Here is a 57,647-nt window from a genome sequence, read left to right as displayed (position 1 = left end):
GAAAACTACTGGCCACCTTTTGTTTCTGACCCAAATCATTTCAGAATTTTCATGAATTTTCTGAATCTGCAGCAAACTCTCAGGTTTGTGAGCGGCCGGCTGTTCCCTTTTGTGCTCCTGAGGCTGCAGGCACACTGGAATAAACAATTATCTGCTTCCCTAGTTGCATGAGCTCCTGTAAATATGGAACTGTGTCTGGCTTTGTCTCTCCATGGCTGACATTCACCTGAGATGGTGTTAAACACCTCGTAGACAGCAGTTCAGTGTGGATCACCTTTGTTCCAGAACCACAGCAGGCTGCACGTAGCTGTTCTGCAGCTGGCCGAAACAAGAAAGAGACCCAGTTTCCTCATTTTTGCTGTTTTAGCAGGTGTTTCCCAGATCTTCACCATTTCATCTAGTAAAATTAATTAAAATTGATCGAGTCTGATCGTCATTCACTGCATTCAAACCGATGTTCTCTTTTTTCCGAGAACTGAGAGAAATCAATAATTAAATTATTAAAATGTGCCCGTTGCAGCTTTAGCGCCACTTCTCAGTCTGTGGTATCATTCCGTTCATTGCTTTTTTTTTTTTCTTTTTAAAATTGCAGGGTGTCATAATGACACCATCGTGGGCGTTTTAATTTGCGGAGGGCTTGGCTAACGGCGTGCTGCCTCAGCCTACTCTTTGTTAGCAGCTGGTACAGACGCGTTGCTTCCACCCAGCTTAGTTTACATCAGTCTTCTGCTGGCACGTTGAAAAGCGGCGGAGGCGTCATGACGGCTATCGAAATACATCCCTTATATGCACGGAGGGATATTTCCATCTAAATTATAGCACAAACACGTCCACTCAGGAACAATGGGCATCTTATTTCCTGAGTTGGCAAACTGAGGGTAACTGCGAAATATTCCGCTGATGAGGCAGCGCGGGTTGCTAGAAGGATCAACGTCAGAGATTATAGAGGGCCGACCTCAGATGTCACTGTGCTGGAAGCAGCTTGTTCTCAGGCGCTGCGTCCTGACAGCAACAGCATTGTCACCTTTAGTCTTTAACCCTGAAGATGAGATTGTCAGGAGGCTCCTGTCTGAGGAGCGAACCGGGTCACCAGGATCTCAAACGCAACAACGCTCTGGGGTCAGGTCCTTCAAAGATTAGCACATATCGAGAAGACTAGAAAAGAAAAAAGATCGCCAAAGCAAGGGGGAGGTGCTGTTTTTCAGCTCGCCTTGGAACCGAACGCGTCAGAGCGGTTCTAAAGGTCTGAACATGACGCATTCACATGAGCGCAAGTCGGCAGGAATCCTTTTCTATACATCTCAATGGAATGAATGAAGATGAACCACAAGAGCGCAACACTCATCAGAAACGTTACAGATGGGAAAACACCTCATCTGCGCATGTTCTGTCAGCTTGTTGCTCTGATGGCAGCATGCAAAAACAGGAAATATGATGACCTGGACCTGACTGACGGAAAAAAGAAAGCAACGCCGCGTGAATACAGACCACTACCCCAGTAAGGTATCGAGGAACATCTCAAACAGTCTAGCGAACGTCTCTGCATGAAGGAGTCTGACTTCATGTAAGACAGAGAGCACGTTTTATGGGGGGGACAGGATGACTTGCAGGCTGTTGCCGAGGCTCCGTCTCTGTGTACGGTGACCCCGGGGAGCGCGACCCTCTTGTCAATTCATTACTTTTGACTGACTAATTAATCAATTTGCTCAGCGTCGCCTGTTTGTGTTGACAGCCACGCTCCCCACGGTGCAGCCTTCACCAAACGCTCCATTTACGTTTGCAACATGTCTGGACCCAAAGGAAAAATAAGAATGGGAATCTGCGAATATAATAATGTCTCTTCCTGTGTCACCTGACAGGGAATCCTGCAGAGCAGAGATCTTTATTGATCCAGGGTGATGCAGCGTGCTAGGCTAACTGTCTGCACCGTCTCACCTTTAAGGACCTCCTGTTATTCTTTTCTCGGTCCTCATGGACGTTCGCAGAGGGCCGTACCGTGGCCGCAAAAGTGAACTCAGATGCTTGCCGCCTGTCTGCGGAGGACTGTTACCAAGGTGCAGACGCTACGCTGAAAGGAAGCGCGCTCAGTGCTCAGCTGAGTGGGTTTCCAAGAAGTACGTCTGCGAGTTTTTCAATTATGGATGAGGAGAGAAAGAACAGGATCCAAACTATGAGGAAGCCATTGTTGTTTTATGACTGAATGTCATGGCACGGCATTGTAGTCCAATTGAAACGTTGCTTTTGATGTATAGATCCCAGCAGAGCGGCACTCCTTTAAAATATTCACACAGCTGTCATATAATCACATCTTTGAACTGACAAGAAAACATTAAATTCAAGTCTGAGCTGTGCGGTGGGAAGTGAGAAGCCTGTCAACACTTTGTGGCACCATCAGCCTCCGTTGTCAGAGGCGAGGCTCTGATGTCTACTGAGGGAGAATCAGCAGTAATGTTGCTAACTTAGCTTTTAGATAGATGAGAGAAACATTTACTCTGAGGGTCGATCGTTCCTGCACAGGTTAAGACTTTAGGCTGTGGTTTTGAACATGGCCGATATTTTTTTACTGCTGCAGTTTAGTTTCAGCTGTGTATGAATGTAAGTTCTGATTGCACGAGAGAAGAGAAGGCTGAGGGAAACACCATTCAACTTTTGGCACAGCACATACGGCAGCTGGCGCAGCTGCCGTATTTTAGACACAATTGCAGAATTTCTCTTATTCTGCAATATTTGCCCATTTGAAATGACCTCAGCCACTCCTGTTGTCCATTTTCTGTGTTGATTAACCATATTTGTTTGCATCACTTGATAGAAAAGAAACCAGTTTGCCTTGTTTCCTTTCCATTTTGCCAAATTGGACAGACTTTGGTTACAAGAAATATCATAAATGTGTGTTTTCCTAGCTACACAGGGCTCTTTAGGCACCTGGTTTAGGAGGTTTTTAACTAAAAGTGTCATGTTACATTTCATAATTTCTCATATTTGCCATTTTGTGTTTGTTTTTTTAAATAAGTGTACATTGTGAATATGGTTTTGATTAGACCATCCAGTCTGCACGCTGTATAAAGTATTCAAATCAATTCAGATAATTTCATTGGATCCAACTAATGAACTATTCTGCAGATGCAACAGAATATTTGATGTGGGAAAGTTCATTCTCACGACCTCATCGTTACTGCTGAGTTATTTTCTTAATTGATTATTGCTTTACACTGCACCGACTGTAACGGGAGTAAATAAAGCAGCCTTGTGGTTTCTCGGATCCTTGATTTTAGGACATTCCCTCCCTTTTACACATTATTTAGATTTATTAGAAAGTTATAGTTTAAAAGCTAACTTTTGCTGCCGGGATCAATCTGAAGGCTCAGTCAACCTGTTCCTCCCACAAAATCCATACCCGTCAGGTTGGAGATAACGCTGACGTGGCGAGGACGACGCCAGCAACAACACTGGACACCATCCTCAAGTAAGATCTGAGTTAGTCTTCTCTTTAAACACCAATGCCTTTTGGATCCAAGCACTGCAGTCACGACCAGAATAGGTTTGTACTTCCTCTGGATCCCATTGGCTCCCGGGAGTGCTTGATTCCGTGCCAGCATCATTTTGACAACAAAGCTCATTTAGGTCGTAACCGGCATGTCGATGGCAAGTCTTCACTGCAAATACAACAGTTTGGCGTAGTTAAGTAGATCATCCAGGTCCGTGTTGATGTTTCCATGTCGACAGACCCCGGAAAACCCAAGCACACCCGTCTTCTACTTAGGTCACGGTACCTCTGCTTGTACCACCATGAGTGTGTTGTTGTCTGCATCTGCGAGCTGGAAACACACTTACCAGTGTGTGTCCAGATACAGGAGTACTGGAGCTTATCAAGAACACACTCCACTGCTGCTGGAGACAGAGCCACATGCGTAATGCCCCAATCAGGCTTGTCCGTGCCAGCGGCACACAGTCACACTCGTACGGCTGCGCTAATCTCCACTGGGGTGATTTCTGGCTGCACCAGCAGGTGGGTCGGAGTCGCCTTCGCCACGTTCTTTCAGCACTGCAGCGCCTCCCGCAGCCTTCAAAATCCTCCCCGGCGGAGATCCACGAGCCCGATGCGGCGGAGATTTCAGGTTTGCCTCCAATTTCGGCAGCCGCCGCCGGACTTTGCCGGGCTGTCGCTGTTGCTAGACTCACCTCAGCCAGTCTGTCACGCTCACTCGGCGGTGCTCCGCGGCCTGAGCAGCTGGTGCTGCGTGCTGCATGAGGCCGGGGCTGGACTCCCACTCGCCAGAGGCACCGTTCACAGCTGCCATCCTTCACACTAAGTGGGATCTTACCGGCCACACAAGAAGGCCCTCCAAACGTTTACCCCAGAGACTCACAGCGGTGCCCGCAGCTGATCACAGCCACCCCCCCACACCCCCACACCCCCTATCCCCTCCTGAAGAAACACTGATTCTTATCTACCAATGGAAGGGAGGTGAGGTACAGTGGTAAAGGTCCTGGGGAAGCTATCAATTAATTTATTTATGTTGCCTTATCAAATATAAATATGTCTCCTGGAAATGGGAATGAAAATGGATCTGAAATCTGTGAAATCCGCAACAGCAGCGCCAGGCCTTTTTTTTTTGATGCACAGTAGTTGCTCAGCCCGATAAGATCAAAATATTTCTTGCAAGACTAATGTATTTCAGAGACAGACACCATCAGCAATATCCTTCTGAGCCGTACAAGGAAGTGGCCTTGCCTGCAGCTACACATCACGCCTACATATCTGACTGGTGACCATGGGTCTAGATATAATCTGCCTGTTTAAAATGCAGTCAGACAACGGCATTGGTTCAATATAAGAGCATTTATAATAATATGTATGGTACTGAATCGAGTGTCTGCCGGATTATGCTGAGCCTCTGCATTTCAGCACGTTGAATTTTATACAAAGTTTAAAATAGATTGCATATTTATGCAAATGCGTGTGAAATCTCCATGGGTAATAGCTCTAATGCATCAGGGTAATGTTTGGATTCCAATCTTTTTTCCATTTCTGTTTTCGGATTCTCGCAAAACTGCTAAACATTTAAGGTGACAAATGTTTGCATAAATTCAAATAAAGGTTTTTGGGGTTTTTTTTGTAGGATTGGCAACAGCTCAGAGAAACTGGGCCCCATTCATCACAACATAATTGCTAATGTTGCTTTATTTTCTCCTTGAAGTCTTCTCGAAACGTCCTTAAGAGCTAGAGTATGGACGCGGTGCTATTTCTAGCTAAGTGTCAAAAACAAGCCTCAAGGTGACAGCAGCACAGATGTGTGATTTATGGTTTAAATTGATCGGCGGGGGCCGCTCTATTGCATTGCTGAACTCAACTGCTCTTTGTATGGCTATTACCTGAGAGAGAAACCTTGCATTCCAATACACGGAGGCTGCATGGCTGTCTTTCACATTATTAATGGCTCAGCTCCAATCCCAGCCGTGGCTTGATCAATAGCTTCTGATCCCGGCAGAAGCCTTCTCATTGTGTAAATGAGCGAGAGTATCTATGTGTTTCGCCTGTTTAGACTGCCCATCACCTCTTAATCACATGTTTGTGTTTGACTCTAGCTGTAGTTCAAGATCTAATAATTGCATACAAATCAGTGCTTGGTTGATCAGGGAGTGCTTTCCCTTGTTGGTTTCCTCTTCTGCATTAGAGCTCCTTCTCAGCAGCCATTTCCCCCACAAATAAACACTCAAAGACATCGATTTCCAAACTCAGATTTGGTCCCCTCCAGGTAGAATGAATATAAACCACTCCTGTTGTTGAACTTAAGGAGAGGCCAACTGCAGTCCAATTATCTTGTCAGAAGAGTTTTCACCTCTCATCTGAAAGGCTTCTCTTTTGTGCGTGTTCCTGTTGCAAACTAGCCATGAGTCAGAAGACTGTTGGACGTGCTTGGATCAGCTTCCTGCTTCACAAAAGTGTGCTTCAATTGGATGCCCAACTCTAAAACCCAGAAACACATCATGTATCACTCAGCTCCATATTTAACCTTAATCATCCCAGTTAATGGCAACCCTAACCCTGACCTAAAACCCAAATCTAACCTCAACCTTAAAACCATGTCATTTAAAAATTGCCAGGACCAGGAAAAATGTCCTCACTTTGCTAGTTGAATGGTGTGCTTTGGTACTTAAAATATAATAGGAACACACACACACTCACAAACACACATATAAGTGGCCTAGTAGAAGGAAAGGGATTACACAGTAGGTAGCTCACTCCCAAAGATGCACATTTTATTCATTATCTATTCATCACTTTAAAATAAATACCCAGACTATGCAGTGGATCACTTCAAATGCCTGCGAAGATCATGAGCTAATGAGAGTGTAAATGAGGCCCAGGCTAGTGGGGGAAAAGACCATATTGATTTAAATGACTACTATGTGTATATTTCTAAGTCTTGTGAATTTTAGAAGCAGTTTTATCCAGAAATATTGGACAAGGCTGCAGCTCTCGTTTCTGGAAACACAGAATTTATTCTGCTTCTTCTTCACTCACTTCCATCGACACAGGGATCAGAAGTTAACTTTTATTTTGGGTTGAACTATTCCTTAAAGTCAGCTTTGTTGCTGATAGTGTTGGCACTATGCACATTTGATGAGATGGTGAGCAGCATTAACAGAATTAAGGTCACTTTGGATGATGACTAATGAAGAGCACTGAGTATTGTAGCAAGCAGAAGTTCATTGAGGGGGAGTTTACAGTCATCAAGTGAACAACAGTGGGGTTGTTGTTTCTATAGTGTTTTAAGTACTGTACAAATATTCTGCGCGGCCTGAAACTGCATTAAAGCTGCTTCCAATAAGGCCGTGGCGAGGATGCAGGTGATAGAACTCTGAGGCGTTGAGCGTGAAGAACCGACAAAATGTCAACTTAATGAAGAGAATTTAGGAAATGTTAGCAGGTCATCAAAGTCAAATTAAGACCCATCAGATCGAAGATGTTCTCCTGGATAAATGCAGACCTTTTGCTGCTCGCAGATAAGACAGTCAAGCATGTCAGCACATTTCTTTGGCAATAAGGCAAATAGCAGACGAGAGCTAAGTGGTCAGTACTCTCCGACGGACATTAATACCCATCTATCACACTCAGGTAAAAGTGATGTATGAGTGTGGACACTGAACCAAGGTCTGGGGAACACCTGACATGTTCTATCTTTACTACGGCCGTGATGGCAGGTGATATGTGGAGCATCTGATTGATGGCAGGGACCCTGATGTCCCATCAGAGGATGAGAATCAGCCCATTTCTTGTTCTCCGCACTGGCGAAGCCACTCAGAAGACGAGACAAAGCCGGAGAGATGTGCCCTTGTCTGGGCTCATCTTGTTATTTATCTTCCCCTCAATATCAGGCCTGTTAATGGACCTGTTGCAATGAAGTGTCAATGTTGTTTTCATTTTTCACATTCTCTACATGTCCAGAACGCTATTAAGCAGCAGCAGTCTGCAACAGTTAAATTATACACTGTGGGCACGAGACAGTTCTGGTCTAATGACCTTCCAGACCAAGCAGGATGTTCCTGCCATTCTGGTCTACAGCAATTAGGATAAACTCCTGATGTATATAACAGAATATGGAACTACCCATTAAACTAATGGTTGGCTGGTCTAAAATGCTGATTTCAAACATGAACTGAGGGTTGATTTCACTGCAAATGTTGGCAGCATGATGGGTTCATTACGATTCGCTGTAATGGGCAGATGTTTCATGAGACGCCTGAGAAGGAAAAATGGACATGAACGTAATTATAATATATCAAGTCCTGTCTGGATGCTAATGTTCCATCCGGAGACAAACCTGATGGAGCAGCGATTCAGCATCGCATCGCACATCTTGGAATTGTTGACGTGCGATGAAATTGTGTGTTTGACATATTCTGAGGGGGTACCTGGAGTCCTGCATGGGACCCATTGTTCTCTCTCATTAGCTAAGACATTCCACTCGGTAGCTCTCCGTGTTTGTCTTTTCCACAGAAAGTGGTATCTCTGCTGGAACCGTGTCTTTCTACAGTATGTCACACTCATTTATATTCCCAAAGACACCTCACAGCAGTGGGCTATACTGTTCTGACCCATTATATAATCCCCTGTGCACTACAGAGCTGTGTCAACGTCCCTGTGAACTGATTGGCTATCCAGATGTATCCATGCAGACAACTAAGAAGAGGTGTGAAGGGGACTGAAGAAGCACCATATATGAAGAGATTACTCATTTAAAGATGGGCTCCAATCATGACATGCAAAATTCACATAGGTGGGAAGGTGGGGATGGAGCCGTTTCTCTGCAGACGTTATCAAAATAACAAAACTGGCCCAATTCCTGAAGACTTATGGACCTCCCAAGAGCTGATCTGCCAGCTGTGGAGATGTCAGCATCAAAAACTTACTGCTTTTCTAGATTACATACAACGCAGCTAGCCAAATGAATCCATGCAGGAAGGTTCCAGGCTTTTCTGCACCATGTTTTTATACTGATATCCTGCCGACATCTAAGCTGAGCCTGGAGGATGCAGCTCTAGCATAAAGGTGATGGGTTAGCTGTGCTTGATCCTCACGTTCTGGCCCCTGCTTAAGTTTCAGCCATACAGCAAATGCTCCACTTGACTTCTGTGTTTCTGCAGAATGCAGAACGCATAATTTGATAGAAACATAATAAGTCTTTATCATTTCACATGCATCTTAATCCCCCTTCAGCTCATTGTAACACAGTTTGGTGGCTTTGTCTGCTTAAGCCTTTCGCAAATGTTCTGTTTGACATCGAATTTCACAGCCTTAGATTTCATTTGCACTGAGGATGCGTAGAGAAACGTCAGCAGGCAGGATGTTCCATTTTATTGCCGCCGTCACCGTCATCATCTTAGATTTATGGGTTATTGCTGGTTTAAGTCAATTCAAAGGGAGGTCCATATTTTCATTTTTAAACTGAATCATCTGAATCATGATGGACTGACAGGCGAAATGCTGCCTAATGTGATTCTCCGAGGCCACTAAAAGCAAGGCGGAACCTCCCGCTCCAGCTGAATGTTGCTTTTCTTTCAGTGCAGGTTGGCTGCAGACCTCTGCTGCTTTTATCTGCTTCTGTTTTGTTTGTTTTTTGTTTGTGTTCTTTTCCGCGATGATGCTGCAGCAGCCCTGAAAACGAAGCAAAACACCCGTTCCAGATTTCCCTACAATCACTCCATGGGTTCATTATGTTCTCGACGGCGGCCGAACTCTTTTCACGGACTCCGCTTGGTGTTTTAGTGGTTTCCTTTACTGCTCAGCAGAAGTCGGACTGTAGAAGAAGGTTGAGTTCTGCACTGCGCAGAGAAACTGACCTGAGGTAAAACACGAGCACAGGTGGTGAGTGCTACAAAGAGTATTGCTCCTCCCCAGGAATGCTTGATAAACTCTGACAGATTCCACCTACAAGGCAGACACCCTGTCCCTCGCCCTAACAGCTGCCTTCCTGTTTTCTTTTGTTTTTTTAATTCCTTTCTTTCATTTTAGTTCTTGTGCCACGTCTGTGTATCTGCAGGAGTTTGCTCTCTCTGATTGTAACGGTCACACTAATTGGGAGGAATATTCTATCCCGCTAATCTCTTCATCCCAGCAGGGAAATGGATGTTACTGTCTGACTGTCGCCTTTGCAATGGTAATGAATGCTGCACTGTTCAATTCAACTTTATTTATACCGTGTCTGTTACAACCAAAATTGTATCTTGGCTCTCTCCGTAAACCTGGAGCCTAACCCCTCAACAAGCAACAGAGGCAGGCTGTGGCAGGCCGAAATGGGAGGGGCCCCCTGCTGGGTAAAGAGGGAGGAGGAGGGGGGGTGAAAATCGATGCAAATCCATCCAACAGTTTCACAAACCTTCAAAAACAAAACAAAACAGAAACAGACAAGGCTTCATTCTTTGTAGTGCATGGCTAATTGTTCACATGGTCCTATTGTCTAAAGCACATGTAATGTGCCCCCCCCCCCAACACACACACAAACATTGATCTACCCCCCACCCCAGTGTTCAGGGTTGCTGTGACAACACCATCGAGGCTTCATCATACCAAAGGCTTGTTAATTCCACATTGTGTAATTTGCAGATTTGATAAATGGAAATCCAATATTGCAGACTCGGCAGAAACATTCAGCCACACAAACATGGCGACCGACGTGAGCGTTACAGATCTGACCCCTTAGCCGCTTTACAGGTGAGAAGCCCCGATCGCTGCTAGTAATACTGACGGGTGGCTGCGTGTGGGCACGCACGGCACTGGAGGACGCGACAAACAATCCAGACCTTCAGACACAGAAAAGAGGAAGCAGGTTGTCACGGATAACAGTTTTTACATCGGGTCGTGTCAGCAGCAAGCGGGGGGGGGGGGGGGGGGGGGGGTGTCGGTGGATTCAAACATTTCTGTATCTCCGGGTACGTACAAGAATGTGCACTTCGCTGCTGTTTCAATGGCTGCCTGTTCTTCTGAGTTCCTGAAAGCCTTGCCTTGTCCACTATCACGTCCGCTTCACGTGTGCTGCTTTCTCCCCAGAGAGGTCTTCAGCTCGCAGGTTGTGCCCCCTCCCCCCTCAGAAAATAGTTTGCAGCTCAGCTGATGTTTAAGTTTTACTTTCACTGGTCTCCTTTTGCGGGTCATTATAGTCACTCTAAATTCATGCATGAAGCATGAAGTCCTCATCTTTTTCCGTAAAAATACCCCCCCCCCCCCTTTTAATTAATTCTATGCAAATACAAGATGTCACACTTCTCTCCACCTCTGAAGATGCACCGTCCAAAGGGAGCAGGCCCCTTCAGTAGATCTTGGCAAGTGAAAACCATTATTATTTTCAGTGCGGCCAAGTTTGGCGATAATGGAAACATCCATCAAGACTCCCGACCTTGGATTCAAAGGAGAGTGAACATATTTAACTTGGTCTAAACTGGGTTTTAGTTTGACAGTTGGGCCTTTTTAGTTTTATAGTTGCTTTCAACACCTCTGAGTAGTTACTTACGCTCACATTCAGTAATACAAACATTGGCAAAGCACAATGTGCAAATGCCAGTGGAAATCTGTGTGTGTCTGTGTGTGTCTGTGTGTGTGCGTGAGTGTGTGTGGGTGTGCTTTGACACAGTGGGTCCCAGTGGAAATACTGCTGTCTGCCAGTTTAATACATTGATCAATTAGTGATCATCAGCTCTAATGACCATATTAAGGCCCTCAGCCCCAAAACAAAAGCTGTCATCAGTCATTGGAGCCTCCTGTGCTCTGGGTTCCATGTTTCACCTGCTCAGTTCCTGGACTATTTATGTTAGCTTTCTGTGCTAACGTAATGAAGATCGATCCTCACTTGATATCAGATAGATTCTTTTTTTTTTTGCAAATGTTTACGGGGATAACTGGCTGCCAAATCGACCCTATAAACAACAGTTTTGCACATTTGCATTCACTTACACTGACAGAGTAGTGAACGTTCAGCGCACGACCATCAAATGTGACAGGTTTGGGGCTATTTTGAGCTCAACGAAACAGAGATTAGATGGTTACCGAGCTGTGTCCTATATTCAACAATTACTGAAGTCTGTGGGGTTTATTGACGAACCATGTCCACAGAGTTGGGATAGAAGTGCCAAAATGATTTTTGGAATGAAATATCACATTTGATAGCCTTTAATTAATGAATGACATTCAAACAGTTAAAAGGAATGAAAACTGACTTCTCACAGCTCGCCCACTTCTGCTGACCTTCCCTATAAAAAGCTGTGGACATTTTTTCTCTCCATGTTTATTTTTCACAGCAAAATTGCAGGTAAATGCTGGGGCGGGGGGGCTACGAGATGGAGGGTGCTTTTAGTGGCACCTCGGGCAAGCTATTTTTAATTTGCCAACAAAGGCGCCGATGCCTTTTTGCCGCTGCCTTCATACTGTTTCAAGCACAATCCGAGCCGCGGGGAACGCTGAGCCGCTCATTTGCATGACAGGTATTGGTAAATCGGATGTGGGGCCCCAGACGAGGGTGGGCCAGCAGCCAGGCTTTCAGAGCTTTATTCACATAGGAAGCGTTTGTTGTTCAACTCCGTCTGGTCACGGTTCTGCACCACGTTTCGTCGCAGCACGGACTGGGAACGTTTGTTTAAATATTGATAATCCATTCTTTGCTTTTTTTTGTGTGTGCGCATTTGTGCACAAATTTATTCGGCACCTCTTTAATGAGATCGTTCCTTTGGTGACTGCCAGTTATGGGCGAGCCTTGAGGACTAGAGCAATCAATGGTTTTTGAAAAGGTTTGTTTCATTCAGCACGTGTATATCCTCAAAGATGGCACAGATCTAACGGTGGTCTGTTTGCAGCGGGGACGAGGTAACATCGGGATAAATGCGCCGGGACATCAGCACTGCAATTCCAGACAGCGAGGAGAGGATCGATCCGATTTCAGTGGTTGTCCTGGCCTTTTTATGGGGGCATAACATGTTTTATGGATGAGGCTCCTGAATTATTTTCAACCTTAAGTTAATATGCAGAGCATCTACTGGGGAAGGTCGGCAGAAATAAGGAGCTGCCCGCGGTTTTGTCAGCGTTCGTCGAGCTACACGAGGCTGGTTTAATTTGACACAGTCTGAGAGCTCCTGCTGCCCTTGAGCTTAACATTTGATAAAAAGGAGCATTTTGGTGGGGGAGGGGGGTGGTGTTTCGACTCATCTGTTTTAATTGGCTGCGTTTCCTGTGAGTCAGGTTTAGATGAGTGTGTTCAAAATGACCCAAATGTTAGATTAGTTTGAGCTTGTTGATATTTGGACTTTCTGTCACTGGTCGTGTTACTGCGTAGAGTCCGGTCCTATAATGAAATTAGGGCAGTATAGAAAATTAATTATGGGAGCTTAATTAATGACAGCGGGACATCGTTTTATTAATTACACGTAATGCCTGCTGTGTACAGTGAGTGTGCCGTGACGACTCCCCCGCAGCGGCATTGGTTAACATTGTTTTCTAGAGGAAACGTGTCTTCTGTAAACCCGACGTTTCGTGAGCATTTATCTGACCAGAAACGTACCGTTTTACTGTTTAGTGCAGAGGTTTTAACGAGAGCCCGCAACAGGTAAAGTCCACATCTCTTATGGCTGATTTCGATTTCAGGAGCAGAAGGGGTTCTTGGTTCTTGATAGCATCAATTAACAGCATCAACAGCATCGTCGGCAGCAACTTTCATGCTGCATTTGTGCTAAAATCAATACAAAAGTTTGTGCCTAGAAGTGGTTTCATCTCCTGTAGAATAGCACTCTGTGTTTGTGTTGGATTTGTAAATGCAAGCCCCAACACACACACACATATACAGAGCACATACCTCTTTTCTATATGTGCTCTCCTCTCTGTATTGTGGTAATGTAAAGGGAACCGAAGTGTCATCAAAGCACAATGGCAGCTTTTTCAGCTCATCCCAGCTGTGCTTCGGCTCCAGCATTTCTCATCTTCATCACTTCATCACTTCATCACTGCTTTAAACCGGATCCAGCAGCACAAGGGGTCACTGAATTGATTTTTATAATGGCCAGCCTGCAGCCACATTCAGTAATTACAAATAATAATTTTTAGCAGAGATCATTGTGCCCTGCTGAGTGTTGTGTTTAGGGGGGGGGGGGGCAACTATAGCTCACATTTGTGTGTGGAAAAGCTGCGATCCAGTCCGAATATCTCGGTTATATTTTCTGATATATTGTGCAAAATTAGAAGCGAATCCAGGTGAATCTTGAAGGATAGAGACAGCTAATGGAACGTGATACTAAGTAGATCTGATATCGTGCCTAATTTGATGCTCATTATCCAACCGTTGCCATGTAAACCGAGTATGTTATGGATCAGCAGGCAGAGACGTGCAGGAGAAGGTTTCCTCCAGACAGGTGCAGCAGACAGCGTGCTGGTGAATATCATTACCTACACTAATTACTGCCTCTCCTGCTCACTGCTGAGCGGGAGGGGAGACAAACAGCTGGGTGTGAACACGTAACATGACTCCGCTCAAGGTGAAAAGTTTTGAAGGTTTATATGGGCTCAGTAACACTGAAACAGGAAAAAACTCTGGAAAGAATAGATTGAACATATGTTTGATATCATGAACTATCACTATTAGGGCTGCGTTGGAACAAAGAAATAAAACTTGAACCTGTTTCTTCTCTCTGCCCGTTTTATGAAACAAATTACTCAATCCAATATTGTTTTTATTCCCTGTCTCTTGTAAAATTCCAAAACACTTTTTGATTGATGTGAAACCATTAAAAGCCTTGCACCATGTTGTTGCTCGACATGCTGTTAGCTATAAAATGTCTGTGCTATGAATTCAAGAGCAAACAGACTCATTAATCACTCAAGAGCAAGAGAATAAATCACAAATGGATTCACTGAGGCCTGAATAAAACAGCCTTTGTCAATAACTTGAGGCCTGTTTAATTAAACTGAGCAGAGTCATGTTATTTATTTTAATGATATATTTTTCTTATTTATTTATATTCTCAAGTCATTGTCTCATTTCCCTCAAATTTCTCAGGAGTCTTCAGGTCCAGCTGACATGGCTGATACACACTGGAAGCGCAGATCACTGGATTTGGCTTTGCTGACCTTCCTCCTGCTCCTCATCCTCCTCCCTGAAGCCAGGTACAGTGCAGACTGGATGTTATTTACCTCCCCCTCACCTTTTCCTTTTCTTTCTTCACACTGCTGCTTTGATCCTGGTGATTTGTTATAAGAAATTCTTTTATCAATCAGATTCACCAGACAACACCATCACAGACTGATATCAGATTACTCTAATCAGATTAAATGTCATATTATAAACATGAAATATCCAAAATTCTATCATCTGGGTTTGGTCCTTCCAATCAGCCTCCAACAGTCAAGCCAAACATTAGCCGTGGGGGAAGGGGGGGTGCAGTGTAAATCACATTAAAGACTTTGCACATCGGGAAAAGCTCACCCAACCTGGGAGAAAGCCGACTGAGGAAGGAAATCAGACCAGTGTGACAGGGATTAGCCCAGTTCACTTCCTCTTTGTGCCACTTGGCTCTGCCTGGTTGTTCCGAGCACACAGAGGTTGTAATTGCGTTTATTAAATTAAACAATGTGGCCAGAGTGATGGTCGAGCCTGGCAAGATCTCAGAAAAGGAGCCAGCTTCGGCTGTAATTCAAGGACCTAAATGTATTGTATGCAAATCACCGCCAACCACTCAGGGCAAAGCTTGCTGTTGGCATCCTCGTACCGTAATCGAATCATCGTGTGCGCTGGTCTGAGATTGTTTGTGCTCATGGGGAAATGTAATGTTGGCACAAAATGAGCCCTTATTACGTTCTAAGTCAAAGCTGTGGATAGATTCGGCTGTATGTCCTCAGGGGATGCAAGAACATGTCGATAGTTTTAAATTTTCTCCAGCATAAAAAGGATTCCTGGCAATTTGTCACTGACAAAACTCAGAGAGCTATAAAATCAAAGATTTTCTTTCCCAGCAGTCTTCGCAGTATTGTGGTCAATCAGCAAGCGTCCTTTAGAAACCATTTGATTAAGATTGATGACACAGTTCTATTCTCACTGGTCAGAAACAAACAGGGATATGAGTGCTGCCAGTTTGTGCGTGCGACGGCGTTTGGAGTCAGTAGTGACCATGATGTGGAGGTGTGGGGGCGAAATTCCATCCGCCAGGAGCAGCCGTTTGTCCCGAACTTTGACTCCATTTTCTTCCCAATTAAACCAAAAGCTTGTTAAGGTGATCCTGTAGCATCTCTCTCTACATGAGACCAGGAAAAACATCAGCTAGTATCAATATTTTTAAGCATTTGAATATAAAACCACTCTGCACCAGTGTTGAATCCTCAGTCAGATGTCTTCTTTGGAAAATAAATAACTGGCACCATCAGTTTGTTAAATCTGACTAAAAATTATTGACAGAATCAAATGTCTCTGTAACAATGTCGATAATCCCACTTTGAGCGCTAATTGGCCAGTAAAGTTCAAGTTGCAGAAGTTTAGAAATAATCTTCAAAACAGGAATACGTTGCAGAAGGTGTCGTATCAGCACTGCGCTCCTGCCTGTGAGATCCGCCACCTCCCTGAAGCCTGCCGATGCTATCAGCACCTCCCAAATCGGCTTTGCCATAGCTGAGGCTGTGGGAGAGTTTCCTAACGGATTAAGGTGTGACAGACAAATCCTCTGTATAAGGGTCTGTCATTCCGCACCTCACCAAATTTCCTCTTTTTCTCCCCACTGAAAACGCAGCTGATTATGTTATTATTCCCTAGAATCCATGTATTACATCCAAACAAGTGTGTTTTCACACTGGTGACGAAATCCATCCGCTCGCCTTCACCTCCAAACTTCCACCATCCTTGTCCTCAGCCAACATCTAATAAGGGAGGGCACTTAGACGCTCTTGATGTCTGCTTTGTGTATCATCTATTACCAACCTGCTAGCTAACATGGCACATAATCAATAGCGTTAAGAATGAGAGTTCCAGCCATACACTTTGGCTCCAGATTGGGTCTGAATTTGACTGGCCTCGACCCCCTTTTCCTTAATCGCAAACGCCCATAAATTATTCATTCTGCGTGGGATCGCTTTGAGATGCGACCTGGTCAACAGACACCATTGCATTTTGGTGGTGTTGTCAAGGTTACTGTGTCACAGGTCCAGACAAGGGCAATGCATTCACAGCCGAGCCACTTTACTGATTGAATGACCGCACAAAACAACTCATACAACAAGCCCGAGGTGAGTTTGGGGTGAGTTTCCCAGGATCAGAAATGATCAATAATTATGATGTGTAATGATTGAGTTTACCAGCTACAAATATAATACTACACTGCCATTTTCTCACTGAATGTAAGATAGGCACTGCTATTTTTAGAAGTAGCAATGGAGCCGTTTTTATAGTGAAGGTCAGTCAGAACTCAAGTCGTCTTTGTGGGTGTAAAGCAGCGGGTCAGGCCAACTTCCTGTCATATCAATCTCAGCCCTGCAGAATTGCATGTACGCACAATTAGTTTAAGTACAAAAAGGTCGAAGTGGTACCAGAGAGCGCTGCCGTTGCTCCTAAGATTAAATGCTCAGTTTGGCTGACTCGGTCTTTATTTTACAGATAGGTTTAGAAAAGGCCTACAGCTGTTGAAAATTGCATGGTTGTATAGTGTTTATAGCATCAGTGTATCAATCAGCCCTGAAGATCACGCTGCTTCCTGTACATTACAGATCAACAGCCAATTTACGTTGTATCGAGTCACCCGAATTAGCAACACGGTGCCACAAACAGCCGATATTTTACAGGACATTATAGAAACACAGAAAACCATCCACAATATGACTGTTTTTAACTGGTCAGACCTAAAAATGCTTGATGTTCCTACAGAAAGTTTATTTGATGCCTGTACGGATGGTATTGTTGTGTCATTGTGGCCAAAAAAAATCTTCAAAAAATGTCATTGATCTGTTCTCTAATTGCTTCCAAGATCCAGGCAAGTTTTTTATCGATATAGTGAGTTTGCCTGGCGATCTTTAAAGTGACCAATCAGTGGGAAACCCCAGCAGGCATGAATCAAACTGAGTCTTAAATGGATTTCCCCACAAGGTGCCTGGACAGTGAACAAACAACAGCCTGTCAAGAAAGAAGACAAACATGTTCACTCGTATTTAGATGTATTTCTTTCATTACCACGGTCGAAGCCCTGCTTCTGTCTGATTCCCCTCAGAACACACCATTCGGTACATTCAGTCTTTCACCCACGATTCCATTTGAAGTCTGGCTGTGGCTAAACAGTCACTTCAATACAGATTCAAATCTTTCTATGCGTAATTTCTCCCAGAATTACTCTGAGTGTGTGGAACAAAGGCTTTTTTCAAGGCTGTGCGTAGGTGGGTGGTTGAGAAGTCTGTAGTCTGAAATCAAATCTGCTTTTATGTGATTCTGTTTACTGAGGCTGATGCCACATACGCCACATGTTTCTTTTCAAATGTTGCAAACAAATGCAGGTGAGCTGTTCCCCCAATACCCATTATGTTCTGCTCCTGGCTACAGTGGTTGTCTGATCTCTAAAACTACAAGCAAGAAGTTGTGGATATGCCACAACGTACAAAAGGCAAGAACACAGAAGCAAAATATGAGTGTTCTTATATAGTCTTGAAAAAGGATCTTGGATACAGACCATTTCATATCCCCTGCAGGGTGGGTAGGTTCCCCCAGCCTGTGTAAAACCAGCCTCTACAGTAAATCACCCAATTCCGAAAACCACGTAAGCTGTGAATTGAAAATATTTAAGCTATATATATATATTAAGCAAACCGTTATTGGCCAGCACATCCTTGTAATCATGTGGCTGTGTAATAGATTATCGATGTTGATTTGCTCACAGATTAGCACTTTATGGTATCCTGTTAAACAGGAAATAGGCATTAATGATAAGCTTTGTTAACTACTGTAAATCCTGTGTCCACAAACATTTAAGCAGAAGAGGAGCTTTCGCAGGATCCAGCAAAATAAATTTGTGAGGAAGATTGTGGGGAGGATAATTGCATGAGGTGACATCAGCAGTTCTGAAGATGTGGAACTATCTTTTGATACCAAAAATTTGAGGATGCCAGTGAGTGCACGAAGGAAAACAGACAAAAATCCAGTTGTTTTGGGCTGCAGAGGTTGGACCAGGTGTTGTCCCCCTCTTGTGACTTTCTTCCATTTTTAGTTTGCACACATTGTCTCAACAGTTGTGTGGATACACAATTTTGAGGTCTTAGTTTTAACATCATCCTTTAAATTCCAGCACATTTCTTTACAGGTTTGCAGTGAGGAATCAAATTTGTGTTCTTTGGAGTTGTGAGCACAAAGTTAATCACATCAAATAAAGCATCATTTGCCCAATTTATGAAATGGCACATTTATAAATTAGAGAGGGGCACTTAACAAAAGCAGGTATATGGGAGAAATGGGCTCTAGATTAATAGAGCGTGAAGCTTTTAGCTCCTGAAATGGGTTGGAAATATTGACATTTTCTGCTAGAGACTGGGTGGGAAAAATGTTGAATGGAGCGCTGAGAGATGAGCAACACGTGTTACAGAAATGGAAAACAATCAGAGGACCCTGGTGTCAAGGATGTAGCATAGCCACCCACATGAGCATAAAAAGACCAGTGTGCACGTGTGTATGTGTCTGTGTGAGTGTGTGTGTGTGTGTGTGTGTGTGTGTGTGCGTGCAGTCCATGATTGATGTAAATATCTGCAAAGCTAAAGCCAATATGGTCCAGATACATTTATGAATTCCATATCCAGCTAAGTGTGCACTTTCTTCTTTAGAATTTGCGATAAGATTTTCAATTTTCCAAGGTAAATGCCATCCACAACCCCGTCAGGTCTCGGGTTGTTTTTAATCTAGCGTGAATCTGTCTCCAGCCTTGTCGTGAAAAAAAACTGAGCGAGGAGCGGCTTGTTATTGAGCTTCCTTACAGTAACAAATGACGTCTTCAGTGCTGCTGATGCAGGTGATTGTGCCTTCCTTATCCCAGTAGATACAGCAGACGAGTGCTGCGAGTGACGGAGGTACGGCTGTTTTTGTTCTAAAAATGCCTCAGAAACTGGGTTGATGTCACAAACATTGATACCTCCCATTCCAGATCCTATCTGTGCTGGATCACTTCCTGCTGTAGCAAGTGATGCATTATTCTATCCAGCGCTTTTCACCGAGGTGCTTCCTGCGCTACATGAACTGTTTCTCATTTTCCCACCTGCGTGGAACACGTTAATTACAAACGTATCTGTGAAATGTTAAATATAACTGCCGCCATTCGTCACGTTACTAATTTACCGTTAACGCAGAACGTCTGGAAACACGGCTGCGGAAATGCTAACTCCCTGACCTCGGTTGCCAAGGCAATAAATTGAAGCCAGCCAGAGATCACGGGCACCGAGGTCTTTGCAAAACTGATAAAAATCCTTGATCTCACAAGGTAGTTTTACAGCTAAGAACTTGTGTGGGTGGATTGTAAAGGAGTCAAGGCTGGCCTTCAGCACCTGAGTCACAGAAACCGGCTGACCATTAAGGCAGATCTGGGACGAGCTACAAGAAATTATTGAGCCAGCAGACACAACAGTCATGGCTGGCTTTTTTTAAATCTCCCATTGCCCCCATAGCCAGTCAGATAGAAGTGCTTTGTTGGCCAATTTGCTCCTGGTACTCGCTGTAAATTTACATTTGGTCATTGATTTCCACTATCTGAGAACACCGCACTTGTTGAGTTTCTCTAACTTTAGCTTCCTAATGAGGATCACTGGGATCCGTGCAGGCGACTTTAACTTGGCCTCCACTTCTACCTTAACTGGAACTATTGGAAACTGCAGAAACTGCCAGCTAAACTGAATATAATCACCATCTTTCATCATGGCCCCTGGGATATATTATATAAATATATCAGACATTAACTTTGTCTTCAAAGTTTAAGTGTCAGAAACAGAAAAAAATGGGTAAGAGTTTGGCTTTGAGGGCGTTTGATGCTGGTTCTGACAGAAAGGTGTCTGAATAAAGAGTCGTATATAGAGCTGCATGGCCACGGACCAGTGCCTCGTCCCCTGCCAAATCCTTGAGTCCTATCATCCATGTGGATCTTATATGGAACTATATTCTCTGTAGCCTCTTCCAGCAGGATAATGCTCCTGCTACAACGCAAACATGGTTAAAGAACCATTTAAGGAGTTTGAGGCAAATACCCCAGAATCCGTCATCTGTGGACCTCTAAACTTCAATCCAGAGAGAACCCAGTGTCCACTTAATAGATTTAAGAAGCCTTTCTAGCGTGAGCGTCTGAAACTGATGGGAAGGATTCTGAAGGTTTGCCGCCTCCACCTCATGAGGTACTGACACGAAACCAACAAAACACCATCTTACAATGATCAAAATGACATGTGTTCACATGGTATTAAGCTCCAACTGTACAAAATAGGTTGTTAGTGCAGATCTCTCCAAAGGTGGAGGATGACGCGTTGTAGGTTTGGGAGCGAAACACTGAATCGGGTAAAGCCAGCAGCTGTCGCACCCCCACACCCTCCACTGCCGCCGCCATCCCTTTGCTTCTTTGCATGCGCATTATCAGACAGAAACAGACAAGATGAGGACAGAAGAAAGAAACAAACAAGGGAAATCAGTCACATTGTCGAGGCTTTGAGTGAGCTGTCGGTGAGAGGCTACGTGCCGCATGATGGGTTGCTGCGTAACATCATCAGCATATTGTTGATTGACTGGGGCAGAATGGAAGTGGGAGGATCTGGTGGCGAAGATTAGTAATGCTGGAAAGGTTAACTCGTGCATGGAGCCAACCTTGGAATTCAGTGTTCAATTATAAAGAATGTGATAATTAGACTTCCCCTCCCCCAGCACACACCTCCTCATTCTGGAAGTCAGATGACAGGAGTGAACGTACGTCTGTATTATAAATGAAGCAGCGCCCCAATAACACAACAGCAAAGAGGCATCGGCGTCCTTCATGTTTCCTCTGCACAGCACTCCCGGACCCCCTCCACTCGGCGGTGTGGGCACCGTAGCATTAAAATATTGGGATTCTTATCACACATCGCAGCAGACAGAGTGAATTCAAGATTCATGAGTGGGATCTGCAGCCAAATGTTTGTTAGGACTGGGATGGGAGTAAATCAGAGAGACTGCGTGATGAAAGAGAGGACGGTTCACAGAAAATAAACTCCGGGTTTCCTGAAAATAGGGGTGTTTGAATCCTTTTAAAGGGGACAGGAAGTCAGTGGAACATGAAACTTGGCAAAAAGTACCAGTATCTTTTTTAAGATTTGTTGTCCTACAGTTGTAGGAACCTTCTCACTCAAATGCAGAAAGAGAGTGGCAACAGGTATTTTTATAGGTCGTACCGCTCCCACACATCCAGAGAGGAAACGACCCCCACTGAGTCTGCGCTGCCGTGGCAGAGAAGCGTGAAACGTGCAATGACCAGGTGTCCGGCCCACTGAAATCGCAGGCTGCAGCACAGCTGGATGTGGTGCACTTACATCAAACACGCACATTTCCCCCCCCTGCAGAGTATAGATATGTGAATGCACAGAAAAGTGAGAATCGCAAGCATAAAGCGCATAAAAACGGTATAAATGGCAGCCGAGAGTCATCAAAAAGGTAAAATGAGACTTATGGTCAGGTTCAGATGATGTAAAAATGAAATCACGTGCTGGGATCCGATCCACTTGCAGTCCACGGACCGCACGTTTAATAGGTTGACTTTCCCGTTGGCCTTCAGCTCATAATGAAACGTGCCCCGCTGCGCTCACACTAGGATTTAATCAAAACGTTGCACACTGCTTAAAGGATAAAGGATCACTGACCAAGTCAGTCACTGAACCAACCACATGGCCGGAGCGGAGGTGTGTGGCGCTCCAGTATTTACAACTGTGAATTTGTCCTTTCTGCTGCTCTCAATATTCTTTACAGTTACAGTCAATCCTTTTTTATGAAAGCGATAAAAAAAAATGAGGCAAGTTGGAAAGAACTTTAATCCTTTCGTGATTTACCGGAATATTTTGGAAAACTGCCCGGCTCAGGAAATCACTTCACGATCTCACCGCTCTTCTCCTCCTCATTCCATGCCTCCTCACACCTCCTGGCTGGGATCACCCCGAGATACCAAAACCCCCCCACCCCACCCCAGCCCCCCGGCCGAGCTTCTGGTTCCTCACCCGTCAGAGCGGTCCACTGGGTCACTAACCTCTAAGGAGATCCAGTCCTCAGCACATCCGCCCAGCCTACACATGCTTATATATTTATTTACTTATTTGTTTCCAGTAGCCTAAAAAAGTCCCTGAATGAGCCACCACAGAGGACCCGAACAGTCCAGCAGGAACTTGCAACTCTGTGTTCTGCAACATTCATAAAACCGGCAGAGTAAAAGCATACACGGCTGACAACGTACCCTCTAAACAGCGAACGTTCGTGCAGGAGTTTAATATTTTACAGTCTCCCAAATACGTTCTGTGTCTTCGTTTCAGCCGAGGAGCGGTGTAGATCCCTGGGATTTAGCCATACTTAAGGGGATGACTTAAACAGAAGCTGGGGAAATTAGTAACCTTGGATTTCACAGGGTAATAACGTTGACCTGAATGTCTTAAAATCCCCCGTCCTGTGCTGACAACATGAAAACGTTGCATCGGAGAGTACGCTCAAAGCAATTTTTTTCCCGGTGAAGTTATTAAATGCGCAAAAACTGTGGATTCATTTAGCAATTCGCGATGGAAGAAGGTGTCAAATATAATTGGGCCAAGGAAAAAACAGTGTTGATACCTGCTTGAGGTTAATAGTGTCACGTTTCACTGCTCCATTGTTTGAGGTGTTGTGGGATGTGGCATTGATGGGTTGTCAGGTTTGTCAAACGTCCTCTTAAAAGAATAGAAGCTGTCTCCGGGTGCTCTTGGTAACAGTCTGTTACTGTCAGCGAAATAGACACAGAAGAGAAATATTAAGCGATATTTGTTTTATATTGCCAACATTATTTGGTTACGGCGCCAGGTTTGTGATGTGTGGCTGACGGGTCGTTTTTGTGTTTTCCCCAACATTTTTACAGGCAAAACGTGGAAAAAGGTTACAGACAGTATGAACTAACATGGCCCAAAACTGGCACGTCTTTTTTAATGTGATGAAAGTGTGCAAATCCTATCTGCCTCAGCGTAACCTGGAGACAAGAACACTGTTCTAGTGCATAAATTCATGCTCTATTCTCACCAATATATCTTGGCTGTATCAGCAAATATAATATATTCTTGTATATAATATAGAACTTGTCAGCATGATGGTTAAATTATTAAAAAAATCTATATAAACATTATGAAAACCTGACCTAGCATCACATTGAAGCGGGACTATATAGTGCATCGCAGTATATCTGTAGTGAGTTTGTCATATTTCTTCCTTAGGCAACTTTTAATGAATAACAATCCATTTCTAGTACAGATGAATTGTTTTATTCTGTTTCTTTCAACATGAAAAATAAAGGGGATATGAAGAAGGAGAGTGGTGCAGCCCCCATTATTGCAGAACTCGTGTTTTAACAACAAATTGTGTCAAATTTTCTTTATCCTCATCAGGGAATTTAAGCAGCTGGCTCCAAATTGTGTGTGTGTGTGTGTGTGTGTGTGTGTGTGTGTGTGTGTGTGTGTGTGTGTGTGTGTGTGTGTGTGTGCGCGTGTGTGTGTGAGGGAGGGAGGCTTTACTGTGTTTTAGTGAAGCACGCAGATGCTAACACTCTGCAACAAAAGCACTTTATTTTTTGTTTTTTTTCTGAAGTGAATGTTTTTAGCGTGGAGTGATTTCTCCACCTCCAAAGGTTCCTCATTCATTTCCGCAGCTTCTGTCAGAAAGGCCAAACAGGCCTTTTGTTTGATATGTGACTCCCGTTCAGTAAGATATCGCCTATTGCCGTTCAACTTGTCAAAGGCCCTCCTAAAGCTTTTTTCATGTGTGTTTTTGGGGGATTTTGGTGCATCTGAGCTCAAATGAGTCTGCCTGGCGTTTCTTGATAAGGTGTGTAAATGAAAAGCAGGAAATGCATTTTTTTCCCTCACTCTCAAATATTTATGAGTACACCAAGAAGCTGTCATAATTTAGCATACATTTGGCGGAGCTTGATTATACAGTCAGGTGCCGTCCCGATTTGACAAGCGAACTCAGTGAGCTGCAAATCAGGACTTTGGAGTTGAAAGACTGAGTCTCAGTGGTGTTCAGTATGGAGCTAACCTGCCTGTAATATCTGACATCATCTGGCTTCTTAGGATTTCTTAGGATTTCAGCAAAATGCAGCCACTGTTAGTTGACATTTCCTAATCCAGACTATAATTGGGGCTAAAAATGGCAGTCGTTGCTAGGAACAGCTATACACATGCTGTGCTCTTTGCGGGTGTGAGGCTTGATTTTATATGTAGTTGTTTCTCACAAGCGCACACGTCCATAAAAGCCACACGACTATACTGGACTCGTTTTGTTCCACTATTCCAAGTTCTGAAGTGTTTTTGTCCGCGGAGGAAAGTTCCAAGTAGCCGTTTTAGCCCAGTTAGCATTGAAATGGATGTGGCTGTGGCACTGACAGACTCTCGCGGGGAGCCGAGACAGACTAAGCCTCACAAAGACAGATGTGATCGATGCTGAGAGAACACGGCTCCTTTTGAATACTCTGGTTATTATTCCAGCATTAAAGTGAGCCGCACAATGCTGCTTCTGCGATAGTGCAGCAGGACATGGGCCGCTTGTTGAAGGGTGATTACTGGGATATTATAGATCAGCTCTTTAGGGGATTTAAGTTTAATTAAAGCCAGTTCTCATTAACTCATCACTGTTCCACATAAAGTAGAGAGGCCTTTTCATCAGGGGTAAATTAATAAGCAGTGGGTGACACGTGGCCAATGGTCATTTCAGATTTATTTAACAAAATCTAAGTTCTCGCTTGGTGGGAAATTCACAGTTTCTTTAAAATGCAATTATTGTATTGTAAGCAGGTTTTCCGGCGGTGCTCTATTGACCTTTTTTGCTGTCTCCATCCTCCTGCAGGGCAGTGGTTGGACACAGAGAGCCGATACCCGATGACAGCAAGGACAACATCACCATATTCACCCGAATCCTCGACAGGCTGCTGGATGGATACGACAACAGGCTACGTCCTGGCCTGGGAGGTGAGCACCAGTCAAGCAGGCCCCCAAGCGTTGTGTTCCTTCTTATGAATTTAAAGGGTTGAAAGAGAGAAAAAACAGCCCAAATGAATATTTCAGCATTGATCAGCTGTTTTTTTTGTCCATTCACTGTGTTGGTGCTTGCTAATTTGGTATCTGGTTGTAACTTTTGTAACCCTGAGCTCGGTCTAAACGTGCCCAGTGCTTGAGGACATTAGAAGACTGTGTGTCTCATACTGGTGCCACAGCACAGGAGGGTTATCCTGATCTCAGGTCAGAACTCTGCTCTCCCATGGGTGGACATCTTTGTTCAGCTGCATCCACACAGCAAAGAAGCTTGTCAGTGGAAATCTCTATAATTGATGCCATTTTATCCAAATGCCCCCTCCTCATCCCCCCAAGGACAACACACTACATAACAGCGTCCCCGCACGCCTAAGCGTGCCCTGCTGTTTCCCGGCCAGCCAGCTGGAATGGTCATTTCTGCTCCGCTGAGTGCTCCTGGAGCCACGAGGCTGTTCAGCAGGCTGTGGAGCCACCAAGCCAAATGACTTGGAGTCCACGGCCCCAACCAGAGAGACGTTAATGTGGCCCTCTGCCTCAATGCAGAGCTTGAAGGAGATGAGGAGGCACATCAGAGCTTATGGGCCCAATGGCTTCAATTTGTATTTGAACGACTAACTGCACAGCTGGCTGTGGTGCACTGAAGTGCAGCACTACCCATCCCTCCATCTATCTATCTATCTATCTATCTATCTATCTATCTATCTATCTATCTATCTATCTATCTATCTATCTATCTATCTATCTATCTATCTATCTATCTATCTATCTATCTATCTATCTATCCATCCATCCATCCATCCATCCATCCATCCATCCATCCATCCCTCCCTCCCTCCCTCCTCCCTCCCTCCCTCCCTCCCTCCCTCCCTCCAGTCCAGTCCAGTCCAGTCCAGTCCAGTCCAGTCCAGTCAGAGAAAGGGGCATCAACCAGGAGCATTTTGCCCCCTTCCACTGCCCTCTATGAGCTCTGCCCTACGCTCCAGTGCATTGTTTGTAAACACTCATACCCCCCCATGCAAAGTGCTGACTCGGTGTTGTGATAATCACATATTTGTGGGAGCTATTTGTGTCGCAGCGATGATTAATGTGGGAGTGGATCTCCTCTCTCGTGGGGGCCCTTTGCCAATGGATGGGCGGTGTCACCCGTGGGTGGCCACTTAGATCCAGGACACAGTTAGAGCAGAGGATCTGTTTCACTTTCGGAAAAGGGGCTCATCACTCACCGGTTGTTGAGCCACTGGGAGCGGCTATTTGTCTCACCAGCGGTCCAAAACCCTGTTTCGCACATTTGGCCCAGAGGAGCTGATTCATCCCACGCCACAGAGGGCAGATTTGGAGCTGTCTAGACTTTGAGGTCGTGCCCTATTTAATGTCGCAATCAGATCATTTGTGAGGTTTGTGTAGTAAAAAGTCAGTCTGTAACCACAAAACTGGAATATCCTTCGTAGAGTTGAGGTTCGGATGCAACATTACAATCAAGGATAATTGGAGGGATACTTTAATCATATCAAAGACGTCTATAGGTGCAGATTTTGCGATGGCAGCAGAGTCATTAAAGCCGACCTGCTGTGTTTCACTCCTGAGCCAAGAGTCCTTCGGCTACTGTTAAATGTTCAGGGGCAGACCAACTAAAATCATTTTGGGTCAGATGAGACGTCTCCTCTCCACAGATAAAGACTTGGGTCGCGCCCAAAGCAGATTTTATGCTGTCGTGGACAAACCGGCTGGAGCCAAAGCAGCGGTCGCGTTAATGAACCGTTGGCTTTAAAAAACATCTGCGAAGTTGCTCTCGGCGTTCTTTACACCATCGTTTGAGGAATAAAAGAAGGATTCTGAGCCAGGAACTTGTGATGTAGCCAGTGTTACGGTGCTGAAGCCCACATTCTTAATGTAAGCGTGTAATGCTCATCTCAGAGTCATAAACAAAACACGGTTGGTATCGGTATTAATCTGTCAACAAGAGGATAAAAGTCTTAACCGAGCAGCATTGATTACAGTGGCATATTTCCGCGAGCTTAGTTAAATGTCAGCAGACGGACTTTTTCCCTTTCATGGACACAAACAATCGGCTTACCGGGGCAAAGATGGCTTTGCTCAATTGTTTCCTGTTTCTTGTTGTGTCTCCCCTCAGAGAGCGTGACAGAAGTGAGGACGAACATCTACGTGACGAGTTTTGGGCCCGTGTCAGACACAGACATGGTGAGTGTGTTCTCCCCCACCTCCGGTCGCATTTTAATCGCAACAGTGAGTCACTGAAATTCGGCCACGGCCACAAAAATCTTTCCTGTTGAGTGGAGATTTTCCGAGGGTTCACGTGTAAGAGCGATTGGCGTTTAGAGACCACTGACAAAAACATTTTGGGCTAAGTGGTTCCAGTCTTGGGGAGGAAATTCCCCTCTTCAAACAGCAGATGTTGGTGATGTTATGTGCGTTGTCTAGGGACGTTATGCAGCCTCTGACTTATTCGATCATGCGGCTCTAATTGACTGCCCTGAGCCCTGGGTTCTTCCAGCGTCTCAGCGCTGAGCTAGCATGACAGCCTGTATGCTGGACTGCGATTAGTCAGTGTCAGAAAACTTGGATTTCTTCTTTCGTGAGCAGGGTCGATAAGTTTCCTCCCAGAATCGCTCCAGTTTAGGCCATTTAAAGGCTGTCAGCACACTTTTCCAATTGTTTCAACCCCGAGGGACCACAAACAGGGGGACAGTTTGAACCGATATGAACATTTTAATGTTTTTACATCACACAACAGACACCAACACATCAATGGCGTCTCACAGAATCTCTCATCAACTAACATGATTCCATCTAAACTACTTGAGTAGTTTACATAAGTTGGTGATGCTTCTCAGTCCACTAATGCTCTTTGTTTGCCCGAAAGCTACCTGAGACTCAAGTTAGTGCAGTAAAATACTTTTAATGACGTCACACAGACGAATAATTGGATTAAACTAACCTTGAGTCCAGCAGGGGCGAATCAGGTCCACAAAACGGCTTAAAAAAAGTGTGTTCAATCCATAAGCAGAACTTTAAATAAGTTGGTGGGAATGTTTTCATTATGCTCATTAGAAAAAGGTCTTCTAGCCTTTAAGATGATTAGCTACATCAGCAGTTACAGAAAGAGCGTCAAACCCATGTGTGACACATCAATACGTACCGACTGTATCAGCCTCCTCAGCCAGATATTTAGTAACAGCTTGTCAGATCATAACAAACCATATTGAACTTGCTGTGCTACTTCGATCGATATGCTCAAGCTTTCCCAGGTATTCACACCGACGTTCTGTCTCCTCTTCTGCTCCAGTCTAAAAAGGCAGCTCTTTTAGCTGCAGCTCTCCATACAAATTGCTAAATGCATTAGTCTCACTGAAAGACAAATACTGTCAATTGAAGTTTAGCTATGCTGCCTTAACTTGACCATTGCAATGTATTTAATGGTACCTTTTCACTGCCTATACAATGAAGCGTTGGGTTGTTTTAAGAAGCAAAATGGTTTAAATCAAAGTCCAACAATTATAAAAATCAAGAGTCTAGCTGTGTGGTGATTTGAGAGGCCTATTCGTGCAAATTAAGCAAGTAGCTAAACTTTTATCACTGTTGTGCTGCAGCTCCTGAGGGTTGTGTCACGCTCATGTCAAAGTGTCTATTTTCAGCATCTGGATGTGACAGTTTTCAGCTTTCCATGTCCACTGACCCATTCTCTTATGAGCTGTGCTAACTCATATTGCCGTTAAGTGGTGCAGTTTAGTTCATGTTCCGTCTTAACGGGTTGAAACAGAACAGTGTGACATCATAGGAGCCTGAAGCCAAAAAAGGAACGTGTCACACAGGAAGGTCTGCTTGTCCATGGTACTTTGCACGCTAACATTATTCTTAAAATGTAACTAGTCAAGTTAAAACCTTTAATTATTTCTGACTTAAGGGATATTCTAGACTCAACCTGCAAGGAAAAATGTTGGACCAACCCAGACCATCGCTCTTTTTCAGAAAACCGCTGAAGTACTGGATCATGTTAGATGATCAGAGAATAGTCTGATCAAATTAGTATCCTGAAAATTCAAATATTATAACAACGACCCCTTGAAATCTTAAACTCAATTCTTATATAATCAGTTTCTCAGCCCTCCTCTTTAAGATCCCGTTTGCCATCTTGCCGGTACAGACCTTGGTCTGTTGACTTTTTATCAAGAGTGAGCACTCTTCTTCTTCTTTTTTTCTCCTTCTTTTCTTTTTTTCTTCTTCTTCATAACAATAGAGTACTTTATCTTTCTCACCAGATCTTACCTCTGGGGTCTCTCAAAGGACTCAAATCTTCCCTGGATCATTCTTTGGCACGTTCCCATCGGCAAAGTCATGAATCAATGACAGGCGGGCACAGAGAACGGTCCACAGCGGCACACCATGACGCACGGGAGGACACGGCATGCTAATACCATTGCAATCAAAGCCTGTTTTCAGGCCACTATAGCAGTCAAAGTCATCCTTTAGTAGTGGTCACAATGGATGGATGGGCGGATGGACAGACGGACAGACAGGAATTTATGTTCATATTCACAGGAAAGGCTGACCTCTAAACTCCACTCTGCCGTGTCTTATAATCGTTACCTTCTCATTGAATTTGTTGCAGGGCTGTTGTGAGATGATCTCCATGGAGAGGACAAAGGTCACAGATATCAGCAAGCTGGCGGAATGAGAGGAAAAGACAGACGCTTATAGAGCGTGGGGATGTAGTCAGGAGGTGGTGCAGACTGGGGAAAATAAGGTCTTGACGCTGGACTTTAATAACGAGCGGTCCGAAGCACAGCAATCTGAGCGGAGCAGCCCCTGGAAGTGAGTGATAGAGAGACTAGCAAGGGCGACGGTGTCGAGTGGGCGGCTAACGTTTGCGTATAAGGATAAATGAGTGACGGTGCTGGGAGTGAGTCATTTTCCCAATTTTCAGAAAAGTTTATCTGGGCTTTGAAGACACTGTGGAACTGGAGGCGAATCTACAATAGGTCAGGGCAGCATTTGCGTTTACTGGTCCATGAGTTTCCAGGCTACTGAGCTCAGAATGGAGAGGATGTGTTGTTGAAGCGCCTCGGAGACGAGGCAACGCGGTAAACAGTTCGCAGGAACCGAACACAGGGGGCCAGTTTTCTGGGTCAGTTAAAGAAAAGTCAATGACTAATCCTGGAGGTATTGGAGAGGTGGGAAGGAGCTTTTACACAGATTTCACTGATTGTTCACAAAAGGAAAGTTCAGTATCTGAGACAATCCGCCAGATTAATTCAGAGCTGCTTCTGCTCATTAAAAGCCGGCGGAGACAATCAGCTCCAGCTGTTAAAGATCTTTTAAGTTTTGGACTTCTTCTTTGATCTCCTCATCCGGCATTCGTGTTCAGTCAAAACTACTTTGCATCTTTTCAGAAGTCAAAGCACCTCCCTATCACACCATCACTACTGATGAGAAACGGCCCCTGCTGGGGATGATGTACAAATATAGTTGTCAACAGCTGTTATATGAGCAGCAGGCAAATGGCTTATGTGATAGTTGGCCTAATAGTTTCCTTTAGATTGTCGAATGATAGAGAGGTTAAAGGTCGACGTTTTAAATTGAAAGGGACAGAACTGAGGGACGGGGATAAGTACGCACAATCCGAAAGCGCTTTACTGCTCTTGATCCTACCGCATCACCCGTCAGGCTCGCCATTACTCTTTCAGAAGATGTCACTTCCAACACCGCTCGACGCACACTCCCGACATTAACTGTCACCTCGTTTGATTTCGGCATCTGTTTGAGGATGCCTCTTCTTGCTTTATCGAATGGATTATTGATGAGCAACAACACTCAACACTGACAGTCCTGATACCAGCGAGACGACATGACAACCTCCGAAACTGCTGCATCTGCGCTGCGTGCGCGTCAGGCAGTGCCATTGGGCTGCGCGGTCCTTGGCTACAACAAGGTGAAAGTTGGATGTGAGGGCAGCTCAAATCTGACGTCAACAGCATTTGACTTCTTTAGAATTCCGAGATACGGCACAATGCTGGACACGCCCACTCCGGGTGCAGCCATTGAGAATGCGACCGTCGTCAAGGAGACCCCTTAGGGAGGTACGGCGGAATAAAACACAGTCAATCGGACCAATTTTCCCATTCAGGTGAATTCGCAATGAAATATGCCACAAATTGCACACAAGCCCTGCAGTTAGGAGGATTTTCGCATTGTCAAAATACTTCCATCTGCACCCGAATGCTAGACTGACTGGTTGTCATTGTGGTCCCTAAAGCCACACTGACAGCATGGGTAGAAAAACAAAAAAATAAACGCTGCGCGAAACCGTTCAAACAGGCAGAGCACACTCTTTACCCAAGGCATCGCGTACATCCAGTGGTCCAATTACCCATCTCCATAACATCAAGTGTCCTAGAAATGTCTGCTTCTCGTTCACCCCGAGGGCTCCTTCTTCTGCCTTCACTCGCAACCCAAGATGCCACATCTGCCTTTACTGTCCCACTGTGGCCACGGGAGGGGGGGGGGGGGGGACATTGCATAATCGGACTGAAACTGGAATATTGGGCCAAAACCAGGGCACAGTGTTCAGAGTCACGCCCGACCACGGCAGATCTCTGCGTCACTCCAAGTCCCACGACGATCTTGATGCTGATCTTTGGTAAGTATGTGGGAAGGGGGTGTTTTCCTGCTCTTTTTGTTTCCCTCCGGAGTCGCAGCTCATTCACATGTAGGTCGTGTCACCGCTCGCCGCTGGTGTTTGACAGGTCGGCTCTGACAAAATTGGAGGCGATCGGGACTGTCACGGGTGGAGTCGTTTTGACAGTGTCGGGGGGGCAGATCTGAGCAGGATTCCATCAATGGGAAAAGCTTTAGTTAGCCTGCAGTTGTGTGCTTTAAATACAGGAAAGTTAGACGGAGCTGCACGGACAAGGTGATGTGAAGGGAACAAATGATTGTGTGAAGTTTGAGGGTGAACTGCAGGAACGAGCATCAGTCACATTGACCTCATTCAGAGACTCGGACACCCATTTATACTTGTGTTTGTGAGAAGTTCACATTGGCCCCAGCGTCTCGGCACATCTCAGAAACAAAACTACCGTGAAATACTTCTTAATTACATTCCCTTCGCCAGGCAAGTCATTACGTTCCTCGGCTTCTCAACGTGATTCATCAAGCAGATGGAAAGCGGAGCAGGTACGGCGCTTTCAGACACGCCACTGATGAAAAGAAACATCGAGAAAGGTAACAATTAAAGGCTCGAGGATGGCTTTTGTTCAACAGGTTGCAGATTCAGCTGTCAGATATTACTTGTTTGCATACAATGATGCTTGGTTTTCTACCCTGGGTTGATTGGTGACTGCTCCTTCCTATAACACAGCCTGCATAAAGCTTCCAGAAACATACAGTGGTTTGTTATTAAAGCTGGAAGCAGATAAGAAAGACATCTAGGCTTGTGTTGGGCATCATAATTAACGCTTATACTGGCAGTTCAGACCACATTTCTTTTATAAAAGCAGCGATAGGTGATATAAATAGCAACCGTCACAGGTCTGTTCAGGAACTGCTTGATGTTCTACAGATGTTACAGATGTTCAGACCACTAAATGCTGATGACTGCCGCGTAGCGCCGTGAAAAAAATATTTTGCCTCAGAGCTGCGGAAGTTGCTGAACGCTGTAGCTAATTGGAGTCGGAGTGGGATTCACAGCTCATTGCGAGTATGAGGCAGGTCTGAATCCCAGCAGAGGCGGGTGAACCGCACACATGTGAGAGAAAGACTCTCACCTGATCTTTGACTTGCAGTTGGTTGAAATAATACACTTGTAAAGCCCAAAAACCTCAGGACGCAAAAGAAAAAGGCTTCACGTTGGCTGCAGAGCAAAACGTCCAGGTGGGGGAGCAAATTATGAAAAAAGTTAGATGATCTCATATCTAAATGTTTAGAATTTAATGAAGTCATTAATTTAAGAGTGGAGGCTGCATTAATATTTAATCATGTATTAGGCACAATCTTCCTGCCTTTATCATCTTTTTTTGCCGTCTAGACTCATTTAGTCCAGTCTGCTGTACATCCGGAGCTGCGGCCTTCTCTGCCGGCTCCCTCATTTCCTTTTGATCATTTTTTCCCTCCTTCTTGCAAATGAAGCCATTCTTGAGCTCCACTCTGTAGTTTTGTGATGTGTGGTGACAAATTAGGACAGTTTTCATGAACAGCACGAATGCAAATGAGAATAAGGTCTGCATCATTAAACGCTTTCACCTGAACCAGGACAGCGTGACAGACGAGACACTTTTAGATTCTATTATTCTCTCATTTGAGAAATGCAAGTGAAGCTTTTAATACATTTTTGTTTTATCATGTGCAGACATGCTCCAGAAACAAATATAAGCATATTGGTCTCCAACTCCAATTATAAAAAGTATTTTCTATTAGAACGCCTCTACCTGGCAGACATTATTAAACAAAAAATCAATATGCAATAACCCTCAGATGCAGATATTAACATACATTAATGCTTTTCCTGTCTTTACACCCTTACACAGAGAATGAAAAGAAATAATATTCCCCTGATGAAAATCCCTCACACAGCCGGCTATAACAGGCCGCGCTTCCTATTTGACCTTTTATTATGTCGTTAAAGTAGAAATGATGAGCTCCACTTCATACATTACACTGTTTGCAGCCTTCTTTTATTCCCTAATTTCTATGGCCAATTTCATTATTACAGCTGCAATATTCATTTAAGGCCATTTTGATGTTTTAGGTGTTTCATGGCAGAACTACACCTGCACAGGGACTATTTTCTGTGCCAGAGCAGATGCTTTATAACATGGATAAGTGGGTTTGTTTTGTTATTATCTAGTTAGTCAAAACCATTAATCTATGGTGTTCTGAGAGGACTTCAGTTGTGGTTTGGCTCTATAGTAGACTTAAAATATTGACCTGTCTTCACACTAGCTGCCAGCTGCCGCCTTCTCGTCCGTCTGTCCCTATAATAAACGCAGCATATTAGAGGAAATCAGTTTACAGCCATATAAAAACCATCCATATTCATGAAGAGTGATTCTGTATTCATGAATTTGTAATCTTGTCATTCAGGTGTTGCGAGTGTGTTTTAAAGTGTCATTTAGCTTTGAGTTGAGTCCAGCTTTTTTCCGACTCCCTTCTTTTTTTTAAAGACGTTTTAGGTAGAAGCCCGGCGTCGTCAAGGACAAATCAATCATGGGGGTCCTTGGAGGAACACAGCTGGCACCTGAACCACTTTGCAATTTGGCCTTGCCTGGGAGATGGCGGCATCTTTCCTCATTCCTTTCAATCTTTGGATTCATTTTCTTTTTTATTTGTGCATAAGACTTCCATTCAGAGGGCGCGGCAAAGCTTCCGCCAGCTGGGCCAAAACCATCGATTCATCACTGGAATGTTTTGTATTGATTGGGGAAAGATTTGGCAACGTGGTTGGTGCTCATAAAGAAAAGACAAGTCTGTAATTCAGCGTTTAACTGTGGTGATGGAGATTTAAACACTCCCAGCTCTGTGCGTGCCAGCATAGAACGGATTTCCCTCACATTTTTGCCAGAAAGTATCGATGAAGACCATTCCCAGGACAAGCAAATCTCCTTTTAAATAGGTGTAAAAAATTTGTATTAGAAGCCTGATTTTAAATGGTGTTGCTGTTGTTATTCTGCTTGCAGACACCTGGAATGTTACTGAGCAGCGGCTAAAATTAAATGGTGACTTAAAGGTTTGAAGACGGAGGCTGCAGCACTTTCTATGGGCTTTATTAAGTGCACTGCTGTGAGAGAAAAACTATTTCTTTATTTTATTATGGTCCCGCACACAGGCTACAGGGGATCAATGACATGGCAGTCAATCTCTGTCGGCAGTGCCCTCTAGTCCATTCAATATCCTGCCTTGTATTATTTCAGATGTCATGGCGAATATTAACTTTCTTCTCATGTGTATAGGCCTAATCATAACCGGGGAAAAAGTTATTAAAAAAGCAGTTCTAGAGGGTCATGGGTCATTGGGGGTTTGAAGCGGTTGAAATCGTCGAGGGCTCATATGTTGTGTGTGAAGACAAAGCGGCTCAAAAAAGCCCAACTGAAACGCACTCACACACCAATTTCACATGCAGCCCCGTCTAAACAGGCAACTGTTTCATTGTGGCCTCCACAGAATCATCTGGTCGACACATAAAGCAGATTCAGGGTAAATAATTATAGGCTGCAAAACAGTTGTACCTATGCTAAAGGAGCATTAGTCCTTTTAATCTTGCTCTGGCTCCATTTTGTCACTGTGATTGATGAAGCTGCTGCAGACTGTTGCAGCCCTTCCGACCTGGTTGTCATTTTACAACTTGAAAAGAAAGCTGCGCTTCCTAGAAATCAGTTGCAGCTCGTATAGAGTATAGAGCGCAAGTCCCATTTCTCTGTCGGCAGCAGCACAAGGAGAATTAAAAATGGGCATATATGGTGACTTTTATTGATCGCTGACAATTGCAGTGTTGCACGACCGCTTGCTTCCATCTCACTCTGATAAAACAGCTGCAGTCGCCCTGCACAGACGTTCTTATACAGCTGATGCAGTGACTCTGTTGCTAGGACACAGTTCGCTGGATGAATCGCGTGAAATGAATTGCATTCGACTGGCGACTTCCTGGATTCATTCCCTTTTATTTACACTTAGTGCGTTGGCAACAGCAGAGAAACTTTGCTTTATATTAATAAAACATGAAACAAATGTTTTACAAGGTTTTTCTTCAGCTGGTTCTCATTTGCGCCCCGGTCCAATGTTGCTCTTTGAAGGATAAATAAAAGCATGAATAACGTAATTGGGGTGTGACAGTGTGGTGGTCATGCATCATCTTAAAGATGCAATATATTATTGAAAGGAAATGTTTAGATTTTATCCTTTTGGCCAGGGCACATACGTTTCCCCATTGATTGTCCCTCATTTCAAAATATAGGCTTGGAAAAGCCTGTGAAGAGTTAATAAAGGGCATCAGCGTTCATGAACTCTGCCTTGCATGTGCTTCCCTCAGGAGTACACCATCGACGTCTTCTTCCGTCAGAGTTGGAGAGACGAGAGGCTAAAGTTTGATGGACCTATGCAGGTTTTACCCCTGAACAACCTCCTGGCCAGTAAGATTTGGACTCCTGACACCTTTTTCCACAACGGAAAGAAGTCTGTTGCCCACAACATGACGACTCCGAACAAACTGCTGCGCCTGGTCGACAACGGCACGCTTCTATATACAATGAGGTGAGGCGGTTTTAACATGACTTCTTTGTCCTTACTTTTAATCTGTAAAGCTATGCCATTGAGCAGACAGCTAGACGGTAACGCTCAGCATTTTTGCATCGATAAAGAGCGCCCGGCCATCCTCTCGAGGATCACATCATCTTATCCATGTAGAATTTTCCGAGTGGCTAGATTTGAAGAGGGCACCCCGGCGGTGCAGCAATTAGCATAGATGACTCATGGCAACTGGAGATTTCATGCATAATAGCAAGATTGAAGACTCTAAACCACACCACGGTGTGTCCAGCGTGCATCCCCATCTGTTACCCAGTGATCACTGGGAGAGGGTCCAGCAACGCGTGGGCTTCCATTTCTGTTGGCGAGTGAACAGCAAGAGGAAGAAAGTGGATAGAGCTAATCAAGTACTGCTGAGAAATAGTATTTCCATATATGTCATGAAATCTCATGAATTCAGTCCAAGCCCAACAAGCTGATTAGTCCTGATCGCTTCGGCTCGTCTGGGATGTGGAGGATCTCTCCAACCAGAGAACCATCCTTGACTTTGACACCACCAGCAGCCCAGAAAAGGAGAGGCCAAACACAGACTCTGGAGAGTTCCTCTCATGTTTGATGATGATGGGGGCATCAGGGGGTATCTGTTCACAATCTGCAGCCATTCCACATTTCCTGATCAAAGGTTGACACCGTCCACATGGGCTCCTTTAAATACATCATCTTTTGTTGGGTTTCGACCTTGTCCAGAAGGTCGGTATTGATTTTCAAGGGAGAAAGTGAAACGCAAACGCACCGGGGGGACAGCTGTGACGTACCGAATGAGCCATTACTGGCACGCTCCAAACAAAAGCATTGGGCCGATACGACAATAGCTGGTGTTTGACAATTATTGTCTGTGTCAGATGGCGTACGATCCCGTAACTCTGGGTTCTTCCTTTCCGTGTTAGCTGCTAACTGCTGCAGAGGTGCCTTAAATCCGGTTATTGCCGGCTGCTCCCTGCCAAACATCGCAGCCTCACTGCATCATTTCCACAACCCTGAGATGCCCTTGCATACACACACTTGCAGACATGACTATACCTGAATTTCTCCCATTCATTCGATCATTTGTTATGACCACAGTGTCGCAATTTTCCTGTGTCAGTTAAGATTGTCTGAAAATTACATGTTATATTGGTGGTAAACAGTGAAGAAGATTAATGCTAAATAAAGATTTATAGATGTATATTACTTGCGTATTGCAACAAAGGACTGGATTATTTATTTCAGGGGTTCAATTGAAAATCTGGATGTACTGTTGGAGATGCTGGAGAGGGAGACTGATAACATCTCTCCCTGAAACACTCCTGACAAATATACTCCTTTAAAGTGGAGCCTCTTTTTTTTTTACATGCAAAGTTTGCGACACTTGGTTTGATTTATACTTGTCTCCAAACCGTCTGCCTAAATCCCCTCAATCAGCACATCTATAGCGCTGAAAAGGGCCCCACTGCAGGAGTGCATCATTACTTTGGAACTCAGGGAGTCGCTCTTGTGTGTTGCAGCCGTGTCGTGATTCTTGCGAGGGGGCACATTTATCACTCCGTCTGAGCGCACCTCCGACGGGAACCGTGTGTGGTTCCTGAAGCTGTCCCTCGAGGCCAGTGGGGGATACTCATTTCTGCAAAATTTGAAAGTAGCCTTCAAACAGCAGCCATGTTTGTGCTTTTGGTTTGCACGAGAGTTTACAGGTCAAACTCCGTCTTTTGTTTGCATCTGATTACTTTCGCTACTAACGTTTCATTTTGCTTGTTTACGTCAGGATGTAAATTGAGCATAGAAGTGAGACGAATATGGTCAATTAGTTGCCAGTTGTGCTTCGTGCGTGCTTGATTTATGCGGCGTTGCATTTGTTTTGCGTAGTTATGGAGCCACTTCTCAGCAATGAGTCAGCACCAGAGAACAGCCAAGAGAGTTTAATAAGATTTAATAAGACATTATAAAACAATGAGCTCATTAAAAGCAATATGTTTGCCTGAAGTGAGGCGGTTTATGGAAGTTGTGGCTGCAGCTGGAGCAAACATTAAAACTGGAACATTAAGAAATCGCGTTTCTTTTTCATTGTAAATGTTTATAGGATATATGTTATTTATCTCTCCATTACCTCTGGATACAGTACTTTTAAAAAGATGCTAACATCATTTATATTCATTTGTATTGTGTTGTGTTTTGTGTTTCAGTTGCTGTGGTTGCAGATGAGTGACTAGAACCCGGTTTGTGGTCCATTTCATTGTCCACTGTCGGATGGTTTTATAGGTTGCTGCATTGTTTGGCGCCCGTCACTCTAGCTTGATTAAACATGTATGAGCAAGATAATAAGCTTTTTTATTTTTTTTTGCATCTGGAGCAGATCGTACAGCTCGGCAGCTTTAACCCATGAAATCAATTCTGGTGATCTCCTCTCTGTTGCCAGTCAGCTCAGTGCTCATTGCCAACGGTGGTTATGAGCATCTACACTGTAGACTCTACAGCCACTTTAGCCTGAAACAAACGCGCGGTGACATTAAAATGGCCCCGAATGCTAAAAGATGGGAAGGATTCACAAACAGATCCTGTGATTTGTGTCTGCAAAAGGAGCCGTGAGCACTGAAGTCTCTCTGCATCCTCAGGTTGACCATCCACGCTGAGTGCCCCATGCACCTGGAGGACTTCCCCATGGACTCGCACGCCTGTCCTCTCAAGTTTGGAAGTTGTAAGTCGAATGTGACATCACAGACAAACTAATCTCACAGCTGCTTCTGGCATCACCACAAACAATAATTTCCTTCCACTGGTTCTGGCTCTGTTTGCATCTGGACCAGATTGTATCATTACCACATCACTGTATGTATTAATATAAGCAAAGCAAATATATTCACACAAACATACTGCTAAAGAATACTTTCTCTTTATGCAATACACCACATATTGAGTATACTTTAGTGTCTTAGAGCAAAATATTGATATAATAAATAATTGAAAATGTGTTTACATGATGGATGATGGATGGATGGATGGATGGATGGATGGATGGATGGATTAACAGTTTACTACCAGGAGGACTTTATATATTTGTATCTGTGTGTAGGGGGTGTGTGTATTAGCTTTAAATTTAAATCTCATTCGATTTAAGTACTGGGGAGTATTTGAAATCATCAGTCAATCATCATCAGTAAATATTTGAGGATATACAATATATGATGCCATCAAAGACACGTGTATTTGGAGCTTGTATCTCAAGTAGAGCTTGATAACTTAAATCAATACCAAGTAAAGGCAAAGAATCTTTTAAACTAAGAATCTATTAAACTAGATAAACTAAAGCATCGACACTGACGCGTTGATCTGTCATCCACGTTTCCCCTGTTTCCTTTCCTTCTCCATCTAGACGCTTACACCAACAATGAGGTGATTTACCTGTGGACTCAGGGGGACGAGAGGTCTGTGTCTGTCGCAGAGGACGGCTCCAGGCTGAACCAGTATGATTTACTGGGACATGTTATTGGCAAAGAAACCATCAGCTCCAGCACAGGTACAGTGCACGTCAGCACAGGCAGCATTAAAAAACATCAACCTAAAACCAGCTAAAAAGCCTCAGTGTGGCTGCAGATTCAGTGCAGGTAGGGGAGTCCTTAGAAATGATCATTTATCTTAAAAGTTTGGAACTGCTGAAGCAGTGCAGAGCGTCTTTTGGGAGAGTTACTGACAGGCAGGAGGTGAGCCATGAATCACAGAGATCCACTCGACATCAGCTCGGTAATGATGCTGTAAATGTTATCGACTTGATAGCATTTACATCCCTATGAAACCTGCATTCACTGAATATTTTTGCTTTTAAGTGGCCTTTATCTCACTTCCACTTAAAGACAATAGCTGAGCCCATGCAGGTAATAGAATCCAACGTGGAGGCAACGTGACCCACTCACATTGGTTTTGCTGGAGCCTGTAAATAAATCATATTTTCTATAAACTTTAGAGCTGGGGGAAGACGAGAATTGGAGCCATTTCAGCTCCGGTTTGAATCTTTCCAGCAAAAAAGCACCTCGGGGAGTGGCAGAATGTTTTTCTCATATCTTTGCTGCACAGATTATGGACATGGCATAAAAGGGCTGGTGCTGAGGGGAAATTTTCACTGTCGAGGGTCATAAAACTGCAGGCAGCATCACTGAGAGGCAGCATCAGAGAAGAGAATGTAACTATTTGTTGTTTTTTTTAATGCTGAGATTGTCTATTGTCACAATCACTTTGGAGTGTTTCAAAGCATGTGATGTGTGTTCTGACCAGAAAATGCCAACGCCTCATTTGTTTTGATGACCAGCCACAACTTCCAGCAGTGTTTTTAATGAATTACTGGTTGAAATTGAGCGTTTATTTCCTTGAATATTCCAGCTCCTCTTGCTCTGACCCCAAGCGTCTCTCTCTGTCTCCCTCCTCCCGCTGCAGGCGAATATGTTGTGATGACAACATATTTCCATTTGAAAAGGAAAATTGGCTATTTCGTGATTCAAACCTACCTCCCGTGCATCATGACTGTCATTCTGTCTCAAGTCTCCTTCTGGCTGAACCGAGAATCGGTCCCTGCTCGCACCGTGTTCGGTGAGTGCCGTCTTGCGTTTTCATTCCATCTCAGCGATGTTTCAATGAATAATGAAATCAAACCGTTCGGAATTTCAAAACAATTCTTTCACATAGGTGGATGATGTAGCCACACAAATAGGGCGTTGAAAGAATAAAAAGATGCACTTAGCATAATTATACCTCATGCATTTGGTTGCGTTTGAATGACTTATTCATGTTTTGCTCAGTCCTTTTTTGAAAGTAGTTCAAAGGCTCTTTTGCGCGAGAGGAAACCCTCTACAGTTGTTAAACCAATTGAGTCCTTTGCAGCGCGCTTGCACCTGGGCAAATTCAACAACGTTTTCGGGGTCGCGGCTCCATCTTCGACTCGCAAACACAGCAGACAAAAGAGCCCTAAATGCAAATGGCTCCACTCAAAAGCTCCCCAAGTGGCCACTTCCCACAACTGCATTTATATAAAGGTCAAGGTAGGATGAGTGAAACTCCATAAACACAGACTAAATCCTCAGTTCAGGCTCAGCTGTTTGTATTGTCCAAGCACAATGTTAATGATATCATCTAAAAGCTGCCACATTTGATGTCTTATCCCCCCTTTGTACTTTGAATAATAATAGTCAATTCGTCACTTCATCCATATTTAGAAGGTGTAAATGATCCTTCCCTCATTTCTTCTGGTGCATATATAACAAACATGTTTTGTTTGAATAATTAGCATTTTGATGTGGAAAATGGGGCATGTATACAGCGGGGCTTAGGTGGAAAAGAACATGTGGAGCATCGCAGCACTGACAACCTCAGAGCCGCTCAGGTAGCTGTCCTCATTCATTCCCAGAATAATCACAGCTCCTTCGCCTCTGCACGCTCACACACACACACACACACATGTGTCAACATTTCCACACGGAGCACCTCACGGGAGGGATTCACGTTTCCCAGCCGTGTTATCGTCAGGAGTGGAAGTGTAATCAGCGTCACATCTCTCCTCGCAGGAACGCTGAAAGATTTAGACTCGGCGTTCCCAAAAGCTTTCCTTTCTGCAGGATCCTTCCTTGATCACATGAAACGACGCGTCATTCAGATGGGTTTCTTTATTTAATCTTGTCAGGTTAACTGCTCTTATTTTTCTTCCCTTTTTTTCTGCCTTCACTTGAGATTTCATGATGATCACTAGGTTTTACAGCACCACATATCAGGATTTGTGCCGTCTTTTAATTGTAAATATCCTCACTCGTATGTGAACCTCCTCCATGTCCTCTAATTATCCAAAAGAGTTTTAGCGGGTAGCACGGTTAATCAACTACATTCCCTCCTACTTTTCCCTAATTAACAAAACCCCAGTACGGTTGGCCCTTCGCGCTGGAACATGTTCAAGTCATGCATAATCTACGGAAATCCTCCTGTGGATACACAACAGACTAAATGCTCTTACTTTTTGATGTTGTGCCAGAATCACGGACCCGGTGTGTTCCTGTGGCACTGGGGTCGCGTCCAGGAGGCAGATGCAGAATTTAGCCGCGTCGATTCTCGAGATTTTCACACTGTAATCAATGAGCAGCATATCGAAGAAGACGGGGATTCATTATGTGGGTGATCTGGAGGCCCCCGAATCATTGGGCGTCTCCACCAGAGGCTAAATGGTTGTCAGACAGCTTGTGAGATTGCAACCCATCTCCGTCCTCGGCACGAACCAATCAATCTTTTTTGTCACAACAAATTCCGATTCTTCATCCATGACTCAGTGTGATGAGTTGCGCCCCCTCCCCATCCCCCCTCCTTCAGTGGTGCAAAACTCATTTTTAGAAGCCTGAATGTTTCTATTTCTTTATAGGTGGCAACAGATGAATTGATTGATTTTACATGGTTGGATGGGGAAAACATTGTCGTACCCACATTTAATTCCAGCCGCATTGAAAGTTTTCAAGGAATTCTCCCCCGCAAATCTTATAGTTTAACGAAACAAACATGTAATTGAGCTTTTCATTTTTGTGAGGCACGATATTTGTCTTCTCGAACATTCAGAACTGCAAACGTTTCTCCAAAAGAGAAGAATTTTTGTGCTGATATTTAGATATTGAGATGTTCATTCCCATTATGCGTTTAATTGAGATAACGTGATGGTAGTAATTAAAATGTCCTGCTTTTGCAGTAAAGCATAATTCAGCAACTCTGTTTATTTTCACGTCGTCAGCAGTTTATTAGACTTTGTTGTTGCTAAGTCCTCCTACTTGCAGCATTCGGCTTTTAAAGCCAACTGTCCTGCATATTTCCACATGTTACGGACTTGAGGGAGGTGCACACGTGTGCCTGGAGATAAAATTAGGTTTTAAATGAATGTAATGCTGGACAGCTGCAATCTGCTTGCAAAAAAAGAAATTTGGCCCCAGAAAACATTGAATGTCGATAAATTTTCCCATCTGAGCCAATTTTGAAGTGACAATTTTCAAATGTGCCACATTTTAGTAGCAGCAAAGTCAGAAAGCGACTTTTTCTACATCACTTCTCTGATCTGTGTTCTGATGTTTTCCTTTCATCCTCAGGGGTCACCACTGTGCTTACCATGACCACCCTGAGCATCAGTGCTAGAAACTCCCTCCCTAAGGTGGCCTACGCCACCGCCATGGACTGGTTCATGGCGGTGTGCTACGCCTTTGTCTTCTCTGCCTTGATTGAGTTTGCGACGGTCAACTACTTCACCAAACGCAGCTGGGCATGGGATGGGAAAAAAGAGGGCATGGAAATAAGGGTGAGTGATTTTTAATCAAATATATACTGATACGGAATAAATAATGGATATGACACACACGCATCTTTATCAACCTTTTTGTTTTCAAATCAGAGATAGTTTCAGGAATAAAGTTTCTGTCGTTGGTTTGGTTTTTGTTTTGAGAGCCTTCTTAAACTCCCAAGAAGTGGAGGAAGTCCTTCTTTTAAGCCACAGTTTCGAGCTTTGGGAACACTAACAGAACTACGAGTCTCTAAAGACTCGAAAGAGAGGTTTTATTTATTCATTAACAGCCAAATGGAACAGGGACAGTAGGGTGGAGCAGAGAGAGCAGAACCAGAGGTAAACCCCCAGAAACACTGGCCCAGCATACGTTCAGGTGTCGTCCTGGTCTTTTGACAAATCAGGGCTTGTTGGTACAGCCAGGTTGGGCATGCTGTGGTTCACCTGAGGCTGACTCCCAACATGGGCAAAATCAGGCTGAAATTGTTTGATTTGTGTGTAGTTCACTCAAATGTTCCTTAGCACATTAGCTTAGGTAGGATGAGGTAGGATACGTATTATTAAATAGCCCTGGAATAAACCCATCAAAAAATGATAACCACGAGGCTATCAGAGAACAGAGAAGAGTGGGGAAATGAAAGGCTCCATTCTTTCTTGAATCCATGTAGCCGCTCCTTCAAAGAGCCTCATCTTCCCAGTAATGAAAGGGATGAAAGCATATTCCTATTTTTGGCATGGATCACAAAAGGAAACATGAGAATCAGTTCTGTTTAGAGGTAGCCAATTGTGGTTTGTGTGGCTGCTGAGAAATGGTCTAAACATGCAGTAACCTGAAGTGTGGCTGAATAGAGGCCTTCACCCCAGCAGGCCGGCTCTGCACAGCACGTTTGACAGGAAACAACATGAAGGTGGAACCAAATGTGTGGGTTTACAAAATTGCCCTGATTACTGGCAGTCACTGCCACACATCTGCATTTCAGCAGTGAGAAACAGGTGAAAGTAATGGGGAAAAGAGAGAGAAACGGCTGTACTCAAGCGCACATCTAAGAGATAAAATAAAACTAAAATCCTCACCAACACTGATACTCTGGAACACCTACGCCTCACTGAAATGAATTGATTTTCTTAAATGAATAAAACAGCTTTGGGATTCATTATTGGCGATCGATATCAAAATGAACTCGTGCGCTGAGCTATTGCCATCATAAAACAAAAAGGAGAGCGGACGGTCACTACATCCATCCATCTCCTGTTAATGGCCGCTTATTCCTGTCTCCATCACGGCCAGTTGGAGCTCATCCTAGTGGTGTCCATCATTTCAGTGATGTAATTTGAGCGGTGCTGGCCTGGTTGCCCAGTTTGAGTTTCTGTTTTCTACAAGACAGCCTATTGGGGGGATAAACAGGGCATTTGATCTCAAACCACATGTTTGGCACTGCATGTGTTTAACAAAAGCTGTTCCGTGGCTGTGTGCATGGCAGTTCCAGAAAATGTGACGGTTCTTTTCCTCAACAAAAGCATAAAACCCCTCTCTTCCCTGATGGACGCAGCCCAGAAGTGTGCGAACTGTTTGACAAACTCGACACAGTTATTTCCAGTGATCATTATAATAGAGAGTGAGGTTTTCATTTCCTCCCCCCTTCCTGACGTTTTTCCTTTCCTTCCCTTTTGATGCCTGGTCTTAATGGCGACAGCCTGGGCTGTACTCTCGGGGGGCTTTGCTGAGCATGCAGTTGTCACGATAGATAAAAAAGAATGGGGTCACGGAGGGAGACAATGCGCTCTCATCATCACACTCCCTGCCTCGATAAGCCGGCAGAAAGCATTTTTACAAAATATATTTTTCTATTTAATCATGAGAGAAGCTAAAAGGAGAGCATCTATGAGCTAGAAATGGCCAACTATTTAACAAACTACTGATGTCCAAGCGATACAGAAGGTATGCTTTCTACACAAAAGTAGCGGGGGGGGAGAAATCTGGTGCATTCGAGGCCCTCGGAGATGCACCATTCATGCTGTTTTCTTTAGCAGAGGCCGGAGTTCCATTGGATGTTTACTGACGTTGAAGATACTGGAGACGCAACCTGTCATTATCAGCTCTAGTGCTAATAGATCTGCAGCACACCTCAGCTATATAAATGAACAAACCCGCCAGAATGGGTAGTAGGGAAAAGAAATTGAAGGGGACGATTAATGTTAAATACAGGTGGTCCAAAACTAGCGCGCTCACAGACACACACAGACACGGTCTCCCCAAATGCAATCCACATGCTCACACTCCCACACACTGGAGGCTATTAATTGCCAAACGCCTCATCTCCGCCTTCGATAAGGACAGACAGTCTCAAATTTCAGTTGTGCACATGAGTACCCAGCTCCACGCAGAACGCAGACGCAGCCACACCAGCCTCAGGGTATTTAATCACACTCCTAAAGAAGTTCCAATGCAACCATTTGCAAAAATTACAGAGACAAGGTCAATATATGCGATGTGTGTTTGGGCCTGCAGCTAGCTAACTGACTCTGAGACGTACACAAGAATTGGTGGCCGCCCAGAGGAGAATAATGAGCTGTGTCGCGTTAGGTTTATAAAATCATGCACCCTGTCCAGTGCTGCACATGCCTTCACCAATAATTAAGCCATGAAAAATTAAAGCACAGGATAATAAGCAGCAGCGGTAGAAGATGACTCCACTTGGTTTGCTTGTCGCATACATGCACGAAGAGCATCCTTCACGACGAGGACGGAAGCGTTTCAGGGGCTGTGGCCCAGGTCATGTGATGTCTCTTTCTGCTGATGCAAGCCTCTGGTTTGATAGAGGAAGCTTGAGATGGTGTTAGATTTGAATCAATACCCTGGGAGAAGAATCTGGGTATCCATAGGCGTGACAGTGTGCCTCTTCATCCCTCCATTTCTAATTGACTTGAGATGGAGCCCTTCAGGCAGAAGCCCACCGTTTCTCTTCCTAATGCAACCAGCTGTCTGAAGGTTTGTTAGCTGCTGTCTTTGCAGATGAGCGCAATCATCCTTCTCCAGTTGCCTTGAAGAGCAAACACTGATCACATCAGGGGTTTTAACACCAGGGTTTGAACACCAGATCCATCTTGCTGCCATGATACTCACTGCTAATATCACATCTATTCCTCCCTCTGATTATATTTTACATGGAGAGGTGGTCACAATCTACATTGTGGTGGCACAAGTGTCTGTCTCACACATGAAACTTTGTATTTGTAAAGGTTTTCTCTGGTAATTTACGAGTGATTGAATATTTGGGCTAAAGAATAAACATAGCAGCTGAGAACAAACGGTGGAGGAGATTCACCGTGAAGTATTTTGGAGGAGAGTAAAGAGGGTGCATTAGTTATGCTAATTAGAAAAGATAGCGTCAAAAGAAAAGAAAATTAAATGAAGCTGAAAAAGTAGAGCACATGTTGGAGCTGGACTCACTGCGAAAAGTGGAAGCAGCGAGTGCAAAAATCACCGTCGAGCTGCCGCGATGAAAGCGGCCACAGCGAGGATAAATGGGAAGAAAATGACCTCCAGCACGGACCGACACGCTGCTTGCTCCTGCAGGAACCTGAATATTAGCCCCGCGATCAATCTCGGCGTCCTACTTATCCTCGCACGTTGGCCACATGCAGCTCGCTGCTCTTTTTAAGGCCGACGGAATCTCTGGTGAGGCTCGATTAGCCATCTGAGCGCGCCAATTTGGCAAAACCCTGGCTCCCGGTGCGACTCAATAATAATGGCGGCCTTCAGCTTTGTCACCAGAGTAGGAAGGAGGCAGCTTCTTGCCGCGTTTGTTTTATTTGCCTGAAGAGGCCTGGCTGCTCTCATTGATGCAGTTTGTCAGACATGTTTTTTAGCCGCTGTGTTTTTTGCTTTGTCTCTAATCCGGCTCTGTAAGTCCAGCCTGGGTCTGCCGTCACGCAAAATTGAAATGTCCCTTAATTTCTCCGGCCTTTTTCTCCTCAATTATCATCATCTTGTCTTATTCTGGACTCCAGGCTTGTATAATTGTAGATTAAAATCAATAATATTGATGCCATAAAATGTTCAAAGGCACTGATTAATAGAGTATGTAAGTTGGGTAATTTTAATATAATTGGTCAACATTTTTTTCTTTTCTACTTTTCTTTTCAGGAACCGTTTCAGGCTAACATGGCCAGGATTAAAGATATGGTTAGGCTTTTGTTTTGTTCTTGTGTGTGTCGTGTCTCGTGGTGTTGCTTCTATTTCCTCTTCATGAGTTCAAATGGAAGTATTGTTAAGTTTGTTGCCCCCGACCCTAACGACCTCTGCTTTATGGCCTCTTCTCTTTTCAGAGGAGAGAATCTGAGAATCTGACCAAAAAGACGAACAACACCTTCAACATCGTCGGGACGACCTACGCCATCAACGTGGCGAAGGACCAGGGCTTAACCACCATCTCCAAAAGCGCCACCACCGGCGCGCCGGCCAAACAGCACTACCTGCACAAAATGGACGACCCTACACAGAGGCCAAGAAATCCTACAACCGAGTCAGCATAGTGGACAAAATATCACGCATCATTTTCCCAGTTCTGTTCTTCATCTTCAACTTGGGCTACTGGGCCACATATATCAACAGGAAGCCCATTATTATGAACGCGAACAACCTAAACTGAGTCCCACCCGATGTTGGCTTGATCTTGTTTGGCTGGAAGGGCAGACGTGTTTGCAGGAGTCCATTCCATCCTTGTGTGAGTGTGTTTGCGTGCGGGCGGGCGAAGGGGGCGTGCCAGCGGAAGGGGGCGCGTTTATTTCACATCAGGTTTTTGGGGTTGTGTTTTTGGTTTGTTTTTTCGAGGTTTTGATATTTGCACGTCTGTGTAGATGAAAGCAACTTTAAACACGTAGATTCACCCGTAGTAGCTTGGAGGGAGCACGCCATCACATTAGCCTGCCTCAATGCCGCGTTTCTTTCCTTCCCTCCTCTCTTAGCTCTGGCCCTCTTCCTCCGTTGTGAGTAAGCAAAGTGTCCCTTCGCTGTCTTGATTGCTTGCTGTTTCCGTAAAAGTCGTCGGAATTTGGGTTTTTCGCTATGTTTTGACATGTTTAAGCTTTGCTGCGAATAAGCCAGAGCCGGCATGCCTTTGAAGTCTTCACTGCAGCTCATTACAGACGAGAGGGTTTTGACATATCCATCGAGTTAACCACGTGCACGCGCGCAGACACAACGGCGACGCAGTAAAGCGGCAGAGGAGCCGCTCGACAGTAGGTTTTCTGCAGGGGGTTCGTCGGGGGCAGCCTGTATAGTTCCACAGGAGCGTCATTAATAATTGTCAGTGTCTGGCCTTCAGCTCGTGCTGACTCTCAGCAGACACGACCCAGTATTATCTGGAATTGCTTTCACGTCCCACGGGGTTTCCTGTACATTTTCCAGTCCAGCGGCTCTCATTGTTTTAACTGGCTGAGTATGTTCAGTGACAAAGAAGCTATGTGCCTTGGTGAAAACATACGAGATGAAGAAAATTAACAGTAATATGACGTGCTTGCATTCACAGCACGCACATGCAATGGGTGGCTGTGCTCCGCCCACTGACCACAGTCCTGAGCATTAGGCGCGATGATCAGTGTAGACAGGTAAAAAAGACCCCCCCCTCCCCGCTAAAATATAAAGAGAAGCTGTTGCAGAAGGGCAAGCGTCATGTGCATTTGTATTTTTTGGCGAAGCAAATGGCCGCCATTACCTCAGACTGATGTCCAATTCAGTGTTAGCGTTTGTTGTTGTTTTTTTCATGGTGACATAAAGAAGATGAGATTATTTTGTACATCAAACTTACCAGATGCAGCATCCCTGCATAGATTGCAGCCGTTGTTTTGGGGCTCCATCTGCGTTTTTGCTTTGCCATAAGCAACACTTTGATTGAAGCATCCTCCCTCCCCCGTCCTTTTTATACTTGATTGTGTCAAATATGTTGTTGTGGTTTAGACTGTCACAGTCGTTTTTCTGAACAAAGTTGGAGGCGCTGCCATGAAAGGAAACTAAAGTTTAAATTCAAAACTGATGTTTTTTTTTGTTTTTTGTTTTTTTCAAAGGCCCAATGTATCAATATCGGAAAGTTGCTGTTGCTGTGGTGACTGTCTCCAGCTTTTGTTTAGTGACATATTTACTTTTGTTAACTGCTGATACTACATGTTGTATGATGCACTGGGAATTCTGCTTTATCTTAAGCGTAGACTGATGACCACTGTACTTTAGAACCCAGCATGCAGTGGAAAAAACATATCTTCCGTGGTGACTGTATGGGACTGACTCAGCTGTGTTGTGGCCTCTTTAAAGCCGTGTTAATAACACTAAACTATGTATAATGTATCAGTCATAGGTTAATGCATGACAATCTGTACATGTGTATGTCTGCAGCCTCCAATAATGGTGTTTTGTCACACTGAAATAGGGCTTTGTGTTCATGTAACAGTGACTCATCAATTATCAGCTCACAGCTTCGACTCCATCTGCATAAACTTTAACTCTCAACGGTTGTTTGTGCATATTGATGTGATGCAAATAGTTGTATGGCCAGCACAGGTTCATTTTTTAGCCTTCTTTTGCAGCACACAGACGAAAAAGTTGGCCCGAACAAACATTAGAGTTGTGCCTGTAGTTATTTGCAGAAATTCATAGATTAGATAGAATTATTAGTAATCTCATGAATAAGTACTGAGATTGAAACTACTGTTTACTTCCTGCTTGAATGTTCATCTCCTGGTTCACCATTTTCACACTATCGACCCAAACAGTGATTATGTGGACGTCATTTGTGCGGAGATCATCAAATTTTTACAGGCGCATTAGTTTGCAAGCCAGGTGAATGTGTCATTGTTTATTACACTTCCAGGCAGCAAGTTGTATTTTTCTAACGCCATATGAAAATTATGCAGAGTCACCGTGGGGCATGCCGTGTCATTTTCTTATATAACTCTTTCCATTTTCACCCAATCAAGCTGAATCCTCCCCTTCAGAGTTTTTGAAGCCTGCTGGCTGCTGCTAATTCAAGACGATGATGCAGAGATGCGATGTGTCCATTATTCTTCTCAGTAATGTGGTCGAGGTTGTGCGCGTTAGAAGCTGGACACGTGGCAGTTGGGAGATGGTAAAGAAACCTGTCTCAAAGTCATCTCAGTTGTAAATAATCACACATTCACTCATAGCTTGTGCACAAGGTGACCAAAGACAACATTCACATGACAGTTCTCTCTGCATGAGACCCATTAACAGCTATGAAAATCAACTTAAATGGCGTCTGCATTGAAAAAAAAGCGTTACACTGGGTAATTCATGACATGTATCCATACATGTATGTAATTATAAATATAGCAAAATCGTAAACGTTGTTCAATCAAATGATGCGTAGTTATATCTGTAAATAAAGGAAGATAGCCCCCTTTAGTTGAAATGGAAAATGAAGAGAAAAATGGTTCACCAGGATTTGAAAGTCTTCGTTTGTGACTGTACTGTTGCATTCAAACCATACTTTAAAATGGAATATTATATTTATACCTGAGTTTAAGACCCCCATTTGAACATCTAGTAGTATGTTTGCTCTGCAAATGTCTTCATCTTACTTTAAAAAAAAAAAAAAAAAAAAACGTGGATGGAAAATAACTTTCCCAGAGTCGCTGTAGCGTCACCTCTGCTGGAACATGTGACGTCTGACTAATTAAAAGACTCCCGATTGTTAAACTAACTATTTGACGAGGTTACCTGTTCCCGAGGGGTTTGAATCAACATGACTCTGCATTGTTGCCATGTGCATTTTTTACGGGTGGTGTGATTTGTGCACTAAATCTTTTGCTTTCAGGGCCAGAGTTAACATTAGTAAAAATGTGTCAGCCTATATAATATAAGAGTATATTAAGAGTATATTACTATAGGAGTATATTTATGCTATTTACTATGGCATTAAACAGTATTTGTTTTCTACGACATCACCTGCCACATTGATACAAGTCTCTCGACAAGTTAATCGCTGTAGTCAAATAGTTATCCTGACCAAATGATTATGAAAGTAATGGCAACAAACATAAACACTTGGAATCGTGCTACCAACTTGTGACTGTAGATATTGTGAAAACAACTCCAATAGTTTTTGTGAATCGTATATGTCACCTCATTTATGTTTACATCCAAGACGTACTGCTGTCGCCCATCCAGTGCAGTAGAGGAGATCTCCATCAGGCTTTCTTTTTTTTAAGATCACTACCTTGTGTGCACTTTTCAAATCTAACTGTGAACTAGCAGCCGTCTGCGAGCAGAGTAGTACACAGTGTGTTCTCTCCAGCTATTTCACTGCATGTCCCTGTATGCGTCGGGCGCTCAGAGACCTCCTCTTCCTCAAAGACAACGGCGGTGACCATGGTGGACTATGCGTTGTTGCCAGGGAGTCGGTGTCTCACAGTGCGCGCTCGGTGACTGGACTCTGTTTCCTCTCTCTTGTTCATGTCTTTAATGTATGAGATGTAGCGAATGGAAATGAAGAATAAAAAGATGTGTATTTTGTCTCTGAGTTATTATGTGTGTATCTTTTCCTAAGTCCAAATGTCTCAATTGGCCTGTGGTGGTGCATGGTTTGCAATAAAGGATATGCCCCCCCTCAAATTTCTCCAGATAAATATTTGTTTTGTCTTTGCTCGTAGCTCTTATAACATTGGCAGCCACCTTTATTAGACCGTCTGACTGATCTGGAAATACAGACTCTTCGGTCTCCAAAACATGATTTTAGTGTTCCTGAAATATGCAGTAGCTTGATCAGAGCGCACCAAATATCAGATGAACTGAGTTTGTCTGTGTTTATCCACTTTGAACTTGAATATCTGGTGTGTCATATTTCTACACAAATGTTCTCCCAGGCCTTCTGCAACACAAGCCAATGGCTTTCCTTTGAATCTACGACAGATCTGTCCAGTTTATTATCCAGCTTCTCCGTGGTTCTGAACGGTTCTACTGCTGAAGGATCAGGAGCACGAATGATTAAAGGCCAATCCTACAAACGTGAAACCTCCTAAATATACCAAGTCTTCCAATGATTTATGCCACAACTGTGCATTCTAATTAAAATAGGCTGATAACCTTCAGTGTGTAGTAATAACTGGTCCCATAAATGACTTTGTGCTTATTCTCTAAAAATTGAGGTTTTTTGCTTGTGATTTTTAGCTAAATTATTTTCCATTACAACTCAACCCACATAGGTTTGAAAGTGTGAATTAATGGTACTCAGAGAGTGCATTTGCATTTATTCTTCTACATTATCTGTAACCTGGTAAACAGCTGAATGGAGAGCTGCTGCAGTTAACAGCTTCTCAATGTTTCGAGGCTGCGCTTGTATCATAAAAGATTAAGTCATATAAAAGCTGATAAGCTTCAAAGCTTTTCTCTTTGAGTTTTCACAGAGAGGAACTCCAAAGCAGAACTTTTTTTTTTAAACAAGCCTCGGCTTTTTGGGCGATCAGGATCCAAAATATCACATCAGATTTGCAAATTGCAACGTAGAAGATACAGAGAGCTCAAACATTAAATCTGCTGAAGTCTCAACAGAGCATTAAGATGTTTGGGTTTGGGTGTGAATTTTAAAGTGTGCAGTCCAGACCGCCGGGCCTTCAAATGCTCCGGAACACCATTATGTCGGGAAGTAAAAAGCCTCATTTTTCTCCGCACTCCTGGGAAAATGAGCCCTGTGAAGCACCACCGCATGTTTTCCTTTTGTTGCTTGCTTATGCTCGCTGTGATAAATGAAACAATCCATTAGGCTTTTTACAGGATGTTGTTCGTTCCGGCGCCGGCTCCGTGCAGTGCTTTGGTTTTATGAGCTCCGTCCTTGTCTCCAGGATCTCAAACACATTTGAGCACTAACAATAAACCTGTGCAGCTTCATTTTCAGTCAGGTTGAATGTCAGAAGTGACATTGTGAGGGATATGAATCAAATTAGACTATAGAAGAGACAAGAATAATATCATCACCAAACACTTATTTTAATCAACATTCCCATGTTTACATGTAGCAATCTGTGATCACGAGACTGTAAAGGATAACAAGTTGAGTCATAAATTCATGGATATTGTAAATCTGTGCACTAACCAATGGTTTCTGTCTGAGCTGGGTGTGATTCTCATGCAGAGAAGGGCTTTTCTTCACACAAAGCCTCTCTCTGATGTGCAGCTATAAAAAAAAGGATTAAAAAATGAAAACTGATTTCTCAACTGTTTTTCTGTTATATTTTCCTCTTAATTAAGGGTGCAGACAAACTTTTCCCTTATTTGACCAGGAAATAACCATAACTTAAGATCAACTATCTGTTCGTTTAAGCCCAAAAATGGATCACGGTGTATTGAATAAGATTACAAACAAAACTTTTGCTGAACAAAGTCGCGTAATGATCCATGAGAATAATGAGCCTCTCAAACATGCTCCAAAATACTGCAGAGATTAAAGAGATTAAAGATGGTGCTCCATCTAATGAGCAGCAACAGGTATTCATCCGTTTTCCTCCTGCAAAAACAGAGGTTTTGGGAAGAAAATGTTATAAAAAGAAGCCACAACAACAATCACTTCCACCAGTTATTAGTCGGGATAATTAAGCTCTCAATCTCTTTAATTCTAAAGGAAAAAATAGCAACTCTAAAATCGGTCTTAGTGAGCAAAACACAGAGGCCCCAAAGCAAAATAAAGTGAATTATTGATACAGGGCTTAGTTAACCACTGTAGTTAACAGTACAGTTCAAATGAGGAGAGAAGCATGAATGTTTGCTGCTGCCCTGCTGCAAAAGCTGCACTAAATGTATATGTGCTGATGAATCAGGTCGTCTGGGAGCAGGCAGGCAGGCAGGCAGGCAGGCAGGCAGGCAGGCAGGCAGGCAGACAGGCAGGCAGGCAGGCAGGCAGGCAGGCAGGCAGGCAGCAGGCAGGCAGACAGGCAGGCAGGCAGACAGACAGACAGGCAGACAGACAGGCAGACAGACAGGCAGACAGACAGACAGGCAGACAGACAGGCAGACAGACAGGCAGACAGACAGACAGACATCACCTCTGCCAACATTAAAACACCAACCAGATTAAAAACACATTCCACGCTGAGATCAAATTGTTCCCTGTAGTGGTTGGACACGACCCAGCAACACTGTGCCTGATAACGACATCGTGATTGAACTTGATTTGTAATTTTGGCCTTGTTACCGTTGGAGATGATTTTCATTTTGCTGAATGACACCAGCCGTCGCAAAGAAAGAGCTTCATCGCATGATTGGACTGATTCGAGCATCTGATTTGATCTGAAGAAACCGGTTTTTAATGTAAAATATATCCAGACTAATTCAATCATGTAATTAATCGTTATTGTGACATAGGATGGGACCAGGTCACCAGTGGTGGATGTTGGGAGCAGAAGAACACCTCACATGTGAATGTGGACAGACTGGAGATGTCTCCACTCCATTTCAGGTTCTAAAAGTCTGACCTTTACTGCCAGCGATGTGTCCCTGACAAAGGCATGTTATCTTTAATCACATTCATGTGGGGCGCGCTGTCTTGTCCAGCCTTTGAATCAGTTCGTCCTCGCTGTCAGCCCCCACCTACAGCTTTCCTGTCGGGCTGTGCATCAGCCGTCCAGGTGATTTCGTGCCTGAACGCACCTTTAGAGTCACATTTGTACATGAGGGGTTTCTGTGATTTGATCTCCAGGTCTGCGCTGACTGAAAACTTTGTAAATTTTAAATTTTTTGCCTCCCAGCGACGTCAGCATTTGCTTACCTGCAGTTATTGTACTGAAAATAAAAAAGATATTTCTGATTTATACGTTACAGTTGCCGACTAATCCCAGCTCAACTAATCCCAACCTCATAACTAGCGTGTTATACTGGTTACAGGGGTCAGCATATTAAAAATGTAAGTCAGTGTCAGGCCTCATGTGATTACAAAAGAACAGCCGTTGTCGACTTTAATTCTTTTAGCTGCATCCTCGCTTTAATGAACATTCTGCCTGGAGACTTTCCAGGCTACTGTGGCTTTCATCATCAACTACACTGCTTTTATTTCTACGCTGGTCAAAATTATGTTTGAATATTTGAATTGTGTTATGTTTTTCAATACTTCTCACATTAAAAAGAAGAGTATGATCAAATTAATAACTGCCTTCCAGGTGCACTCAGGACCAAAACACTAAGTGCTGTGTCCTCTAGTGCTTTAAACAGAGAATATATAAGGCTGAAACGATTATGCCTCTGATGGGTTGTCACCTGTGAAGAAATGAGCTGATAAATGATGGTTTGTCCACACGTGAATAATGAGACAGGTTGCTGCAAACATCACTGGGGGGGCTATTTATCAGCTGAGATGCACGGCTGAGCAGCCGACTCCATGGAGGACGTGTGTTCCCTCAGTTGTGGAGTGGGAAGCACAGCTGCCCTGCAGTCAGCATGGGGTCTCCCAGATGTACGTGTCCTTGGGAGGATTACCCAGCATGAGCCGCAGCAGCAGCAGTAGAAGAAGAAGAGCAATGCTGCTTTCTGAAGGTAATGAGAAAAAGAAAGACAGAATGTAAGTAATAAGAAAATGGACTGGCCCTGAATTTTAATATTTCCTACTCTTTGTGTGGCTTAAAGTGGAATGGCTGCGGGATTAGACAGAAATAAAATGAATCACATTAACATTTATCTAAGGAATATAGCTTCTCTTTTCCCCCAGAATAGCTGCAGTGCGGGGTTCTTTTCCTCTGGTTCGGGCAGCGGCATCCTTACATCTAAGTGAAATGCGGTGTAACACCGCTCGGATTGTGCTGGAGTGTGCAGGTTTCCGTTTTGACGGGGCCAACAATTTCCGCTCTTGTTTGATTGCGGGTATGCCGACAGTCAGCCCACATTACATCGCCCGATAGATGATACCCTGGCATAATCACCCATTCAACTCCCTTCCTCAAAAACCCGCCTTTCGTGCCCCAGGAGATGCATGGATGAGCAGCCTTATTCTCCTCGTGGGGTGTTCCCCATGCATGACTGATGTTTAGATTAATATCCTTGACTGATTCCTGCTCTGCAGTGAGGACAGGAGTAGGCTTATGAAGGCGCAGTCGCTCCCTCAGGAGTGCATTGATTTTCTTTTTCCCCCCCACCAGTCTGACAAACATAAACCTCAGAGAGCCACAAAATACTTTATTTGCTGTGTATTTACATCGTCTCTCCTCAGGGCCAGCTGTCCACAACTGCTTTTTAATCACTTTGGTTGGCTGCTTTGTATTTATTGTTAATCTTCTCTGCAGAAAAAAAAAATCAATTAAACATCTGCAGCGCATAAATGGCCAGACAAT

The 57,647-nt window shown here is 44.0% G+C and overlaps 1 pseudogene; it reads left to right on the top strand.

Moving 5' to 3' along the window:
* Positions 1-12,032: 12,032 nt before the first annotated feature.
* On the top strand, positions 12,033-50,955 carry LOC101076894 (gamma-aminobutyric acid receptor subunit alpha-3-like; annotated as a pseudogene).
* Positions 50,956-57,647: the final 6,692 nt, after the last annotated feature.

Source organism: Takifugu rubripes, unplaced genomic scaffold, assembly GCF_901000725.2.
Source record: "Takifugu rubripes unplaced genomic scaffold, fTakRub1.2, whole genome shotgun sequence".
In the NCBI taxonomy this organism is placed as follows: domain Eukaryota; kingdom Metazoa; phylum Chordata; class Actinopteri; order Tetraodontiformes; family Tetraodontidae; genus Takifugu; species Takifugu rubripes.
Note: the sequence above shows the minus strand (reverse complement) of the source record. Positions and strands in the feature narration are given on the sequence as shown.